Source organism: Bombina bombina, chromosome 5, assembly GCF_027579735.1.
Source record: "Bombina bombina isolate aBomBom1 chromosome 5, aBomBom1.pri, whole genome shotgun sequence".
In the NCBI taxonomy this organism is placed as follows: Eukaryota; Metazoa; Chordata; class Amphibia; order Anura; family Bombinatoridae; genus Bombina; species Bombina bombina.
In genome coordinates, this window is record NC_069503.1 from 30,031,681 (window position 1) to 30,103,769 (window position 72,089).

At 39.5% G+C, this 72,089-nt stretch overlaps 1 protein-coding gene across 1 annotated transcript; it reads left to right on the plus strand.

The window, feature by feature from the left end:
- Positions 1-14,347: 14,347 nt before the first annotated feature.
- Positions 14,348-57,375, plus strand: LOC128659747 (gastrula zinc finger protein XlCGF57.1-like). The gene is made up of 3 exons (XM_053713327.1): positions 14,348-14,485; positions 45,864-46,027; positions 54,262-57,375. The coding sequence occupies exons 2-3, from the start codon at positions 46,009-46,011 to the stop codon at positions 56,193-56,195; spliced, it is 1,953 nt and encodes a 650-aa protein (XP_053569302.1). The 5' UTR covers positions 14,348-14,485; positions 45,864-46,008; the 3' UTR covers positions 56,196-57,375.
- The last annotated feature ends 14,714 nt before the right edge of the window (positions 57,376-72,089 follow it).

Consider the following 72,089-nt stretch of genomic DNA (forward strand, 5'->3'; position numbering starts at 1 on the left):
ACGACATCACCCTCTTCCTTACTTCCCCAGCAACCTCACTTAAAGAAATCTTTAACATTATTAAGGTATTTGGGGAAATCAGCTTTTACAAACTTAATGTGACAAAGACAGAGGCCCTCCCTCTTAATATCCCTACCCGGGAGCTCAGAATCCTGCAGAGCTCTTATCGCTTTGAATGGAACACTACCTCCATAAAAGTCTTGGGGGTACACCTAGCCCCAGACATACCAACCACCATAGCTAAAAATTATACAGAAAGACTTCTGGCCCTACGTAGACTCCTGAATTCTTGCGAATTCAGGGAGATTTCCTGGTCAGGAAGAATTGTGGCCATAAAGATGTCTTTCTTGCCAAAAATCACCTATCTTTTCAGATGCATCCCCTATAATATCCCTAGACCAATTCTAAACAAACTACAAAGCCTTCTTACAACACATGTTTGGAAAGACAGGAGATCGAGAACAGCTAGGCACACCCTAGAAAGACCAACTGATCAGGGAGGACTCGCCCTACCTAACATTATCACATACTATAATGCAGCTAGACTCACACACCTACTTGCATGGAACGATAAATCCCAAGTCCCAGGTTGGCATCATATAGAGATTTCCCTCCTGCCTCGTTATCTTAGGCTTTCAGATTTACTCTGGATCCCTTCTTACCATGGGCAAACCCTGAGAGATATACATCCTGTTCTTCATGACGCCCTCCTCTTTTGGGAACAGATCCGACACACTACATCCATAGCACCCCACCCCTCCCCCAACCTTACCCTTCCCGCAGCCATATTCTCTCTACCAGATGCACACCCAGAGCTCTGGCAGCACTTGCAGATCACACATGTGACAGACTTTTATGACTCCAGTACATGGATTCCACATCATCAGCTCTGCACTAAATTCCTGATACCCCCGAGACTGCAATTTGAGGCCTTCCAGCTTAGCTCTTTGTTGTGCTCTTGGGGTTACCCTAAGCAGCATCTCAGACCCCCTCACTCTGGGAACATGCTTGGAATAAAGCCCACCTCATTAAACACCCCTTATCCTTCCATTATAACTTACTGTCCAACACTAAAGCGCAACAAAAAATTCCTCAGATTCTGGCTTGGGAGAGAGAGATAGGCTTCATAGTGGACACTCCCAATTGGCACAAAAGAATTCAGATAACTAGAAAACTCTTACACTGTGCCACCTTATGGGAGCTGTACTATAAGCTACTAGTGAGATGGCACCTGGTCCCATCCACATTACATAAAATCTACAGCTCGCACTCCCCCATGTGCTGGAGGATGTGCAGACAGATGGGTACGCCCTTACACATATGGTGGTCCTGTCCCAAAATACAGCCACTATGGAGAGAACTCTTTTGCACTCTTCACTCCCTAAATATCAATCCTCCTTTTCTTCCAAAAATCGCCTTTCTACATATACAATCCCCTAATCTAAATAAAGCCTCTGAGGCATTAACAGTCTATGTCTTCATGGCATTAAAGTTAGCGATTGCTAGAGAATGGAAAAAAAGAAACCTCCATCCCTCATACAAGTACTGACTATCATCAGATACATTAGGATGATGGAACAATACTCTCACAGAGTTCTAGATAAAACGGACTACTATAATGACATTTGGTCTCCTTGGCTAACAATCCATCCAGACTGAGATAATCCTCGCTTACCCCCTCCCACCAAAATCACCTTCTCCACCCTAACTCCAATTCCATCCCCCTATTCTGACCCTCCACCCTTGGGCTGGCATTGCAGACATGGTCGGGAATCACCTCCGTAGATCTAAGATGTTTCAGATACCTCTTTCTAAATATCACCCTTAGACCCTCTGGTCTTGATGGTGTAAATATCATTAAAACTACATCCTATCTATCTCTCCTCATAGAAAAATAGGACATCATTTTCAACACCAATACATGCGTGGTAGATCCACATGAATGAGAATGTAGATACAGATATTATAATATAATTGTCTTAACTAACCTGAACTGTACTGAATTTTCTCCAAACTCTTCAAATATTTGTAAGTGCAGATCATAATTTCATGTACAATATTATGTATGTTCATATTTAGGTTTTGCTTTATTATTGTCTTAATAAAAAACTTTAAAATTAAAAAAATGACCTGCAGAAATTTTTCACTAAAAAAAATCTCATTGCAGAAAGTGAAAAAAAAGTTCTGCCTCTGGGTGCTTAGCTACAAGGTAATCACAGAGGTAAAAAGTATATTAATATAACTGAGATAAGTAGCAGTGTGCAGAGGCTTAGATACACAGTAATCACAGAGGTAAAAAGTATATTTATATAACTGAGATAGGGTAGCAGTCTGCAGAGACTTAGATACAAGGTAATCACAGATGTTAAAAGTATATTAATATAACTGAGATAAGGGGCAGTCTGCAAAGGCTTAGATACAAGGTAATCACAGAGGTAAAAAGTATATTAATATAACTGAGATAAGGGGCAGTCTGCAGAGGCTTAGATACAAGGTAATCACAGAGGTAAAAAGTATATTAATATAACTGAGATAAGGTAGCAGTCTGCAGAGGCTTAGATACACGGTAATCACAGAGGTAAAAAGTATATTAATATAACTGAGATAAGGGGCAGTCTGCAGAGGCTTAGATACAAGGTAATCACAGAGGTAAAAAGTATATTAATATAACTGAGATAAGAAGCAGTCTGCAGAGGGTAAGATATAAGGTAATCACAGAGGTAAAACGTATATTAATATAACTGAGATAAGGGGCAGTCTGCAGAGGCTTAGATACACGGTAATCACAGAGGTAAAAAGTATATTAATATAACTGAGATAAGGGGAAGTCTGCAGAGGCTTAGATACAAGGTAATCACAGAGGTAAAAAGTATATTAATATAACTGAGATAAGGGGCAGTCTGCAGAGACTTAGATACAAGGTAATCACAGAGGTAAAAAGTATATTAATATAACCGTGTTGGTTATGCAAAACTGGGGAATGTGTAATAAAGGGATCTATTATCTTTTAAACAATAAAAATTATGTAGTAGACTGTCCCTTTAAGCATAGACAAATGTGTTACTATATTGTGTTTACAGCAGCATTCAGCCTGTTGTCTAGTGCCCTGTATATTGTGCAGATTTACACCTTCCCTTTTTTAGTTTAAATGACAGAAGATTTACCTATCAAAACTATATATTTATTTTTAGTAGACAATCCAAAGTATTGATCTAGGCCCATTTTGGTATATTTCATGCCACCATTTCACCACCAAATGTGATTCAATAAAAAAAAATCATTAACTTTTTCACAAACTTTGGGATTCTCACTGAAATTATTATTACATACAGCTTGGGCAATCATGGTCCAAATGTTGTAAAAGCTTCTCTGGGATCCCCTTTGTTCAGACATAGTGGCTTTGATATTGCCTTCTCCAACATTGGTGTGTCCGGTCCACGGCGTCATCCATAACTTGTGGGAATATTCTCTTCCCCAACAGGAAATGGCAAAGAGCACAGCAAAAGCTGTCCATATAGTCCCTCCTAGGCTCCGCCCACCCCAGTCATTCTCTTTGCCGTTGCACAGGCAACATCTCCACGGAGATGGTGAAGAGTATGTGGTGTTTAGTTGTAGTTTTTTATTCTACTATCAAGAGTTTGTTATTTTAAAATAGTGCTGGTATGTACTATTTACTCTGAAACAGAAAAGGATGAAGAGTTCTGTTTGTGAGAGGAGTATGATTTTAGCAGCAGTAACTAAAATCGTTTGCTGTTTCCACATAGGACTGTTGAGATGAAATAACTTCAGTTGGGGGAAACAGTTAGCAGACTTTTCTGCTTAAGGTATGACTAGACATTTTTCTAACAAGACTGTGTAATGCTGGAAGGCTGTCATTTCCCCTCATGGGGACCGGTAAGCCATTTTCTTAGTCTCAAACAGAATAAAGGGCTTAATATGGGCTATAAAACTGGTAGACACTTTTATGGGCAAGATCGATTGCTTTATTTGGGCATGTTATACAGCTTGATGTTGATATTCACACTTATAAACTTTGGGGAACGTTTTTTAACGTCAGGCACTGGTTTAGACACCTTTCCAGTCAGGAAGGGCCTTCCCTGTAGTAGGCTGAGCCTCATTTTCGCGCCATTACTGCGCAGTTACTTTTGAGAGCAGGACATGCAGCTGCATGTGTGTGGGTCTGAAAGTAGTTGGAAAGGTTCCTAGAAGGCTTCATTTGGTATCGTATACCCCCCTGGGTTTGGTAAAGTCGCAGCAAAGGCTGTAGTTGGGACTGTAGAGGGGTTAAAACTGTAACCGGCTCCGGTTTCTTCATTTTAAGGGTTAAAGGTCTCAAATTTGGGGTGCAATGCTTTGAATGCTTTAAGACACTGTGGTGGTTAAATTTGAACAATTCCTTCATAGTTTTTCACATATTCAGTAATAAAGTGTGCCCTGTTTAAAATTTAAAGAGACAGTAACGGTTTTGTTTTAAAATGGTTTTTGTACTTTATTGACAAGTTCAAGCCTGTTTAACATGTCTGTACCTTCAGATAAGCTATGTTCTGTATGTATGGAAGCCAATGTGTCTCCCCCTTCAAAATTGTGTGATAATTGTGCCATAGCGTCCAAACAAAGTAAGGACAGTACTGCCACAGATAGTAAAGTTGCCCAAGATGATTCATCAGATGAAGGGAGTAGACATAGTTCTACATCATCTCCTTCTGTGTCTACACCAGTTTTGCCCACGCAGGAGACCCCTAGTACTTCTAGCGTGCCAATGCTTGTTACTATGCAACAATTGACGGCAGTAATGGATAACTCCATAGCAAATATTTTATCCAAAATGCCTGCATTTCAGAGAAAGCGCGATTGCTCTGTTTTAAACACTGTAGAGCAGGAGGGCGCTGATGATAATTGCTCTGTCATACCCTCACACCAATCTGAAGGGGCCATGAGGGAGGTTTTGTCAGATGGGGAAATTTCAGATTCAGGTAGAATTTTTCAACAGGCAGAACCTGATGTTGTGACATTTAAATTTAAATTAGAGCATCTCCGCGCACTGCTTAAGGAGGTGTTATCTACTCTGGATGATTGTGACTACCTGGTCATTCCAGAAAAATAAGATGGACAAGTTCCTAGAGGTTCCGGTGCACCCCGACGCTTTTCCTATACCCAAGCGGGTGGCGGACATAGTGAATAAGGAGTGGGAGAAGCCCGGCATACCTTTTGTTCCCCCTCCTATATTTAAGAAATTATTTCCTATGGTCGACCCCAGAAAGACAGTCCCTAAGGTCGAGGGGGCAGTTTCTACACTAGCCAAGCGCACTACTATTCCTATCGAGGATAATTGTGCTTTCAAAAATTGGAGGGTTTGCTTAAAAAGATTTTTGTACAGCAAGGTTACCTCCTGCAACCTATTTCGTGCATTATTTCTGTCACTACAGCAGCGTGGTTCTGGTTCGAGGAACTAGAAAAGTCGCTCAGTAGAGAGACTCCGTATGAGGAGGTTATGGACAGAGTTCACGCACTTAAGTTAGCTAATTCCTTTATTTTAGATGCCGCTTTGCAGTTAGCTAGATTAGCGGCGAAAAATTCTGGGTTTGCAATTGTGGCGCGCAGAGCGCTCTGGCTAAAGTCTTGGTCAGCGGATGTATCTTCCAAGACTAAATTGCTTAATATCCCCTTCAAGGGTAAAACTCTTTTTGGGACAGAATTGAAAGAGATTATCTCAGACATCACTGGGGGTAAGGGCCATGCCCTCCCACAAGATAGGCCTTTCAAAGCCAAGAATAAATCTAATTTTCGTTCCTTTCGCAATTTCAGGAACGGACCGGCCTCCAACTCTGCAGCCTCTAGACAAGAGGGTAATGCTTTGCAAACCAAACCAGCTTGGAAACCGATGCAAGGCTGGAACAAGGGTAAGCAGGCCAAGAAGCCTGCTGCTGCTAACAAAACAGCATGAAGGAGTAGCCCCCGATCCGGGACCGGATCTAGTAGGGGGCAGACTCTCTCTCTTCGCTCAGGCTTGGGCAAGAGATGTTCAGGATCCCTGGGCACTAGAAATAGTTTCTCAGGGTTATCTTCTGGAATTCAAGGAACTACCCCCAAGGGGAAGGTTCCACATGTCTCACTTATCTTCAAACCAAATAAAGAGACAGGCATTCTTACATTGTGTAGAAGACCTGTTAAAAATGGGAGTGATACACCCAGTTCCAACCGTGGAACAAGGAATGGGGTTTTGCTCAAATCTGTTTGTAGTTCCCAAAAAAGAGGGAACTTTCAGACCAATTCTGGATTTAAAGATCCTAAACAAATTTCTCAGAGTGCCATCGTTCAAAATGGAAACCATTCGAACGATTTTACCTACAATCCAGGAGGATCAATTTATGACTACCGTGGATCTAAAGGATGCGTATCTACATATTCCCATCCACAAAGATCATCATTAGTTCCTAAGGTTCGCCTTTCTGGACAAACATTACCAGTTTGTGGCTCTCCCATTTGGGCTAGCCACTGCTCCAAGGATTTTCACAAAGGTACTCGGGTCCCTTCTAGCGGTTCTAAGACCAAGGGGCATTGCAGTGGCACCTTACTTGGACGACATTCTGATACAAGCGTCGTCTATTTCAAAGGCAAAGGCTCACACAGACATTGTTCTGGCCTTTCTCAGATCTCACGGATGGAAAGTGAACATAGAAAAAAGTTCCCTGTCTCCGTCGACAAGAGTTCCTTTCTTGGGGACAATAATAGATTCTTTAGAAATGAAGATTTTCCTGACAGATGTCAGAAAGTCAAAACTTCTAAACGCTTGTCAAGTTCTTCATTCTGTTCCACGTCCTTCCATAGCTCAGTGCATGGAAGTAGTCGGATTGATGGTTGCAGCAATGGACATAGTTCCTTTTGCGCGAATTCATCTAAGACCATTACAACTGTGCATGCTGAAACAGTGGAATGGGGACTATACAGACTTGTCTCCAGTGATTCAAGTAGATCAGAAGACCAGAGACTCACTCCGTTGGTGGCTAACCCAGGACCACCTGTCCAAGGGAATGAGTTTCCGCAGACCAGAGTGGGTCATCGTCACGACCGACGCCAGTCTAGTGGGCTGGGGCGAGGTCTGGGACTCCCTGAAAGCTCAGGGGCTATGGTCTCGGGAAGAGTCTCTTCTCCCGATAAACATTCTGGAACTGAGAGCGATATTCAATGCTCTCAGGGCTTGGCCTCGACTAGCAAAGGCCAGATTCATAAGATTCCAATCAGACAACATGACGACTGTTGCTTACATCAATCATCAGGGGGGAACAAGGAGTTCCCTGGCGATGAGAGAAGTGACCAAAATCATAAAATGGGCGGAGGATCACTCCTGCCACCTATCTGCAATCCACATCCCAGGAGTGGAAAACTGGGAGGCGGATTATCTGAGTCGTCAGACATTCCATCCGGGGAGTGGGAACTCCACCCGGAGATCTTTGCCCAGTTGACTCAATTATGGGGCATTCCAGACATGGATCTGATGGCGTCTCGTCAGAACTTCAAGGTTCCTTGCTACGGGTCCAGATCCAGGGATCCCAAGGCGACTCTAGTGGATGCATTAGTAGCGCCTTGGACCTTCAACCTAGCTTATGTGTTTCCACCGTTTCCTCTCATTCCCAGGCTGGTAGCCAGGATCAAGCAGGAGAGGGCCTCGGTGATCTTGATAGCTCCTGCGTGGCCACGCAGGACTTGGTATGCAGACCTGGTGAATATGTCATCGGCTCCACCATGGAAGCTACCTTTGAGACAGGATCTTCTAGTACAAGGTCCATTCGAACATCCAAATCTAGTTTCCCTTCAGCTAACGGCTTGGAAATTGAACGCTTGATTTTATCTAAGCGTGGGTTTTCGGATTCTGTAATAGATACTCTGATACAAGCCAGAAAACCTGTAACTAGGAAGATTTACCATAAAATATGGAAAATATATATCTGTTGGTGTGAATCCAAGGGATTCTCATGGAGTAAGATCAAAATTCCTAGGATCCTTTCCTTTCTCCAAGAAGGTTTGGATAAGGGATTATCAGCGAGTTCTCTAAAGGGACAGATTTCTGCTTTATCTGTCTTATTACACAAACAACTGGCAGCTGTGCCTGATGTTCAAGCTTTTGTTCAGGCTTTGGTCAGGATCAAGCCTGTTTACAGACCTTTGACTCCTCCCTGGAGTCTGAATTTAGTTCTTTCAGTTCTTCAAGGGGTTCCGTTTGAACCTCTACATTCCATAGATATCAAAATGTTATCTTGGAAAGTTCTGTTTTTGGTTGCTATTTCTTCTGCTAGAAGAGTTTCTGAGTTATCTGCTTTGCAGTGTAATCCGCCCTATCTGGTGTTCCATTCAGATAAGGTTGTTTTGCGTACTAAACCTGGTTTCCTTTCAAAGGTTGTTTCCAACAAGAATATTAACCAGGAAATAGTTGTGCCTTCTTTGTGTCCGAATCCAGTTTCAAAGAAGGAACGTTTGTTACACAATCTAGATGTAGTTCGTGCTTTAAAGTTCTATTTAGAAGCAACAAAGGATTTCAGACAAACGTCTTCTCTGTTTGTTGTTTATTCTGGCAAGAGGAGAGGTCAAAAAGCTACTGCTACCTCTCTTTCCTTTTGGCTGAAAAGCATCATCCGATTGGCTTACGAGACTGCCGGACGGCAGCCTCCTGAACGCATCACAGCTCACTCTACTAGGGCTGTGGCTTCCACATGGGCCTTCAAGAACAAGGCTTCTGTTGATCAGATATGTAAGGCAGCGACTTGGTCTTCCCTGCACACTTTTGCCAAATTCTACAAATTTGATACTTTTGCTTCTTCAGAGGCTATTTTTGGGAGAAAGGTTTTGCAAGCCGTGGTGCCTTCCGTTTAGGCAACCTGATTGGCTCCCTCCCTTCATCCGTGTCCTAAAGCTTTGGTATTGATTCCCACAAGTTATGGATGACGCCGTGGACCGGACACACCAATGTTGGAGAAAACAGAATGTATGCTTACCTGATAAATGACTTTATCCAACGGTGTGTCCGGTCCACGGCCCGCCCTGGTTTTTTAATCAGGTTTGATGAATTTCTTTCTCTAACTACAGTCACCACGGCACCCTATAGTTTCTCCTGTTTTTTTCTCCTGTCAGTCGGTCGAATGACTGGGGTGGGCGGAGCCTAGGAGGGACTATATGGACAGCTTTTGCTGTGCTCTTTGCCATTTCCTGTTGGGGAAGAGAATATTCCCACAAGTTATGGATGACGCCGTGGACCGGACACACCGTTGGAGAATGTAATTTATCAGGTAAGCATAAATTCTGTTTTTTGGTATTTAGAAGGCCACCGATTGCAGCTGCGCATCACACTTTTATTATTCCCGGCAGTGAATGGGTTAATCAGGTAGCGTGTGAGGTTAATATATTGAATAGTGTACGTTTCCCCAGCGCCAAAGAGTGCTACTACTCCAGCTCCTGTGTGCAAGATCTCTTGACCAGACCTTTAGAGTAGCAAATTATAAAAGCTATAGGAGCGCTTAGAACCCCTATATCGGAGTCTTAGCTGAGTAGGGTCAGAGGGGATTTTGAATGGTTGGACAAACCAAATAGTTAAAAATGGTTTAAAAATACGTATTTATTATACAATGCTAAAAAAATTAAAATATGGATCCAATAAGAGGTGGTAGACGTGATTTAGTGTTAATTAACACTAAATCACGTCTACCACCTCTTATTGGATCCATATTTTAATTTTTTATCATATGTCATAACATGTTTTGAACTATATGTTTTGAATCAAATACAATTGCGATCATCTTATATCATATCGTCAGATAGAAATCATTGTTTAGTCATGGTATAATTGTATATATACCATTTGTATATTGTTTTTTATAATATTGTTTCTTAGCATTGTATAATAAATACGTATTTTTAAACCATTTTTAACTATTTGGTTTGTCCAACCATTCAAAATCCCCTCTGACCCTACTCAGCTAAGACTCCGATATAGGGGTTCTAAGCGCTCCTATAGCTTTTATAGCGTGTGAGGTTAACTTTAGCTTTAGTGTAGAGATTACCCTCCCACCTGACACTTCCCACCCCCTGATCCCTCCATGGACACTCTCAAACAGCTCTCTTCACTGCCCCATCCCATACTGGTCACTCCAATCTACAGTACTGGCAGACATTCTACTAGCATGCAGTTTTAGACCTTTTTTTATTATTATTATTTTTTATTATTATTTTCCATAATGTATGATTACCCATTTACCTTCCCGCCTCCCTGATCCCTCCCAAAAAGCTCTCTAACCCTACACCCTCTAACTAGTTTCCGCCATCTTAGGAACTGGCAGCTGTCTGCTAGTAGACAGTTTTCTATCATTTTTTTTAATTGATAAAAAAAAACAATAAACAGGAGTCGGGGCGTAGTCGTGCAGGAACATGGCTGCACAGTAAAACCAGCTCTGTAGCCTTTCTCCCCTTAATGGCCTCTAAGGTACTAGTACACTGACCTTAGATGGATACCAACACTATATTCCTGCACCCGAACGCCAGCAGCTCTTCCCTGAGCGTAAAGAACTCCGCTGGGACAACCAAACACTTTAAGACCAGGGGACTACAACCCCCATTCCTGTGCCATCTTGACAGCAGGACCCGATCCAGATATGCAGCATGATGTAAACTGCAGGTACAAACTACACGGAGACAGCCACCTAGAAGGCCATACAGAACCTGGTCAAGTCAGCTTGTGATATACTGCTCTAGAGCAAAATACCTCCTACACCTCCATTGACAGGGAACACAACTATGCACTTACAAAAAGGGTTATCAGCACTGTTAGAGGCCGCAATTCTCCCGGAGACTATTAAATTTTATGGCAATATAACTGCACTCAAAGATCTTTAAGCCCATAATCAGGCTGCCTTGTTATAACGAGACCTATGTACAATATATATCTAAAGGTCCTGTTAACAAACGCACTCACTACGAATGCCCCATTTGTTTTATTCAGCCAACTGCCAAATCATACTTGGGGACTTTACTAAACTTAAAGGAGTCAGATAAATGCTGATTATAAATACGCTTATTATAGCAAGGTTTTAACAGGGTGCAAACAGACATTCAACAATTTACACACAAAGGCGAATTCTTATTATACAGCACGCCCCCTTCACAGCTATATCCAGACACTGGAATTTCCCACAACCCTCACCACTAGCTCATGGCAACAAGAAGCTCATCCAGGTCTGGCAAAAATCTAACTAGCTCGAACCTTGCCTCGGTCAGCTCCTTCTTTGGACCAAAGGAGAAAGCAACAACCTACAAACCAAGTCCACATAAACAAGCAGAAACGATGGAGTCAAAAATGCCAGCAAATGCTCCCAGAAGACCAGCTGTCACAGATTCAGCAAACTATAGCATCTCTTCCATCAAAAAGTGATATAGCTGATCTGAAATAATTTATTAAAAATTAAATCTCTTCCCTGAGAAAAGATATATAAGCGATATGAATTCAAGAATTGAATACCTCTAAGAGGGACAGGAAAGCTTGGAAACCATGTTTAGTGATAATATGCAACACCTGAATTGTCAAGACTCCATTATTCAATCCTTACAGATGAATGTTGAAGATCTAGACAACCGCAGCCGTCACAGTAACTTGCGGATACACAGCATTCGAGAAGAAATTACCCAGGATACCCAATTGGGATACTTGCTGCAACTTTTGAAGCAGCTGGATCCCTCATTAGAACTGTCTGAGACCTCAATAGAATGGGCTCATCAAGCCCTTAGGCCGAAACCCACAAACCTGCCCAGGGACGTCATTATGAAATTTGTTAATTTCCAACAGAAAGAAGCCATCTGGAGACAGGCAAGAAGTCATTTAACAATTTCACACCAGGGACATAGCCTGCAGATATACCAGGACCTCTGCCCTGCAACTATTGAAAAAAGACGTTCCCTCCATTTTATCACATCCATCCTACAGGAATAAAATAAAATACCACTGGGACTTCCTCTTTAGCTTAATGGTGCACAAAGATGACAAAACTATCATTTACAAAGACCAGGAAGACCTGGACACCTTATCCAAAACCTCAACATTACGTTTGCAGCTCCTTCAACACAAGAAACAAACAAAAACAACAACCTACAAGACCGCTTGCCCAAATCCCAAAGACGAATGTGGTCTAAAGTACCCAGGAGACGTGCTAAGGACTCTGCACCCACATGAATGCCCACTACCTATGCTGGAGATGGTCTCCTTGCCATGAAGATAATCCCTTGGGACCCACAGGTCGTATAAGAACTTTTTAAGTTACCCTGTTGCATTATATGTTATGTGTTAGATTTTACTTGGGTTAATTGACAACGCCTTTCGCAGCTCTGAGGCCTTCAACAGAAAGAGACTATTGGTGAGATAAAATTGACTCTCGTGACTAGAAAGTGGGGCCGAAAACTACTTGCGTAATCCTACGTGATACCCTAATGTTCTCAATAGAAATGTTCATATGTTAGTTGTTCAAGATCGTAGTTTAAGATGTTTAGTGTATGATCTTACTGTCATTGGATATCAGTTACTAAGCTCCTGGAGGGGCTTTGGGAAAATCCAATACACTGGAAGATATGTGTTACTTGCTAAAAGTTAGGTCACTATACTCTGTAGCAAAAGACCAAGCAGGACTACAAGGCACTTGTATTAAATCAAAGATTAGAGCTTTATTTCTCAAACATTAAAATCCACAAAAACGAGCACTATACTCTGTATTGGGTGATTACGCTACCCATGACTTTAGTTAGTTATGTTATTATAGTACAATGTTAATCAATTGTATGCAATACAATTAGGTCATTGAGGGGGAAATGCTTCCTCATTAGAGTTTATATTTATTTCTTTTTTTTAAATATGGTATTGTTTAAAATGTTTGTTTTATATTTCTCTTCTCTCTTACTGTACTTTCCTGTTGCCAAAACTGATAACTGACAACACTCCATGGTGCAAACACCACTACATAGTTAACACTATAACCTACTCTTTTAACAAATGCCCTACTAGTAATATGTCAAGCCTACATGGCTGAACACCCTCACAGAAAATGACCCCCAAACTCATTAAAGATTCAATCCATTAATGCAAAGGGACTAAACATTCCTGCAAAACGAACACAGGCACTTAGAGACTTTAATAGAAACAAATCATTTTTATTCAATAATCGTACTTCCGCAAGGGAAGAGAACCACTCACATTTAATCATAAGTTTGGTACTTGTTATTACGCCTCTCACTCAAAATCCAAGAAACACGGGGTGGGAATTTTGCTAAAGAAAAACATCCCATTTAAATAGATTCAAATTTTAAGGGATAAAGCAGACAGATATATAATATTGGAGGGACTGCTCTATGGCCGTCCGGTAACACTAGTTTCTATCTACACTCCTAACACCTTTATAAAAACGGTAACCAACCTCATATTAGAACACCAAAATGGTATCTTAATAATCTGTGGGGACCTAATACGCTGTTAAACCCACTACTAGACTGTTCCTCCACACACTCTTCAGTACCCCAATCACAACTAACCCGCATACTCAACTCACTGAAAAAACTTACAGTACAAGACCTTTGGAGGTCACACCACCCAGAAAAAGAAGACTACACATTTTTCTCATACCCACACAAACAATATTCCAGAATCGATTATATTTTTACTGATGTCACTGGCCTTTCACTTTATACCGCTGCCCATATTACCCCCATAACGTGGTCAGACCATGCATCTGTCATCGGTACTCTTTTATGGCCCTCTAAACCCATACATGACTACATATGGAAAATGGATGAACATATCCTGGCAGACCCCATTATAACCCAACAACTTTCCAAATCCCTAATGGAATACTTTAATCACAATGATATAGATGGGATGTCCCCTATAACTCTGTGGGAAGTTCACAAATGCGTGATAAGAGGCAAACTTATGGCTATCAAAGCATCTATCACTAAACAAAGACGCGCATCCCTTGCAACATTACTCGCTAACATAGAAAAACTAGAAATTCACTATAAAAGAAATCCTTCTGAACATACCCTCTTACTCACTATTCAGGAGGAAAGAGAAAAACTAACAACCCACCTCAACAAAGAACATAAATGCAAGGCGCTACACCTTCAACAAATGAACGTCAAAACAAAGCAGGTAGAGACTTGGCAAGATACTTAAAACTAAAATAACAGAAAAATTACATCTTACGCATTAAAGACGACAATGATAAAATTCACCGATCCACACAATCCATTACTAACACATTTAGGAAATATTTTCAAGATCTATATAACTTACATTCTAAATTGTATCACAGATCATACCCACAAGAAACTAAAGTGAATAACATAAATGTATACCTAGCATCCCTCAACCTACCACATCTCACCACTAACCAACAATCTCAACTAGAAGACCCTATAACATCAGAAGAAATCCAATTAGTGATTAAGGATCTCCCAGCAGGTAAGTCACCTGGCCCTGATGGCTTCAGTAACCGATATTATAAGATATTTCAGGAAGATCTAATTCCCCATATCATCAAATACTTTAACCATATTGACGAAGCAAAACTGTTTTCTCATAGATCCCTTGAAGCCCACATCATTCTTCTCCCTAAACCCAAAAAATCTTTAGACTACCCATCACACTACCATCCTATTTCATTAATAGGATGGTAGTGTGACCGGGACCAGGTGGGATTTGTCCCCATGAGGGAGGCAAAGGACAACGCGGTCAGGGCCCTTCATTTAATCCAATACATCCAAGATAAAGAGATCCCTGGAATTAAACTATCAATAGACACAGAAAAGGCCTTTGACCATGTTGGCTGGGACTTTCTAAAAGCCACTTTACATTCCATGGGTCTTGAACCCAAGATACTTACTAGAATATTTTCTCTGTACTCCCACCCTAATGCAAAATTGTTTATCAATGGTACACTGTCAAGCCCGTTCACCATAAATAATGTTACACGACAAGTGTGCCCTCTTTCCCCCCTTTTATTTGCCTGCTTTATAGAAACATTAGCCACTATAATTAGACAAAACTCCATTATTAGCGGAATACAGCTAGGTACCCAAACATACACAATATCGTTATTCACAGATGACAATTTATTCTCCATTACAAAACCCGAAACCTCCATACCTTCTTTACTACAAGAATTTAACGAGTTTAAACAGTTGTCAAATTTTTTCAATCAATCTTTCTAAAACTGAGGTATTAAATAGTAATCTAGATGCACAAACCCTGGCTAGAACTAAAAAACTAATGCCATTTACCTTGCGTTCCCATTTCCTACATTACCTAGGAATAGAACTAACCACTTCTATAGAAAATACTTTTGAAACATAACTACCTCCCCATCCAAAAAACTATCATAAGAGACCTATCCTTGTGGCTATCCAATAGGATCTCATGGCTTGGTAAAATAAATCTTTTGAAGATGAACATTTTCCCTAGGCTCTTGTACATATTGCAAGTACTACCAATCCCAATCCTTAAGAACTATATCCCTGCCCTTCCGAAAGCTTTTAGTGACTATGTATGGTGAAGGCGTCCACCAAGGATAAACCAAAGAATTATGTAAACCTCTAAACTCCAAGGTGGTGTCGGTATACCTAATATAGCAAAGTTACCGCCAAGCTATATTTTTGCAGAGGATTGTTGGTGTATACACTTCAATCATAAAAGATGGGTTCAACTGGAACACATTATAATCAGACACACCACACTTGGGAAGGCTTTGCTGGAATCTTGAACAATCAATGTCTAAACCCAGTCTAGGCTCTCCACTAATAGCAGAAACATACAAAGTTTGGGAAAATATAACCTGCAACACACTCATACATCTCCTCTAGACCCTCTCCTTTAACTTCCATCATTGACAATGGTCAATTCACCTTGGGGACACAACCACTAGACGGAGTACCAGATTCCTTTTATAGAGATATTCCAATACGTCATTATATCAAACAAAAAAAATGTATAACAGACATGATTGACAAAGGTTACATCCTTTTTTGTAACTGGTTTCAATACATTCGTGTTCATCATTTTGTAACACAACATAAACAATCTAGGAATATGGTGCGACCCCTGACTAACTTCGAACACTTATGCCCCACCATTATCTCACACCCTTTTAACAATATATAAAATACTGACACAAACTCCCCGGGCTACATACCTACATTCCTTGAAAGATGGGAAGAAGAACTAGGCGTGGTGATATTACCTCAAACTAGTACATCCATTTTCCAAAACATCACGAAAACGTCAATCTCCCTTTCTATGCAGGAAATTAATCTGAAGCTCTTACATGGCACCTCTCTCTAGTTAAACTGCACCGCCTATACCATAATAAATCCATTAGAAACAAATTTGAGCAATGGCACTACACTTGGACACTCTCCCCAATGCATCTATAGTGGTTAGTCACAATTGGTTGTTGTGAAATCTTTCTGTGATATTAGAGGGGTGCTACCACACAAAAGTAGCATTCACACAAGGAGTGGAGGTGATAAAGTCACTTCCACGAAAGAATGCGGTTATAGCACTCACTGTCTTGACCCTTCTGCGGCGTCAAATTCCAGAGTATAAAACTTAACTTTTATTTAATTTAACTAAAATTAAGGGAGAAGGGGGAAAAAAGACATAAACAATTAAAAACCTAGGATAGAGTAGTCGTGTATAGATTCCTTTATATACAGAAATTGTGTAAATAGGCCTTTGGGGTATGATAGCCCAAATAGTAATATTACAGTATAGTCTATACACAAGTCGCTGTGGCACAAAGGCTCAGTTGAATAAAGCTGGGTAAATGCTGTGTAGATTGGTATGAAACCACCAAGTGGAGGATTACTTCTAATATAATTGATTAGAGGTTGTAAGTTTACAGCAATGATTGGGATATCGAGTGGAATAAATAGTCAGTTTAATACTGACATAATGTATTTATATAAATATTGCTGTGATCTTTACTATAAGATTGTTATTAGTTTGAAGTAACGTTCACACGTGGAATAATCTACACAGGAGATACTGGATTTATATGGGTTGTCCAGTAGGGGAAACAATGTGTGTTCCAGTGTTGGGCTATTTATTGTTTTGTGAAATACCTTAGATATAATTACTAGCAGTATTATGGTTCAGTTACTGATTATTGTATCAATGTGAGTTACTTGAAACAAACAGTGTTATTCTTGATATTATCTATCCATTCACTCACTTCTACATTTCCTTGTATTTCTCTAACCAGTCAGTAGTGTAAAGGTTAATGTCGAGTGAGATAGATTTACATAAATCAGACTGTCCTAATGATACTCTTGTGATTATATGTGACCATATAGTCTGGGGTAGATTTACATTAAGAGTGACCTAGGTATTCAATACTGTCAAGCTATTATTATTTCAGGCTTGAATATAAGCTTCTATATGAATATTTTTATTGTATTTGACAATAGCAGAGTGTGCAATGAAAAGGCACTTGGTACTATGCACTAACACGTCAGAGCAGTGGTGTGATGTAATGGTAAATGCAATAGATAACTTTGTTTTTATGCAGCAGTGATTTTGCTGACATACTGTCACTGTGGATGCCACAGTATAGTGTTATGTACTATCGGTGGCTGTTAATATGGTTAATTCAACTTATTCTGTTGCGGTAATATCACTGCAAGTATCAAAGTGTATAGGTACACTTTTCTGCACCAGTTGTGGTTAGTAAAATCGGTTAGTTAAATTCTGTAGGTAGTAATGGTATAACTTTAGTAGTATCGGCACTGGTGCCAGAATACAGTATTATGCAACAAAGGTAGTGGCTATAATAGGTCACATAACTTCAATAGGTGTGGATAGAATTACGTTAGTAGTATCGTTATTGGTACCTAAGTATAGGATTTTGTACTAATAATTGCTTGAACGATGATCAACTTGGACTCTATAAGCGTATAAATTGTGTTGCAGTTGTATCGCTGTAAGTGCTAAAGTATATACTGATGTAACAATTATCATTAAAAACACCATTAACTTTGATGCTTATAAGCGATGGTAATATTACCACAAGTGCCCAAATTTCTTTTTCTATAGCAATAGCAGTTACTATAATAATTAACCTGTATTTTGTAGGAAAGAATAATATTGCTATAGCAGTGTCACTGCTGGTATTGAAGTATGGTGTTATGCAGCACCTGTAGTGAGTGTGATGGTAAACTTGAGCTCACCAAGTGTTAATAATACTGCTTCAGTAGTATCACTATCGGTACCTAAATCTGAAGTTTTGCAACAGTAGTAATACGCAATATATTTGACTTGGACTTTATAAGCGGTAGTAGTATTACTGCAGTGAAATCTCTACGAGTGCCTCTGTACACTATTGGTATAGATACTTAAACACACTTATGCAATGTAGTTACATGCTGTTTAAATTATATTTTCTATTCACAAGATAACATGAAGCTGCCGACGGGTAATGAATTGTGTTTGTCTGCTGTTATAAGTCTGTCTATATGTCAGTTGCTTGATTTAGCAGTAGATTGTTATGTTGTAGTTTAGCTTGTAGTATTAGTTAGCCCAGTTACCCACGTAAAAACCACATTTTAGTTATAGCCGTGCTGTCTACAATCAACAGTTAACATATAATTCACTAAGATATGAAGAGGTCATTAGTTTGAATTCTATTATAAGCAGTATTACTCTGGTTATAAGTTGGGGGTGACCCTTTCAATATTCGTTCCTACTGATTTAGCAACACAGACACCTTGTTGATGCCAATGAGCCACGATAAAACATAAAGGACTACTTTTTCCTAATATTAAAAAAAGAGCTTAACAGTGCTCTGTCTCTACACCTAACGCGTTTCGCCCGTACAGGGCTTTATCAAAGGCGGCGGGCCGCCCATCTCTGTGGAATTTAAACCCGGTACAAACCGGAAGTGCCGCCTTAGTGATTTTCTGATTGGGCAATTCTTGTGTCATTCCATGTTCTCATTGATTCGTGTTATGGGTCCCGGATGTTTTTAAGGAGGATTTCTATAGATAGATTTAAGGTGGAATATGTTCACTTGATTCATAAAGATCGATCTAATGTGTATTTATTATTATGTGTATATATAAATCTATCCCTTAATTCAAGTATCGTGTCATCCATGACAAGTTTGTTCAGTTATGTAAGAAATAGTTTCAGTTCCTGAAATTGTTTTAATGCAATGATAAATATGTATCTTAAGTCAGATGTATGTAATGAATCTAAAATGTGATTTTTAACTAATTAATTTTTTGCAATTTTTATAGTAATTTGATGTAGGTGCCAATTGAAAGGTTAAGTAATTTAATAGTACAACTTCCCGGCCATATCTGTATTAGATTACTGGTTTGTATTGGGGCTTGATGTTTTGATTCAGAGATCTTGAATGGCTAGTCAACTGGTGATTTTATGTTTAAGATCAACTGTTTAGGCCTGTGGAGTTCTTATTGCTCCTTCAGCTCTCATTGGAAATTTATCTCCTAAGGGGAGTAATGGATGAGATAAGATAAGAGTAGGTAAGATAAAGAGCCATAATAGAATAGGAAAGTAAATGATTTCTTACATATTTTTTATATTTCAAGATTTTATTTATTCTATAAATACGTATGACTTGTGGATTATAAAAAAATATATATATATAATAACCGTAAGTGCTGCTAGTGACGTGATAGCATTTAATTAAGTGTAGATAGTGAACAATGTGATATGAAGCTTCAAACAATTAAAAAAAATTATTAAAAAAACCCAAAACAAAAAAACAACAAAAAAAACCCAAAAGAACAAATTATAAGTGAATGGGGAGAGTGTAAGTATAAGTATTTTTTTGAAAAAATTCTAGTAGTGAGGTACTTTGTGTCTTGACAAATTATAGTGAATGTATATACACTGGAGTGAGTGAATGATAAAGTAATTTGAAGTGGTGAGAGTGATATCATTCTCCTGCTTTTATTATAAAAAAAGGGGAGGAAATGTAATTAATTTACTTGTGTAGTGTGAGAAGGAGTGATGTTGATTAAATATACAGAATATTCCCTTTGTGGGGGTTACTTCTGCAAAAGTTAAAGATTGAATATTAGTGATGGTTTGGTGCTCAAATGTGTCAATACTCAAATTTTGTCATCGTATTGAGAAGTTCTTAATATCGTAGAATATATTATATAAGTTATTGTTGGGTCCATCTAACCTAGTAATTCTTGTCTTAGTATCTTTCCAAATGTTGTATTTACTATATTAATACATTTTTAGATCTAAACATGGTTGTAATTTTTATTAAGTAAAAAATTACTATCACAGTTTATTCTAGAATAGACTGTTATTATTAATTATGATTGTACAGTTATTTCTCCATTGATGATGGTATTGGGGTGTTCAGAAGATATTTACATGAAGAATTTTTTTGAATCAAGTGCATGATTGATTCTTCTTGTCTACATATTTTATAAGAATGTGAAATAGTTGTTTTGTTCATTTAGACCTGTTGGATATACTGAATTGAGTAAGTATATCCATCTGCTTTCCGCTCGTAATAGGGCAGTTTCGAGATCTCCTCCTCTTATGCCTAGAGTCACTTTTTCTATGCCCCAGCAGAGGATGTCTTCTTGTTTTGAGTTGTGGTATTCCAAGAAGTGTGTTGCTACACTAGTGATGGATTTACCGTCCGATTTGTCCTTTGCTGCATTTTTGATGTTCCTTAGGTGTTCCATCAGCCTGGTTCTTAATTTTCTAGTCGTCATGCCGACATAGTATTTGTCACATGTACATTGGAGTACATAAATTACCCCTTCAGTTTGACAGGTGATATATCTCCTAATTTTGTGTATTTTACCGAATCGGTCCATGATGCTGGTGGTTTTCTTAATGTGTTTACAGGTACTGCAATTTCCACATTTATGGCACCCTGGATTAAATGCAGTTTTTGTCTTCATGTGTTGGAAATGACTGCTAGTTAACAGATCTTTTAGATTCTTAGTTCGTCTGTAACTTATAGCAGGTCTATTTCCTAGACATCTCTTTAAGGTAGGGTCAGTCATTTAAGATATCCCAGTGCTTGGATATAATTTGTACTACTTCAGAGGTTTGTGAATTATATGTAAGGACCAACCTGAGTTTATTATAACTAGTTTTGGTCTTTTTGTATAAAAGTTCTTGTCTTTTGGTTCTCTGAGCTCTAAATTTGGCTTGTTTGATTTTCCTTTTACTATAGCCTCTTTCTATTAACCGTGAGGTTACTTGTTTAGCTCGTATTTGAAATGTGGTGTCTTCCGAGCAGTTCCTCCTGGCTCTGAGAAATTCACCCGTTGGTAAACCTCGAATGGTACCTGGTGCATGCGCACTGGTACTGTATAGAAGACTGTTGGTTGCTGTATGTTTTCTATACAGATCCATTTGAATGTTGCCTTCAGGATCTTTTTTGATAGTGAGGTCTAGGAAGTTTATTTCACTTTGACTAGCTTCATATGTTAGTTTAATATTTAAGTTGTTCCTGTTCAATATGTTTAAGAATGTCAGAAGTTCCTCTTGGGTTCCTTCCCAGATGAAAAAAATGTCATCTATGTACCTTATCCACATCGGTATAAGGTCTGTATATATGTTGTTGATATCAGAAAACACTTCTTCTGCCTCCCACCATCCTAAAAAGAGATTTGCATAGGTCGGGGCACAAGCTGTGCCCATGGCAGTGCCTCGAACCTGTAGATAGTGTTGGTTGTCGAAAATGAATGTGTTATTGGTTAGTACAAATTCCAGTAAGTTAAGTATGAAATCATCATGTGGTTTGCTCTCTTCAGATTTTTGTTCTAGATAGTAGCGAACTGCTTGTAGACCATCTTTATGTTGGATTGATGTATACAATGACTCAACGTCCGTAGTTACCAGCCATGTTGATTTATTCAAAGAGATATTGTTTAATCTTTGAAGGACCTGCATGGTATCTTGGACGTATGAAGGGAGCTCAGCAACATAATCTCTTAATCGAAAATCTATATATTCACTTGCTCTTTCAGTGAGGCATCCAATACCGGAGACAATAGGTCTTCCTGGTGGAGTTTCTTGATTCTTGTGAATCTTTGGTATTAGATAGAATGTTGCAGTCTTTGGTTTGGTCACATTAAGGTATTTTTTCTCCTTTTCATTAATGATACCTTCATACGCTGCTTCGGTGATCAGTTTGTTGTATTTCTTATGAATATTAGTTATTGGGTTATTGAAGAGTTTCACATAGCAGCTTGTATCCTTGAGTTGTTTGTATACTTCTTTTAGGTATAATGAGAGGGGCCAGATTACAATGTTACCACCCTTATCTGAATTTCTAATGACAACTTCATCCCATTGTTGCATCTCTTGTAGTGCCTGTCTCTCTTTATAGGTCAGATTATTAATTTTGGGAGGTATATTCAAGCTAGTAATCTCCTTACAGACCATCTCGTTGAATATGTCTAATTGTGGGGCATTTACATTTTGCGGTACAAAGGTATATTTATTATGGATCTTGTTTCTCCATTTTCTGTTCATACTTGGATCATTTTCATCTAGCAAACTCTGTAGGTCTTGAATTGTTTGGATTTCCTCTGAGTTCCAACCCCATTCAGGTTCTTTATCTGTAAAGAATTTTTTTAGGAGCAATTTCCGTATATACAGTTGAATGTCTTTTATGACTTCAAACTTATCTACTGTTTGTGATGGACAGAATGAGAGTCCTTTTGATAATACAGAGATATGGCTTTCTGAGAGTTGGGTGTCAGACAGGTTGATAATTCTTAATGATTCAGACGTATTTGGGAGAATGGGCTGGGGGTCCTCTTGTGTTGGTTCCCATTCTTCTGATGATTCGACTGTTGAAATGTCCTCCCTCTGGCAGGCTTTTTGTTTTTTCCTCCCCCCTCTTCTGGTTTTTCTTCTTCCCCGCCTGATTCTAAAAAATCCTTCCTCTTGTTACGACTGGAGGACCTTGGGGCTAGTGATGTTGTTCTATTGGGGATGGGAGTTGCAGTGCCAGAGCTGCCTTCCTCTCCGTCCATGTCTGATACGTCACTCTCTACGATGGTTACCTTTGGATTATTATTTGGTTGTCTATAGAATGATCTATTCCGCCATTTGTATACTGTTATTACTAAAGTCGTTGATGTCTCTGTTCAATTTGCCTTGTTTCGTGTTTTTCAGTTCTAATTCGTATTTATCCAATTCCTTCTGATAGGTTTTATATGATTTTTCAAATTCTGGATTGTCTTGGAATTGTTTTAATATTTAGTTTTGTTCTTTTATTTTAGTTTCCAATAGATCATATTCTGATTGGTCATTTTTCATAAGTATTTTCATTAGTTTTGTGGAGCATTCTGAGAGTGCTTCTTCCCATTCTGTACTTAGTTGTTGATTTTTAAATTCATATGCCTGGAACAACTGAATTCTTAGACCTCTTGGTATAAGTTTCTTTTGGATGTATTTTTCGAAAAAATTACGATTCCACCATACTTTATCTTGTTTAAACATTGTCTTATGTAATTCTCTAAGGGCCCCATCTAGCGAAGTTATTGTATTATGAGGTTTGGAGATATTACCTTCTTCAAAGATTTCTTCTAGATCAGCTGCTCTTTTTTGCTGTCTAGTTTGTCTGTCTAGATCCCACGGAAATGACATGTTCGTGGTTATCTTGTAGGGGTCTGTGTGCTCTATTGCTCGAGAATTCTGGGTAACCCAGATAGCTGAGATTATTAGAAACAAATTTGAGCAATGGCACTACACTTGGACATGCTCCCCAATGTATCTATAGTGGTTAGTCACAATTGGTTGTTGTGAAATCTTTCTGTGATATTAGAGGGAGGGGTGCTACCGCACAAAAGTAGCATTCACACAAGGAGTGGAGGTGATAAAGTCACTTCCACGAAAGAATGCGGTTATAGCACTCGCTGTCTTGACCCTTCTGCGGCGTCAAATTCCAGAGTATAAAACTTAACTTTTATTTAATTTAACTAAAATTAAGGGAGAAGGGGGAAAAAAGACATAAACAATTAAAAACCTAGGATAGAGTAGTCGTGTATAGATTCCTTTATATACAGAAATTGTGTAAATAGGCCTTTGGGGTATGATAGCCCAAATAGTAATATTACAGTATAGTCTATACACAAGTCGCTGTGGCACAAAGGCTCAGTTGAATAAAGCTGGGTAAATGCTGTGTAGATTGGTATGAAACCACCAAGTGGAGGATTACTTCTAATATAATTGATTAGAGGTTGTAAGTTTACAGCAATGATTGGGATATTGAGTGGAATAAATAGTCAGTTTAATACTGACATAATGTATTTATATAAATATTGCTGTGATCTTTACTATAAGATTGTTATTAGTTTGAAGTAACGTTCACACGTGGAATAATCTACACAGGAGATACTGGATTTATATGGGTTGTCCAGTAGGGGAAACAATGTGTGTTCCAGTGTTGGGCTATTTATTGTTTTGTGAAATACCTTAGATATAATTACTAGCAGTATTATGGTTCAGTTACTGATTATTGTATCAATGTGAGTTACTTGAAACAAACAGTGTTATTCTTGATATTATCTATCCATTCACTCACTTCTACATTTCCTTGTATTTCTTTAACCAGTCAGTAGTGTAAAGGTTAATGTCGAGTGAGATAGATTTACATAAATCAGACTGTCCTAATGATACTCTTGTGATTATATGTGACCATATAGTCTGGGGTAGATTTACATTAAGAGTGACCTAGGTATTCAATACTGTCAAGCTATTATTATTTCAGGCTTGAATATAAACTTCTATATGAATATTTTTATTGTATTTGACAATAGCAGAGTGTGCAATGAAAAGGCACTTGGTACTATGCACTAACACGTCAGAGCAGTGGTGTGATGTAATGGTAAATGCAATAGATAACTTTGTTTTTATGCAGCAGTGATTTTGCTGACATACTGTCACTGTGGATGCCACTATAATTTGTCAAGACACAAAGTACCTCACTACTAGAATTTCTTTCATGTAATTAGCAAGAGTCCATGAGCTAGTGACGTATGGGATATACATTCCTACCAGGAGGGGCAAAGTTTCCCAAACCTCGAAATGCCTATAAATACACCCCTCACCACACCCACAATTCAGTTTTACAAACTTTGCCTCCGATGGAGGTGGTGAAGTAAGTTTGTGCTAGATTCTACGTTGATATGCGCTCCGCAGCAAGTTGGAGCCCGGTTTTCCTCTCAGCGTGCAGTGAATGTCAGAGGGATGTGAGGAGAGTATTGCCTATTTGAATGCAGTGATCTCCTTCTACGGGGTCTATTTCATAGGTTCTCTGTTATCGGTCGTAGAGATTCATCTCTTACCTCCCTTTTCAGATCGACGATATACTCTTATATATACCATTACCTCTGCTGATTCTCGTTTCAGTACTGGTTTGGCTTTCTACAAACATGTAGATGAGTGTCCTGGGGTAAGTAAATCTTATTTTCTGTGACACTCTAAGCTATGGTTGGGCACTTTGTTTATAAAGTTCTAAATATATGTATTCAAACATTTATTTGCCTTGACTCAGAATGTTCAACATTCCTTATTTTTCAGACAGTCAGTTTCATATTTGGGATAATGCATTTGAATTAAACATTTTTTCTTACCTTCAAAAATTTGACTCTTTTTCCCTGTGGGCTGTTAGGCTCGCGGGGGCTGAAAATGCTTCATTTTATTGCGTCATTTTTGGCGCGGACTTTTTTGGCGCAAAAAATCTTTTCCGTTTCCGGCGTCATACGTGTCGCCGGAAGTTGCGTCATTTTTTTACGTTATTTTGCGCCAAAAGTGTCAGCGTTCCGGATGTGGCGTCATTTTTGGCGCCAAAAGCATTTAGGCGCCAAATAATGTGGGCGTCTTATTTGGCGCTAAAAAATATGGGCGTCGCTTTTGTCTCCACATTATTTAAGTCTCATTTTTCATTGCTTCTGGTTGCTAGAAGCTTGTTCTTTGGCATTTTTTCCCATTCCTGAAACTGTCATTTAAGGAATTTGATCAATTTTGCTTTATATGTTGTTTTTTCTCTTTCATATTGCAAGATGTCTCACGTTGCATCTGAGTCAGAAGATACTACAGGAAAATCGCTGTCTAGTGCTGGATCTACCAAAGCTAAGTGTATCTGCTGTAAACTTTTGGTAGCTATTCCTCCGGCTGTTGTTTGTATTAATTGTCATGACAAACTTATTAATGCAGATAATATTTCCTTTAGTAAAGTACCATTGTCTGTTGCAGTTCCTTCAACATCTAAGGTGCAGAATGTTCCTGATAACATAAGAGATTTTGTTTCTGAATCCATAAAGAAGGCTATGTCTGTTATTTCTCCTTCTAGTAAACGTAAAAAATCTTTTAAAACTTCTCTCCCTACAGATGAATTTTTAAATGAACATCATCATTCTGATTCTGATGACTCTTCTGGTTCAGAGGATTCTGTCTCAGAGATTGATGCTGATAAATCTTCATATTTATTTAAAATGGAATTTATTCGTTCTTTACTTAAAGAAGTACTAATTGCTTCAGAAATAGAGGATTCTGGTCCTCTTGATACTAATTCTAAACGTTTGGATAAGGTATTTAAATCTCCTGTGGTTATTCCAGAAGTTTTTCCTGTTCCTAATGCTATTTCTGCAGTAATTTCCAAAGAATGGGATAAATTGGGTAATTCATTTACTCCTTCTAAACGTTTTAAGCAATTATATCCTGTGCCGTCTGACAGATTAGAATTTTGGGACAAAATCCCTAAAGTTGATGGGGCTATTTCTACCCTTGCTAAACGTACTACTATTCCTACGTCAGATGGTACTTCGTTTAAGGATCCTTTAGATAGGAAAATTGAATCCTTTCTAAGAAAAGCTTATCTGTGTTCAGGTAATCTTCTTAGACCTGCTATATCTTTGGCTGATGTTGCTGCAGCTTCAACTTTTTGATTGGAAACTTTAGCGCAACAAGTAACAGATCATGATTCTCATGATATTATTATTCTTCTTCAGCATGCTAATAATTTTATCTGTGATGCCATTTTTGATATTATCAGAGTTGATGTCAGGTTTATGTCTCTAGCTATTTTAGCTAGAAGAGCTTTATGGCTTAAGACTTGGAATGCTGATATGGCTTCTAAATCAACTCTACTTTCCATTTCTTTCCAGGGTAACAAATTATTTGGTTCTCAGTTGGATTCTATTATCTCAACTGTTACTGGTGGGAAAGGAACTTTTTTACCACAGGATAAAAAATCTAAAGGTAAAAACAGGGCTAATAATCGTTTTCGTTCCTTTCGTTTCAACAAAGAACAAAAGCCTAATCCTTCATCCTCAGGAGCAGTTTCAGTTTGGAAACCATCTCCAGTCTGGAATAAATCCAAGCCTGCTAGAAAGGCAAAGCCTGCTTCTAAGTCCTCATGAAGGTGCGGCCCTCATTCCAGCTCAGCTGGTAGGGGGCAGGTTACGTTTTTTCAAAGAAATTTGGATCAATTCTGTTCACAATCTTTGGATTCAGAACATTGTTTCAGAAGGGTACAGAATTGGTTTCAAGATGAGACCTCCTGCAAAGAGATTTTTTCTTTCCCGTGTCCCAGTAAATCCAGTGAAAGCTCAAGCATTTCTGAATTGTGTTTCAGATCTAGAGTTGGCTGGAGTAATTATGCCAGTTTCAGTTCCGGAACAGGGGATGGGGTTTTATTCAAATCTTTTCATTGTACCAAAGAAGGAGAATTCCTTCAGACCAGTTCTGGATCTAAAAATATTGAATCGTTATGTAAGGATACCAACGTTCAAGATGGTAACTGTAAGGACTATCTTGCCTTTTGTTCAGCAAGGGCATTATATGTCCACAATAGATTTACAGGATGCATATCTGCATATTCCGATTCATCCAGATCATTATCAGTTCCTGAGATTCTCTTTTCTGGACAAGCATTACCAGTTTGTGGCTCTGCCGTTTGGCCTAGCTACAGCTCCAAGAATTTTTACAAAGGTTCTCGGTGCCCTTCTGTCTGTAATCAGAGAACAGGGTATTGTGGTATTTCCTTATTTGGACGATATCTTGGTACTTGCTCAGTCTTTACATTTAGCAGAATCTCATACGAATCGACTTGTGTTGTTTCTTCAAGATCATGGTTGGAGGATCAATTTACCAAAAAGTTAATTGATTCCTCAGACAAGGGTAACCTTTCTGGGTTTCCAGATAGATTCAGTGTCCATGACTCTGTCTTTAACAGACAAGAGACGTCTAAAATTGATTTCAGCTTGTCGAAACCTTCAGTCACAATCATTCCCTTCGGTAGCCTTATGCATGGAAATTCTAGGTCTTATGACTGCTGCATCGGACGCGATCCCCTTTGCTCGTTTTCACATGCGACCTCTTCAGCTCTGTATGCTGAATCAATGGTGCAAGGATTACACAAAGATATCTCAATTAATATCTTTAAAACCGATTGTTCGACACTCTCTAACGTGGTGGACAGATCACCATCGTTTAATTCAGGGGGCTTCTTTTGTGCTTCCGACCTGGACTGTAATTTCAACAGATGCAAGTCTCACAGGTTGGGGAGCTGTGTGGGGATCTCTGACGGCACAAGGAGTTTGGGAATCTCAGGAGGTGAGATTACCGATCAATATTTTGGAACTCAGTGCAATTTTCAGAGCTCTTCAGTTTTGGCCTCTTCTGAAGAGAGAATTGTTCATTTGTTTTCAGACAGACAATGTCACAACTGTGGCATACATCAATCATCAAGTAGGGACTCACAGTCCTCTGGCTATGAAAGAAGTATCTCGAATTTTGGTTTGGGCGGAATCCAGCTCCTGTCTAATCTCTGCGGTTCATATCCCAGGTGTAGACAATTGGGAAGCGGATTATCTCAGTCGCCAAACGTTGCATCCGGGCGAATGGTCTCTTCACCCAGAGGTATTTCTTCAGATTGTTCAAATGTGGGAACTTCCAGAAATAGATCTGATGGCGTCTCATCTAAACAAGAAACTTCCCAGATATCTGTCCAGATCCCGGGATCCTCAGGCGGAGGCAGTGGATGCATTATCACTTCCTTGGAAGTATCATCCTGCCTATATCTTTCCGCCTCTAGTTCTTCTTCCAAGAGTAATCTCCAAGATTCTGAAGGAATGCTCGTTTGTTCTGCTGGTAGCTCCGGCATGGCCTCACAGGTTTTGGTATGCAGATCTTGTCCGGATGGCCTCTTGCCAACCGTGGACTCTTCCGTTAAGACCAGACCTTCTGTCACAAGGTCCTTTTTTCCATCAGGATCTGAAATCCTTAAATTTAAAGGTATGGAGATTGAACGCTTGATTCTTGGTCAAAGAGGTTTCTCTGACTCTGTGATTAATACTATGTTACAGGCTCGTAAATCTGTATCTAGAGAGATATATTATAGAGTCTGGAAGACTTATATTTCTTGGTGTCTTTCTCATCATTTTTCTTGGCATTCTTTTAGAATACCGAGAATTTTACAGTTTCTTCAGGATGGTTTAGATAAGGGTTTGTCTGCAAGTTCCTTGAAAGGACAAATCTCTGCTCTTTCTGTTCTTTTTCACAGAAAGATTGCTATTCTTCCTGATATTCATTGTTTTGTACAAGCTTTGGTTCGTATAAAACCTGTCATTAAGTCAATTTCTCCTCCTTGTGGTTTTAATTTGGTTCTGGGAGCTCTTCAAGCTCCTCCCTTTGAACTTATGCATTCATTGGACATTAAATTACTTTCTTGGAAAGTTTTGTTCCTTTTGGCCATCTCTTCTGCCAGAAGAGTTTCTGAATTATCTGCTCTTTCTTGTGAGTCTCCTTTTCTGATTTTTCATCAGGATAAGGCGGTGTTGCGAACTTCTTTTGAATTTTTACCTAAAGTTGTGAATTCCAACAACATTAGTAGAGAAATTGTGGTTCCTTCATTATGTCCTAATCCTAAGAATTCTAAGGAGAAATCATTGCATTCTTTGGATGTTGTTAGAGCTTTGAAATATTATGTTGAAGCTACTAAGTCTTTCCGAAAGACTTCTAGTCTATTTGTTATCTTTTCCGGTTCTAGAAAAGGCCAGAAAGCTTCTGCCATTTCTTTGGCATCTTGGTTGAAATCTTTAATTCATCTTGCCTATGTTGAGTCGGGTAAAGCTCCGCCTCAGAGGATTACAGCTCATTCTACCAGGTCAGTTTCTACTTCCTGGGCGTTTAGGAATGAAGCTTCGGTTGATCAGATTTGCAAAGCAGCAACTTGGTCCTCTTTGCACACTTTTACTAAATTCTACCATTTTGATGTATTTTCTTCTTCTGAAGCAGTTTTTGGTAGAAAAGTACTTCAGGCAGCGGTTTCAGTCTGAATCTTCTGCTTATGTTTTTCATTAAACTTTATTTTGGGTGTGGATTATTTTCAGCAGGAATTGGCTGTCTTTATTTTATCCCTCCCTCTCTAGTGACTCTTGTGTGGAAAGATCCACATCTTGGGTAATCATTATCCCATACGTCACTAGCTCATGGACTCTTGCTAATTACATGAAAGAAAACATAATTTATGTAAGAACTTACCTGATAAATTCATTTCTTTCATATTAGCAAGAGTCCATGAGGCCCGCCCTTTTTTTGTGGTGGTTATGATTTTGTATAAAGCACAATTGTTCCAATTCCTTATTTTATATGCTTTCGCACTTTTTTATCACCCCACTTCTTGGCTATTCGTTAAACTGAATTGTGGGTGTGGTGAGGGGTGTATTTATAGGCATTTTGAGGTTTGGGAAACTTTGCCCCTCCTGGTAGGAATGTATATCCCATACGTCACTAGCTCATGGACTCTTGCTAATATGAAAGAAATGAATTTATCAGGTAAGTTCTTACATAAATTATGTTTTTTTCAAAAAAATACTTATACTTACACTCTCCCCATTCACTTATAATTTGTTCTTTTGGGTTTTTTTTTTTTGTTTTTTTGTTTTGGGTTTTTTTTTAATAATTTTTTTAATTGTTTGAAGCTTCATATCACATTGTTCACTATCTACACTTAATTAAATGCTATCACGTCACTAGCAGCACTTACGGTTATTATATATATATATTTTTTTATAATCCACAAGTCATACGTATTTATAGAATAAATAAAATCTTGAAATATAAAAAATATGTAAGAAATCATTTACTTTCCTATTCTATTATGGCTCTTTATCTTGCCTACTCTTATCTTATCTCATCCATTACTCCCCTTAGGAGATAAATTTCCAATGAGAGCTGAAGGAGCAATAAGAACTCCACAGGCCTAAACAGTTGATCTTAAACATAAAATCACCAGTTGACTAGCCATTCAAGATCTCTGAATCAAAACATCAAGCCCCAATACAAACCAGTAATCTAATACAGATATGGCCATTTTGGCAAAAGATTCGGGAAGTTGTACTATTAAATTACTTAACCTTTCAATTGGCACCTACATCAAATTACTATAAAAATTGCAAAAAATAAATTAGTTAAAAATCACATTTTAGATTCATTACATACATCTGACTTAAGATACATATTTATCATTGCATTAAAACAATTTCAGGAACTGAAACTTTTTCTTACATAACTGAACAAACTTGTCATGGATGACACGATACTTGAATTAAGGGATAGATTTATATATACACATAATAATAAATACACATTAGATTGATCTTTATGAATCAAGTGAACATATTCCACCTTAAATCTATCTATAGAAATCCTCCTTAAAAACATCCGGGACCCATAACACGAATCAATGAGAACATGGAATGACACAAGAATTGCCCAATCAGAAAATCACTAAGGCGGCACTTCCGGTTTGTACCGGGTTTAAATTCCACAGAGACGGGCGGCCCGCCGCCTTTGATAAAGCCCTGTACGGGCGAAACGCGTTAGGTGTAGAGACAGAGCACTGTTAAGCTCTTTTTTTAATATTAGGAAAAAGTAGTCCTTTATGTTTTATCGTGGCTCATTGGCATCAACAAGGTGTCTGTGTTGCTAAATCAGTAGGAACGAATATTGAAAGGGTCACCCCCAACTTATAACCAGAGTAATACTGCTTATAATAGAATTCAAACTAATGACCTCTTCATATCTTAGTGAATTATATGTTAACTGTTGATTGTAGACAACACGGCTATAACTAAAATGTGGTTTTTACGTGGGTAACTGGGCTAACTAATACTACAAGCTAAACTACAACATAACAATCTACTGCTAAATCAAGCAACTGACATATAGACAGACTTATAACAGCAGACAAACACAATTCATTACCCGTCGGCAGCTTCATGTTATCTTGTGAATAGAAAATATAATTTAAACAGCATGTAACTACATTGCATAAGTGTGTTTAAGTATCTATACCAATAGTGTACAGAGGCACTCGTAGAGATTTCACTGCAGTAATACTACTACCGCTTATAAAGTCCAAGTCAAATATATTGCGTATTACTACTGTTGCAAAACTTCAGATTTAGGTACCGATAGTGATACTACTGAAGCAGTATTATTAACACTTGGTGAGCTCAAGTTTACCATCACACTCACTACAGGTGCTGCATAACACCATACTTCAATACCAGCAGTGACACTGCTATAGCAATATTATTCTTTCCTACAAAATACAGGTTAATTATTATAGTAACTGCTATTGCTATAGAAAAAGAAATTTGGGCACTTGTGGTAATATTACCATCGCTTATAAGCATCAAAGTTAATGGTGTTTTTAATGATAATTGTTACATCAGTATATACTTTAGCACTTACAGCGATACAACTGCAACACAATTTATACGCTTATAGAGTCCAAGTTGATCATCGTTCAAGCAATTATTAGTACAAAATCCTATACTTAGGTACCAATAACGATACTACTAACGTAATTCTATCCACACCTATTGAAGTTATGTGACCTATTATAGCCACTACCTTTGTTGCATAATACTGTATTCTGGCACCAGTGCCGATACTACTAAAAAGTTATACCATTACTACCTACAGAATTTAACTAAACGATTTTACTAACCACAACTGGTGCAGAAAAGTGTACCTATACACTTTGATACTTGCAGTGATATTACCGCAACAGAATAAGTTGAATTAACCATATTAACAGCCACCGATAGTACATAACACTATACTGTGGCATCCACAGTGACAGTATGTCAGCAAAATCACTGCTGCATAAAAACAAAGTTATCTATTGCATTTACCATTACATCACACCACTGCTCTGACGTGTTAGTGCATAGTACCAAGTGCCTTTTCATTGCACACTCTGCTATTGTCAAATACAATAAATATATTCATATAGAAGTTTATATTCAAGCCTGAAATAATAATAGCTTGACAGTATTGAATACCTAGGTCACTCTTAATGTAAATCTACCCCAGACTATATGGTCACATATAATCACAAGAGTATCATTAGGACAGTCTGATTTATGTAAATCTATGTCACTCGACATTAACCTTTACACTACTGACTGGTTAGAGAAATACAAGGAAATGTAGAAGTGAGTGAATGGATAGATAATATCAAGAATAACACTGTTTGTTTCAAGTAACTCACATTGATACAATAATCAGTAACTGAACCATAATACTGCTAGTAATTATATCTAAGGTATTTCACAAAACAATAAATAGCCCAACACTGGAACACACATTGTTTCCCCTACTGGACAACCCATATAAATCCAGTATCTCCTGTGTAGATTATTCCACGTGTGAACGTTACTTCAAACTAATAACAATCTTATAGTAAAGATCACAGCAATATTTATATAAATACATTATGTCAGTATTAAACTGACTATTTATTCCACTCGATATCCCAATCATTGCTGTAAACTTACAACCTCTAATCAATTATATTAGAAGTAATCCTCCACTTGGTGGTTTCATACCAATCTACACAGCATTTACCCAGCTTTATTCAACTGAGCCTTTGTGCCACAGCGACTTGTGTATAGACTATACTGTAATATTACTATTTGGGCTATCATACCCCAAAGGCCTATTTACACAATTTCTGTATATAAAGGAATCTATACACGACTACTCTATCCTAGGTTTTTAATTGTTTATGTCTTTTTTCCCCCTTCTCCCTTAATTTTAGTTAAATTAAATAAAAGTTAAGTTTTATACTCTGGAATTTGACGCCGCAGAAGGGTCAAGACAGTGAGTGCTATAACCGCATTCTTTCGTGGAACTGACTTTATCACCTCCACTCCTTGTGTGAAAACCATAATAAATCCAATCGTTACTGGAGATGTGGTCATGGGCATATAATCTAGCCCACATGTGATGGTGGTGCAATACGATCCAGAATTTCTGGAGAACCATAATAGGGAAAATGGAAATCATTTTAGACATACAATTCCCCCTAGACCCAACGATCTGGCTGTTGAGCAGACCTCCCAAAATTAAACTTAAACAGTATCTCAAACTATTTTATATTATGTCCAACAGTGCCAGACATCTCTTAGCCAGAAACTGGAAAACCAAAGAAGCCCCCTCTTTAATTATGTGGAAACAAAGAGTATTAGAATTACTTGATATAGAGGAATATTGTTACATTAAATATGCTAAAATGGATATATATGCCGAAATGACTACTCTATGGGGTCAATATCTCAAGAAACAATAGTTCAGATGTAACAAGGCCAAAGGGGTAAAAAAGGGACAACAACATAAAATGTATTGATTTATGAAGGTAAAACCAGTTATATGTTTTAAATTAAAGGGATAGTAAACATCAAAAATATTATTGTTTAAAAAGATAGATAATCCCTTTTATTTACTATTCCCCATTTTTGCATAATTAACACTGTTACAGAAATATACTTTTTACCTCTGTAATTACCCTGTATCTAAGCTTCTGTAGGCTGCCTCCTTATCTGTTATAGAAATATACTTTTTACCTCTGTAATTACCCTGTATCTAAGCTTCTGTACGCTGCCTCCGTATCTGTTATAGAAATATACTTTTTACCTCTGTAATTACCCTGTATCTAATCTTCTGCAGACTGCCTCCTTATCTGTTATAGAAATATACTTTTTACTTCTGTAATTACCCTGTATCTAATCTTCTGCAGACTGCCTCCTTATCTGTTATAGAAATATACTTTTTACCTCTGTAATTACCCTGTATCTAAGCTTCTGTAGGCTGCCTCCTTATTTGTTATAGAAATATACTTTTTACCTCTGTAATTACCCTGTATCTAAGCTTCTGAAAGCTGCCTCCTTATCTGTTATAGAAATATACTTTTTACCTCTGTAATTACCCTGTATCTAAGCTTCTGTAGACTGCCTCCTTATCTGTTATAGAAATATACTTTTTACCTCTGTAATTACCCTGTATCTAAGCTTCTGCAGACTGCCTCCTTATCTGTTATAGAAATATACTTTTTACCTCTGTAATTACCCTGTATCTAAGCTTCTGCAGACTGCCTCCTTATCTGTTATAGAAATATACTTTTTACCTCTGTAATTACCCTGTATCTAAGCTTCTGAAAGCTGCCTCCTTATCTGTTATAGAAATATACTTTTTACCTCTGTAATTACCCTGTATCTAATCTTCTGCAGGCTGCCTCCTTATCTGTTATAGAAATATACTTTTTACCTCTGTAATTACCCTGTATCTAAGCTTCTGCAGGCTGCCTCCTTATCTGTTATAGAAATATACTTTTTACCTCTGTAATTACCTTGTATCTAATCTTCTGTAGACTGCCTCCTTATCTGTTATAGAAATATACTTTTTACCTCTGTAATTACCCTGTATCTAAGCTTCTGCAGACTGCCTCCTTATCTGTTATAGAAATATACTTTTTACCTCTGTAATTACCCTGTATCTAAGCTTCTGCAGACTGCTCCTTATCTGTTATAGAATTATACTTTTTACCTCTGTAATTACCCTGTATCTAAGCTTCTGCAGGCTGCCTCCTTATCTGTTATAGAAATATACTTTTTACCTCTGTAATTACCCTGTATCTAAGCTTCTGCAGGTCGCCTCCTTATCTGTTATAGAAATATACTTTTTACCTCTGTAATTACCCTGTATCTAAGCTTCTGCAGGCTGCCTCCTTATCTGTTATAGAAATATACTTTTTACCTCTGTAATTACCCTGTATCTAAGCTTCTGCAGGCTGCCTCCTTATCTGTTATAGAAATATACATTTTACCTCTGTAATTACCCAGTATCTAAGCTTCTGCAGGCTGCCTCCTTATCTGTTATAGAAATATACTTTTTACCTCTGTAATTACCCTGTATCTAAGCTTCTGCAGGCTGCCTCCTTATCTGTTATAGAAATATACTTTTTACCTCTGTAATTACCCTGTATCTAAGCTTCTGCAGGCTGCCTCCTTATCTGTTATAGAAATATACTTTTTACCTCTGTAATTACCCTGTATCTAAGCTTCTGCAGGCTGCCTCCTTATCTGTTATAGAAATATACTTTTTACCTCTGTAATTACCCTGTATCTAATCTTCTGCAGACTGCCCCCTTATCTGTTATAGAAATATACTTTTTACCTCTGTAATTACCCTGTATCTAAGCTTCTGCAGGCTGCCTCCTTATCTGTTATATAAATATACTTTTTACCTATGTAATTACCCTGTATCTAATCTTCTGTAGACTGCCTCCTTATCTGTTATAGAAATATACTTTTTACCTCTGTAATTACCCTGTATCTAAGCTTCTGCAGGCTGCCTCCTTATATGTTATAGAAATATACTTTTTACCTCTGTAATTACCCTGTATCTAATCTTCTGCAGACTGCCCCCTTATCTGTTATAGAAATATACTTTTTACCTCTGTAATTACCCTGTATCTAAGCTTCTGCAGGCTGCCTCCTTATCTGTTATAGAAATATACTTTTTATCTCTGTAATTACCCTGTATCTAATCTTCTGCAGGCTGCCTCCTTATCTGTTATAGAAATATACTTTTTACCTCTGTAATTACCCTGTATCTAAGCTTCTGCAGGCTGCCTCCTTATCTGTTATAGAAATATACTTTTTACCTCTGAAATTACCCTGTATCTAATCTTCTGCAGGCTGCCTCCTTATCTGTTATAGAAATATACTTTTTACCTCTGTAATTACCCTGTATCTAATCTTCTGCACACTGCCTCCTTATCTGTTATATAAATATACTTTTTACCTCTGTAATTACCTTGTATCTAAGCTTCGGCAGACTGCCTCCTTATCTGTTATAGAAATATACTTTTTACCTCTGTAATTACCCTGTATCTAAGCTTCTGCAGGCTACCTCCTTATCTGTTATAGAAATATACTTTTTACCTCCTGTAATTACCCTGTATCTAAGCTTCTGCAGGCTGTCTCCTTATCTGTTATAGAAATATACTTTTTACTTCTGTAATTACCCTGTATCTAAGCTTCTGCAGGCTGCCTCCTTATCTGTTATAGAATTATACTTTGTACCTCTGTAATTACCCTGTATCTAAGCTTCTGCAGGCTGTCTCCTTATCTGTTATAGAAATATACTTTTTACCTCTGTAATTACCCTGTATCTAAGCTTCTGCAGACTGCCTCCTTATCTGTTATAGAAATATACTTTTTACCTCTGTAATTACCCTGTATCTAAGCTTCTGCAGACTGCCTCCTTATCTGTTATAGAAATATACTTTTTACCTCTGTAATTACCCTGTATCTAAGCTTCTGTAGGCTGCCTCCTTATCTGTTATAGAAATATACTTTATACCTCTGTAATTACCTTGTATCTAAGCTTCTGCAGACTGCCTCCTTATCTGTTATAGAAATATACTTTTTACCTCTGTAATTACCCTGTATCTAATCTTCTGCAGGCTGCCTCCTTATCTGTTATAGAAATATACTTTTTACCTCTGTAATTACCCTGTATCTAATCTTCTGCAGGCTGCCTCCTTATCTGTTATAGAAATATACTTTTTACCTCTGTAATTACCCTGTATCTAAGCTTCTGCAGACTGCCTCCTTATCTGTTATAGAAATATACTTTTTACCTCTGTAATTACCCTGTATCTAAGCTTCTGCAGGCTGTCTCCTTATCTGTTATAGAAATATACTTTTTACCTCTGTAATTACCCTGTATCTAAGCTTCTGCAGGCTGCCTCCTTATCTGTAATAGAAATATACTTTTTACCTCTGTGATTACCCTGTATCTAAGCTTCTGTAGACTGCTTCCTTATCTGTTATAGAAATATACTTTTTACCTCTGTAATTACCCTGTATCTAAGCTTCTGTAGACTGCCTCCTTATCTGTTATAGAAATATACTTTTTACCTCTGTAATTACCTTGTATCTAAGCTTCTGCAGGCTGTCTCCTTATCTGTTATAGAAATATACTTTTTACCTCTGTAATTACCCGGTATCTAAGCTTCTGCAGGCTGCCTCCTTATCTGTTATAGAAATATACTTTTTACCTCTGTAATTACCCTGTATCTAAGCTTCTGTAGGCTGCCTCCTTATCTGTTATAGAAATATACTTTTTACCTCTGTAATTACCTTGTATCTAAGCTTCTGTAGGCTGCCTCCTTATCTGTTATAGAAATATACTTTTTACCTCTGTAATTACCCTGTATCTAAGCTTCTGCAGGCTGCCTCCTTATCTGTTATAGAAATATACTTTTTACCTCTGTAATTACCCTGTATCTAAGCTTCTGCAGACTACCTCCTTATCTGTTATAGAAATATACATTTTACCTCTGTAATTACCCTGTATCTAAGCTTCTGCAGGCTGCCTCCTTATCTGTTATAGAAATATACTTTTTACCTCTGTAATTACCCTGTATCTAAGCTTCTGCAGGCTGCCTCCGTATCTGTTATAGAAATATACTTTTTACCTCTGTAATTACCTTGCATCTAATCTTCTGCAGGCTGCCTCCTTATCTGTTACAGAAATATACTTTTTACCTCTGTAATTACCCTGTATCTAAGCTTCTGCAGGCTGCCTCCTTATCTGTTATAGAAATATACTTTTTACCTCTGTAATTACCCTGTATCTAATCTTCTGTACGCTGCCTCCTTATCTGTTATAGAAATATACTTTTTACCTCTGTAATTACCCTGTATCTAAGCTTCTGTAGACGGCCTCCTTATCTGTTATAGAAATATACTTTTTACCTCTGTAATTACCCTGTATCTAATCTTCTGCAGGCTGCCTCCTTATCTGTTATAGAATTATACTTTTTACCTCTGTAATTACCCTGTATCTAAGCTTCTGCAGGCTGCCTCCTTATCTGTTATAGAAATATATTTTTTACCTCTGTAATTACCCTGCATCTAAGCTTAAGCAGGCTGCCTCCTTATCTGTTATAGAAATATATACTTTTTACCTCTGTAATTACCTTGTATCTAAGCTTCTACTAACTGCCTCCTTATCTGAGATCTTTTGACTGACATGTATTTTAGGCAATTAGTACTGACTCTTAAATAACTTCACGTGCGTGAGCACAATATTATCTATATGAAACACATGAACTAACACCCTCTAGTTGTGAAAAACTGTCAAATGCATTTAGATGAGAGGTGGCCTTCAAGGGCCTAGAAATTAGCATATGAGACTACCTAGGTTTAGCTTTCAACTAAGAATAACAAGAGAACAACCCAAATTTGATGATAAAAGTAAATTAGAAAGTTGTTTAAAATTACATGCCCTATCATGAAAGATGAATTTGGACTTTAATATCCCTTTAAGGGGCAATTATAACCCACACACTGTTAACTGTACTAAATGCTTGTGCTGAATCAATAGCACATATGTAATAAACTAAACAGCTGATGTGTATTACATCAATTGTTATGTGTGCCTTTAATTATACCATGCATACAGTTAATCAGAACCATTATTTCTCCAACATTGGTGTGTCCGGTCCACGGCGTCATCCATTACTTGTGGGAATATTCTCTTCCCCAACAGGAAATGGCAAAGAGCACAGCAAAAGCTGTCCATATAGCCCCTCCTCAGGCTCCGCCCCCCAGTCATTCTCTTTGCCGCTCTGAACAAGTAGCATCTCCACGGAGATGGTGAAGAGTATGTGGTGTTTAGTTGTAGTTTTTTATTCTGCTATCAAGAGTTTGTTATTTTAAAATAGTGCCGGTTTGTACTATTTACTCTAAAACAGAAAGGGGTGAAGCGTTCTGTTAAAAAGAGGAGTATGATTTTAGCAGCAGTAACTAAAATCAATTGCTGTTCCCATGCAGGACTGTTGAGCCCAGAGAACTTCAGTTGGGGGGAACAGTTAGCAGACTTTTCTGCTCAAAGTATGACTAGTCCATTTTCTAACAAGACTGTGTAATGCTAGAAGACTGTCATTTTCCCTCTTGGGGATCGGTAAGCCATTCTCTTAGACTCTTAACAGAATGAAGGCTTATTATGGGCTATACACTGGTTGACACTCTTGTGGGCTAAATCGATTGCTTTATTTAAGTTTTTTATGAAATTTGAAGTGATTTATAAAACTTTATTGTGAGGGAACGTTTTTAGACGCCAGGCAGTCGTTTAGACACCTTTCCAGTTAGGAAGGGCCTTTCACTATAGTAGGCAGAGCCTCATTTTCGCGCCATAATTGCGCAGTTTCTTTTGGATGCAGTGCATGCAGCTGCATGTGAGAGGGTCTGGTGATAATTGAAAACGTTCCTGGAAGGCTTAAATTGGTATCGTATAACTCCTAAGGACAGGTGAAGTCGCAGCTAACGCTGTGGCTGGGACTGTAGTGGGGTTAAAAATTGTTACTTGATTAAACGGCTCCGGTTTCCTCATTTAAGGGGTTAAAAGCTTGAAAATTGGGGTGCAATACGTTTAAAGCATTAAGACACTGTGGTGAAAATTTGGTAAAGTTTGGATATTTCCTTCATAGTTTTTCACACATTCAGAAATAAAGTGTGCTCTGTTTAACATTTAAAGAGACAGTAACAGTTTTGTTTTAAAACATTTTTTTTGCATTATTAGCCTGTTTAAGCCTGTCTAACATGTCTGTACCTTCAGATAGAACATGTTCTGTATGTATGGAGGCCAAGGTGGTCCCCCCTTCAAATGTATGTGATAATTGTGCCATGGCGTCCAGACAAAGTAAGGACAGTACTGTCACATTTAATAAGGTTGCCCAAGATGATTCCTCAAATGAGGGTAGTGGGGATAGTTCATCATCCTCTCCTTCTGTGTCAACACCAGTTATGCCCGCGCAGGCTACACCTAGTACATCTAGCGCGCCAATGCTTGTTGCTATGCAACAATTAACGGCAGTAATGGATAATTCCATAGCTAATATTTTATCCAAAATGCCAGCATTTCAAAAAAAAGCGTGATTGCTCAGTTTTAAATACAGTGGAGCAAGAAGGCGCTGACGATAGTTTATCTGTCATACCCTCACACCAGTCAGAAGTGGCAGTGAGGGAGGGTTTGTCGGAGGGAGAACTTTCAGATTCAGGAAGAATTTCTCAACAGGCAGAACCTGATGTTGTGACGTTTAAATTTAAGTTAGAGCATCTCCGCGCATTACTTAAGGAGGTGCTAACTACACTGGATGATTGTGACTCTTTGGTCATTCCAGAAAAATTGTGCAAGATGGACAAATTCTTAGAGGTCCCGGTGCACCCTGATGCCTTTCTGATCCCTAAAAGGGTGGCGGACATAGTGAATAAGGAGTGGGAGAAACCAGGCATACCCTTTGTCCCACCTCCTATATTTAAGAAATTGTTCCCCATGGTCGACCCAAGGAAGGACACATGGCAAACAGTCCCTAAGGTTGAGGGGGCAGTTTCTACCCTAGCCAAACGCACGACTATTCCCATTGAGGACAATTGTGCTTTCAAAGATCCTATGGATAAAAAATTGGAGGGTTTGCTTAAAAAGATTTTTGTTCAGCAAGGTTACCTCCTCCAACCAATTTCGTGCATTTTTCCTGTCACTACGGCGGCGTGTTTCTGGTTCGATGAACTAGAAAAGTCGCTTAATATGGAGACTCCATATGAGGAAGTCATGGACAGAATTCACGCACTTAAGTTAGCTAATTCCTTTATTTTAGATGCCGCTTTGCAATTAGCGAGATTAGCGGCGAAAAATTCAGGGTTTGCAATTGTGTCGCGCAGAGCACTCTGGCTAAAGTCTTGGTCGGCGGATGTATCTTCCAAGACAAAATTGCTTAATATCCCTTTCAAAGGTAAGACCCTTTTTGGGCCAGAATTGAAAGAAATTATTTCAGACATCACTGGGGGGAAGGGCCATGCCCTCCCACAGGATAGGCCTTTCAAGGCTAAGAATAAGTCCAATTTTCGTTCCTTTCGCAATTTCAGGAACGGACCGGCTTCTAACTCTGCAGCCTCTAGACAAGAGGGTAACGCTTCCCAGGCTAAACCAGCTTGGAAACCAATGCAAGGCTGGAACAAGGGTAAACAGGCCAAGAAGCCTGCTGCTGCTACCAAGACAGCATGAAGGTGTAGCCCCCGATCCGGGACCGGATCTAGTAGGGGGCAGACTCTCTCTCTTTGCTCAGGCTTGGGCAAGAGATGTTCCGGATCCCTAGGCACTAGAAATAGTCTCTCAGGGTTATCTTCTAGAATTCAAGGAACTTCCTCCGAGGGGAAGGTTCCACATGTCTCGCTTATCTTCAGACCAAATAAAGAGACAGGCATTCTTACATTGTGTAGAAGACCTGTTAAAGATGGGAGTGATACACCCAGTTCCAACTGTGGAACAAGGTCAGGGGTTTTACTCAAACCTGTTTGTAGTTCCCAAAAAAGAGGGAACTTTCAGACCTATTCTGGATTTAAAGATCTAAACAAATTTCTCAGAGTTCCATAGTTCAAAATGGAAACCATTCGAACAATTTTACCTACAATCCAGGAGGGTCAATATATGACTACCGTGGATTTAAAGGATGCGTACCTACATATTCCTATCCACAAAGATCATCATCAGTTCCTAAGGTTCGCCTTTCTGGACAAACATTATCAGTTTGTGGCTCTTCCATTCGGTTTAGCCACTGCTCCCAGAATTTTCACAAAGGTGCTAGGGTCCCTTTTGGCGGTTCTAAGACCGAGGGGCATTGCAGTGGCACCTTATCTAGACGACATTCTAATTCAAGCGTCGTCTCTTTCCAAGGCAAAGGCTCATACAGACATTGTTCTAGCCTTTCTCAGATCTCACGGGTGGAAGGTGAACGTAGAAAAGAGTTCCCTGTCTCCGTCAACAAGAGTTCCCTTTTTGGGAACAATAATAGATTCTTTAGAAATGAAGATCTTCCTGACAGAAGTCAGAAAGTCAAAGCTTCTAAACGCTTGTCAAGTTCTTCACTCTATTCTGCAGCCTTCCATAGCTCAGTGCATGGAAGTAGTAGGATTGATGGTTGCAGCAATGGACATAGTTCCTTTTGCTCGAATTCATCTAAGACCATTACAACTGTGCATGCTCAATCAGTGGAATGGGGACTATGCAGACTTGTCTCCACAGATTCAAGTAGACCAGGTAACCAGAGACTCACTCCTTTGGTGGTTGACTCAGGATCACCTGTCTCAGGGAATGAGTTTTCGCAGACCAGAGTGGGTCAATGTCCCGACTGACGCCAGTCTATTAGGCTGGGGCGCGGTCTGAGATTCCCTGAAAGCTCAGGGTCTATGGTCTCGGGAAGAGTCTCTTCTTCCGATAAACATCCTGGAACTGAGAGCGATATTCAATGCTCTCCGGGCTTGGCCTCAACTAGCGAAGGCCGGATTCATAAGATTCCAGTCAGACAACATGATGACTGTAGCTTACATCAACCATCAGGGAGGAACAAAGAGTTCCTTGGCGATGAGAGAGGTATCCAAGATCATCAAATGGGCGGAGGATCACTCCTGCCATCTATCTGCAATTCACATCCCAGGAGTAGACAACTGGGAGGCAGATTATCTGAGTCGTCAGACTTTCCATCCGGGGGAGTGGGAACCCCACCCGGAGGTTTTTGCCCAGTTGACTCAATTATGGGGCATTCCAGACATGGATCTGATGGCATCTCGTCAGAACTTCAAGGTTCCTTGCTACGGGTCCAGATCCAGGGATCCCAAGGCGACTCTAGTGGATGCATTAGTGGCGCCTTGGTCGTTCAACCTAGCTTATGCGTTTCCACCGTTCCCTCTCCTTCCCAGGCTTGTAGCCAGGATCAAACAGGAGAAGGCCTCGGTGATTCTGATAGCTCCTGCGTGGCCGCGCAGGACTTGGTATGCAGATCTGGTGAATATGTCATCGGCTCCACCATGGAAGCTACCTTTGAAACAGGATCTTCTAATACAAGGTCCATTCGAACATCCAAATCTAGTCTCTCTGCAGCTGACTGTTTGGAAATTGAACGCTTGATTTTATCCAAGCGTGGGTTTTCAAATTCAGTGATAGATACTCTGGTTCAAGCCAGAAAACCTGTGACTAGAAAGATTTACCATAAAATATGGAAAAAATATATATGTTGGTGTGAATCCAAAGGATTCTCCTGGAGTAAGTTTAAAATTCCTAAGATTCTCTCCTTTCTCCAAGAAGGTTTGGATAAAGGGTTGTCAGCGAGTTCTCTAAAACGACAGATTTCTGCTTTATCTGTCTTGTTACACAAACGACTGGTAGCTGTGCCAGATGTACAAGCTTTTGTACAGGCTTTGGTGAGAATCAAGCCTGTTTACAGACCCATGACTCCTCCTTGAAGTCTAAATTTAGTTCTTTCAGTTCTTCAAGGGGTTCCGTTTGAACCTTTACATTCCATAGATATCAAGTTACTATCTTGGAAAGTTCTGTTTTTGGTTGCTATTTCTTCTGCTAGAAGAGTTTCTGAGTTATCTGCTTTGCAGTGTGATCCACCTTATCTAGTGTTCCATTCAGATAAGGTTGTTTTGCGTACTAAACCTGGTTTTCTTCCAAAAGTAGTTTCCAACAAGAATATTAACCAGGAAATAGTTGTTCCTTCTCTGTGTCCGAATCCAGTTTCAAAGAAGGAACGTTTGTTACACAATTTAGATGTGGTCCGTGCTTTAAAGTTCTATTTAGATGCAACAAAGGATTTCAGACAAACTTCATCTTTGTTTGTTGTTTATTCTGGTAAGAGGAGAGGACAAAAAGCTACTGCTACCTCTCTTTCTTTCTGGCTGAAAAGCATCATCCGATTGGCTTATGAGACTGCCGGACGGCAGCCTCCTGAATGAATCACAGCTCACTCTACTAGGGCTGTGGCTTCCACATGGGCCTTCAAGAACGAGGCTTCTGTTGATCAGATATGTAAGGCAGCGACTTGGTCTTCTCTGAACACTTTTGCCAAATTCTACAAATTTGATACTTATGCTTCTTCGGAGGCTATTTATGGGAGAAAAGTTTTGCAAGCCGTGGTGCCTTCTGTTTAGGTAACCTGATTTGCTCCCTCCCTTCATCCGTGTCCTAAAGCTTTGGTATTGGTTCCCACAAGTAATGGATGACGCCGTGGACCGGACACACCAATGTTGGAGAAAACAGAATTTATGCTTACCTGATAAATTACTTTCTCCAACGGTGTGTCCGGTCCACGGCCCGCCCTGGTTTTTTAATCAGGTTTGAAAAATGTCTTTCTCTACACACTACAGTCACCACGGGACCCTATAGTTTCTCCTTTTTTTTTTTCTCCTAACCGTCGGTCGAATGACTGGGGGGCGGAGCCTGAGGAGGGGCTATATGGACAGCTTTTGCTGTGCTCTTTGCCATTTCCTGTTGGGGAAGAGAATATTCCCACAAGTAATGGATGACGCCGTGGACCGGACACACCGTTGGAGAAAGTAATTTATCAGGTAAGCATAAATTCTGTTTTATTATCCCTCTAAACCATTTAATATACTTTTTACAGACACGACCAGAGCACTGAGAGATATTAGCTCTGCACAAAATGTTGCTGCACTACACTTAACCGATAATAATATCAGGTATTGATGTAACTGGAGTGAATAAAGGAACCTTCTTCCTGAGCACAGGCATTGGAGCCTGTTATCAGCATGAACTCATTTGTGCTAGGTGAGTAAAATAGATTTTATACTGACTATACTGACTTTAATTACTAGGGAAATAGAATAGATCCCTCATTAAACAAATATAAACTATTATATGGATATCTGCATCTTTTGAGAACATTTGTGTCAGTGACCGTTATGAAGAAGGAGCAACGCCCATTGGGATAAAAGGGTAAAAAATACAACTCCCCCTCTGTCTTTTTAGACAGATTATGTCTAACTGCCTAACCTTACCCCCAGACTTCTGTACACCTGCAAATCCAACTTCCCCTGCCCTGACCTCGCTCACGGAACACTACACTTAAATGACTACTGTTACAGAAGCATTAGTTATTTTGTTGTGAAGAGCTTATTTCCCAGCAGCAATGCCTGAACCAGCAAGCCAGCGCCTAAGAAGGGCTCCAAGAAAACCGTAACAAGTTTCATTTCATAAAGAGTTAACTCTTTTTTTTCAGCTTTTAGAAACTATTGTCTAATCACCTCTGGAGCCAGACTGCTAATTGATAAGATGAACTTGTAAACTTGTTATCTTAAGTACTGTAATCCTATTGTGGCCTGTCAAAGGACAGTGCTCTCTATCTAAATGTGTGATGGGGGATTTTGTGCTTCCCCCCCTCTCCCCCTGGGAGTGCCCTGTGTGCATGTAACTTTAATAAAAAGCAGGCTGGGCATCCCAGTCCTGAGTTCTTGTTTTGACCCTCAATCGCAGCGTTGACTCGTTTTTGTGGGCAGAAGGGTATCCTAGCTGTACTGCAGCTAAGGGAGATTATTCTATATTTGCGAGACTCATATAGAATACTATGGAAAGCAGCTTCTCCCCTCTTTAGCAATAGGGATCCAGGCTACTAAGCGGTCCATCTCTCAGCGAGACTAAGGGTAACCGTAACATTTGGCGGCAGCGGCGGGATTTTCCTGGATTTCCTAGGAGAGGTACAGAACGGATGGAGAGCGCTTACGAAAAATTGAAGCGTACAACCCTAAAGGATTTACTTGAAAGCAGAGGGGGGTACGCCAGCAACCGGCCGAGGAGAGAGCTGATCGCAGAATTGACCGAACTGGATCAGAGCTTCACAATGGCGGAAACACCGACCACGATTAGTGACGAAAAAACCAGGATTGTTCGGGAAAGGCTCTCATTATACGGGCCGAACCCCTCCATGGAATTGGTACAGCAGTTGATGGCGGAGGCGGACGAGGATATACGAGAGACTCGAGCCCACGAACTCAACCTAGCGAACGCACACCGCAATGCTGAAGCCCCGCAGGTAATCATCCCTGTCGAAAATGCTGGGAGGCCCAAGATACCCTATGCGGCATTTCGACCCTTCCTAGAGAGCGAGACAGGGATTGATGAATATTTGGCGGACTTCGAAAGGCAATGTGCCCTGCACCAGATTCCCAACAGAGAGTGGCCCACGATATTGTCTGGGAAACTATCCGGGCGAGCCCTGGAAGCCTTTCGTACTCTGGGTGCTGAGGAAGTGACACAGTATGAGCTAGTTAAGGAGACACTGTTGCAACGGTACGCTGTAACTCCGGACACGTATCGCCGACAGTTTCGGGGCACGGAAAAGAAGCCTAACGATACCCATATGGAATGGGCGCACCGAATGCGGAGAGCGGCAAATCACTGGCTGAGCGGAAGTAAAGCGGTGACTGGGGAGGAAATTTTACAATTGTTTCTCTTAGAACATTTTTATAATGGCATGGAACAGCAAGGGAAGGAATGGCTGCGAGACAGGCGGCCTTCTACCTTAGAAGAAGCAGCCAAATTGGCCGATGAACATTATGACTCCCGTCTTCACGAACCCATGAACTACCGAGCTCCAGCACGGGTCGAACCCAGAGAGGTTTACCGTGCACCCCCTCGTGCTGAATTCCGAGCCCCGGTGCCCACAGGGCCCGTCCGACACTCAGGACCACCCAATAACAGCTCTGAGTGTCCCAGACCGACTTGCCACCGATGCAAGCAACCAGGGCATTTCATGGCTAGCTGCCCCCTTAATACGCACCAGACACCCAGGAATTACAATGACCCCTCTGGGTCCTATCGTCCGGCCCGGGCCCTCTGTGTTAACCAAGAGGCCCCTATGGAGGGATATGTGGGGCCGCTTCACGAGGCAGACCCTGTATATGCTGCCTCAGATAACCGCCAGCACCATCGGCAGAGGGTATGGCTCGAGGGGCGATCTACCGAGGGATTGCGAGACACAGGGGCTACTATCACGCTGGTACAGAGTCATTTGGTGCCAGAGCACAAGCGATCCGGACAGACTGTGGCCGTTAGAGTGGCGGGGGGGGATGTGTACAAAATTCCAACAGCTAAAGTGCATCTTGATTGGGGAGCGGGAAAGGGGGCTGTGAACGTGGGCCTAATGGATAATTTGAAAAAATGGGGTTTATTTAGCAGCGCTAAAAAAAGCTAGGAAATGATGATACCAATCTAATTTATGTTTAATACAATCTATTTTATTTAAAAATTCTTATAACACATAAAAACAACAGCAAATGCTTTTCCTAATTAATAAAGGGACGTCTCCCTTATACAACACTTATAAAAACAGACTAGAACCATATAATCCTAGAATTTCAGGTATAAAGGAATTAATTCTATAGATAACATATGGCAAGCAACAAATTTCTAAGATAAATGGTGAATTAAATATTTAAAAGGCACAAATGTATCAATCCTAATAGCTTTATAGTTCTTCAGTAACAAATTCAGTTATAAAGTTACACAGTTACTTTCCTTGGACATATAATTGGCTCAGGTGTGCTGGATAGTTAAAAAGGCAAAAAACAGCCAATATTCTGATTTAGGTGCCAAAGCAATCGTGGTTAATGGAAATGGTTAATTTAACAGATGAATACCTTGATGTCTTTAAAGTTCAGTTTGCGTGTTTTAAAAAACGTAGTGCAAATTAGTGTAGAGGTACCTTAATCTGTCCTGGTTGCAACCGCTGATTATCTTCACTGTGAGGGATTCACAGACTGTTTGTTCCTGGTGCTTCTGATAAGTCACCTGACCTTCTCTTTGATTCAGAGGTCAGGGGTGATGATCCGTTCTGGTGATGTAGTTATCCTTTTTTTTGTTTTCCTTTCTTCTTATAGCCCAAATATTGTTTTCATCTGGGTTCCCTCAGACTTCTTAAGGTTTGAAGAAATCTTTGGTCAGTGTTTAGCAGTAACACCGTATTCCCTGAAGTTACCAAACTTTTGGTAACTTCAGGGAATACGGTGTTACTGCTAAACACTGACCAAAGATTTCTTCAAACCTTAAGAAGTCTGAGGGAACCCAGATGAAAACAATATTTGGGCTATAAGAAGAAAGGAAAACAAAAAAAAGGATAACTACATCACCAGAACGGATCATCACCCCTGACCTCTGAATCAAAGAGAAGGTCAGGTGACTTATCAGAAGCACCAGGAACAAACAGTCTGTGAATCCCTCACAGTGAAGATAATCAGCGGTTGCAACCAGGACAGATTAAGGTACCTCTACACTAATTTGCACTACGTTTTTTAAAACACGCAAACTGAACTTTAAAGACATCAAGGTATTCATCTGTTAAATTAACCATTTCCATTAACCACGATTGCTTTGGCACCTAAATCAGAATATTGGCTGTTTTTTGCCTTTTTAACTATCCAGCACACCTGAGCCAATTATATGTCCAAGGAAAGTAACTGTGTAACTTTATAACTGAATTTGTTACTGAAGAACTATAAAGCTATTAGGATTGATACATTTGTGCCTTTTAAATATTTAATTCACCATTTATCTTAGAAATTTGTTGCTTGCCATATGTTATCTATAGAATTAATTCCTTTATACCTGAAATTCTAGGATTATATGGTTCTAGTCTGTTTTTATAAGTGTTGTATAAGGGAGACGTCCCTTTATTAATTAGGAAAAGCATTTGCTGTTGTTTTTATGTGTTATAAGAATTTTTAAATAAAATAGATTGTATTAAACATAAATTAAATTGGTATCATCATTTCCTAGCTTTTTTTAGCGCTGCTAAATAAACCCCATTTTTTCTTCTTATCCACCATTTAGTTCTCTTTGAGGGAAGAACTTTTTTAGCAGCAGGAATCCACCTTTAGGCGCTCCTATCACACTACACATAAATACCTAATGGATAATTTACCTGCCGAAGTACTACTGGGCAACGATTTGGGCCCCATGACTTCTGCCTATGCTCCAGTATGCAACAACGAGGCGGACCCAGTGACTACACGGGCCCAAGCCCGGACGGAGCGAGAGCTTTCACCAGTGCGGGAGACACAGGTAAGACCTACCCCGACCTTGCCTGACAGGTTAGGCCCCATACCCTGGGACACCCCAGATGCTTTCGAGGCAGAGTCTAAGACTGACCCGACCTTACAAAAGTACCGGGAACGAGCAGAGACCGGAGGGGGCGGGGCAGATAACGAAACATTCTTATGGGAAAAAGGGAAACTATACCGCTGGACAGAGAAAAGGGGACAGCGTAGGCGACAGCTGGTAGTGCCCCACAAATACCGTCAAGAAATCCTCAAAATAGGCCACGACATCCCCTTAGCAGGCCACCTAGCCGTTACCCGTACCCTACACCGCATTACTCACACGTTCTTTTGGCCAGGGGTGCACGCTGACGTTAGAACTTACTGTAACACCTGCGATGTGTGTCAACGAGTAGGAAGGCGAGGCGATCACCCTAAAGCCCAGCTAGTAAATATGCCCATTGTAGAGGAACCCTTCAGCCGGGTTGCTATTGACCTAGTGGGACCACTGGCTACCCCTAGTCCCTCCGGTAAGCGATACATTCTTACCGTAGTGGACTACGCTACCAGGTACCCAGAGGCTGTCGCCCTATCCAACATACAAGCGGATACGGTAGCGAATGCACTAGTACAGGTGTTCTCCCGGGTAGGATTTCCAAAAGAAATCCTATCCGACCGAGGCACCCAATTTACGGCTGAATTGACCCAACAACTCTGGCAGGTTTGCAAAATTAAGTCCCTCCTAAGCTCCCCATACCACCCCCAGACGAACGGGCTGTGTGAGAGGTTCAATGGGACCCTCAAGCAAATGCTCAAGACGTTCACTCAGGAATACCGAGACTGGGAACGCTTCCTGCCGCACCTCCTATTTGCTTATCGGGAGGTGCCCCAGGAAACGACAGGGTTCTCTCCCTTCGAGTTGCTCTACGGAAGAAAGGTACGGGGACCCCTAAACCTGATCCGGGAGCACTGGGAGGGAGAGATGGAGGCTGACGGTGTCCCAATTGTGCCATACGTGCTGGAACTCAGGGACCGAATGGAGCAATTAGCCAAATCCGTGCGGGCTAATCTCCAGTTGGCCCAGAGAAGACAGAAAGTATGGTACGATCGGGGGGCCCGAAAGAGAATCTTCACCATAGGACAAAAGGTGTTAGTACTTAAGCCGGTGAAGACAGACAAATTGCAGGCGTCCTGGCAATAGCTAGCTGCCACGACAACAATCTTAGAAAGACATTCCATGTAAACATGCTCAAGGAATATTTTGAGCGACCAGAGAACGTGACGGCCGTATGTTGTTCCCCTCAGGAAGACCCCGACAGTTTACCCATTCCAGACCTATTAGAAAAGAGCCTCCCCACAGGTATAGTGGCGCAGGTTCAGATAGGGGACCGACTTAGCCCCACTGAAAGGGAGCAGCTCAACCAACTCCTCCAGTCCAAACACCTCACCTTCTCCCCGAAGCCAGGGTACACTACTTTAACCACCCACCAGGTAGATACTCCGGGACAAGCTCCCTTGCGCCAGGCTCCGTACCGAATCCCCGAAGCAGTTAGGACAGGAATGAAGAAGGAGATCGATGAGATGCTCCAGCTCAGGGTAATTGAGCCCTCCGATAGTCCCTGGGCCTCCCCAGTTGTCTTGGTGCCCAAGAAAGATGGGACCACCCGGTTCTGCGTAGACTATCGGAGGCTCAATGAAAATACCGTGACGGACGCTTACCCTATGCCCAGGGTAGACGAGCTACTCGATCGTATAGCCAGGGGAAATTACCTGACCACTATTGACCTCTGCAAAGGTTACTGGCAGATTCCCCTGGCCCCGGAGGCTATCCCCAAGTCGGCATTCGTCACCCCATTCGGCTTATATCAGTTTAGGGTAATGCCGTTTGGGATGAAGAATGCCCCAGCTACATTCCAGCGCTTGGTGGATAGGCTCCTGGATGGCTTCCAGAGTTTTGCTTGCGCCTACCTGGACGACATAGCGATCCACAGTGAGTCCTGGGAGGACCACTTAGCTCATGTGGGAATGGTTCTGGATCAGATCCGGGCTGCTGGCCTGACTCTGAAGCCAGAAAAATGCCACTTTGGGATGGCCGAGGTACAGTACCTGGGTCACCGGGTGGGGTGTGGAAAGCAGCGACCAGAGCCGGCCAAAATAGAAGCTGTCGCCAATTGGCCCACCCCCATCACTAAGACTCAGGTCCTAGCCTTCCTGGGCACGGCAGGGTACTATAGACGGTTCGTACCAGACTACAGCACACTTGCCAAACCCCTGACTGACTTGACCAAGAAGAACTTACCTCGACAGGTCCTGTGGTCTCCCCACTGTGAAACGGCTTTCCAGGCTCTCAAAAATGCTCTAATTAACGCTCCTGTCTTGGCGGCCCCAGCCCTTAACAAACGTTTTATCGTCCATACCGATGCTTCCATGTTCGGGCTGGGAGCCGTCCTCAGCCAAGTAGGCGAAGATGGAGGGGAGCATCCAGTTGCCTACATCAGCCGGAAGCTCCTGCCCCGCGAAGTCAGCTATGCAGCGGTCGAAAAGGAGTGTTTGGCTTTGGTGTGGGCATTAAAGAAATTGACTCCCTATTTATATGGTCAGGAGTTCACTCTGGTCACCGACCATAACCCGTTGGTGTGGCTGAACCGGGTCTCTGGAGATAACGGCAGGCTATTACGTTGGAGCTTATCGTTGCAAACCTTCAATTTCACCATTACTTACAGACCTGGGAAACAGAATGGCAACGCCGACGGGTTGTCCAGACAAACCGACCTCAGCCCCGCATAACCAGCGGTCTGGACAGCCTTAGTCTGCCCCGAAAAGGGGTCAGACCGTGTCTGCCAGAGTGTTCCACAGAAAGGGAGCAATGTTACAGAAGCATTAGTTATTTTGTTGTGAAGAGCTTATTTCCCAGCAGCAATGCCTGAACCAGCAAGCCAGCGCCTAAGAAGGGCTCCAAGAAAACCGTAACAAGTTTCATTTCATAAAGAGTTAACTCTTTTTTTTCAGCTTTTAGAAACTATTGTCTAATCACCTCTGGAGCCAGACTGCTAATTGATAAGATGAACTTGTAAACTTGTTATCTTAAGTACTGTAATCCTATTGTGGCCTGTCAAAGGACAGTGCTCTCTATCTAAATGTGTGATGGGGGATTTTGTGCTTCCCCCCCTCTCCCCCTGGGAGTGCCCTGTGTGCATGTAACTTTAATAAAAAGCAGGCTGGGCATCCCAGTCCTGAGTTCTTGTTTTGACCCTCAATCGCAGCGTTGACTCGTTTTTGTGGGCAGAAGGGTATCCTAGCTGTACTGCAGCTAAGGGAGATTATTCTATATTTGCGAGACTCATATAGAATACTATGGAAAGCAGCTTCTCCCCTCTTTAGCAATAGGGATCCAGGCTACTAAGCGGTCCATCTCTCAGCGAGACTAAGGGTAACCGTAACAACTACCTTGTTCCCAGTGAGTGTTCCCCATCCCAGAACCACCCCTGATTTGTGTGCTTAATTTTGCAGTAAATATTATTAAACTAATACAGTTTTTGGCTGTTTATATAAATTAAACAACCACAGCTGAAAGCTTAAAAGTATTGTAAAATCACTGCTTCTTACCCTCTCAAAACATCTCAAACTGATTATTAGTCTGTGATAATTAAGACATCATATTCTCACCCAACTTGTTGAGCATGAGCCGTGCAGGACTGTATGTGTAGTTTCTTGTGCAATGTTAAATGAGGATGGTGGATGCCACCTCTCTTGACCAAAATACAGATGTACTTGTTCCCTGGCTGAGAACATTATGCAACATTCTTTGTCGTCGTTCTTTAATTTGTGATTTACACGTAAGTAAATTTAAAAATAAACACAAAACTGAAGACATTTTGTTGCATATAAAAGAATAATATGATTTTTTATTAAGATGAATTATATTATAAAGAATACATATTATTTGTCTTTATTTCATTTCTTTTTATGTAGACAAACATGTGAAAAGTTCATCTGCATTCTTCACTACAGAAAGCATCAGAATGATACCACAGACTCCAACATTTTTAGACACTAATGACTATTCACAAACCTTGGGGAAATCACAGCAGATATTTAAAGATGATGATGAATTGTCAGGAACTGGGCAGCAATCATTATGTACAGAGAGTAATTTAGTCATCAAACAAGAGGACAAGATTTATGCCTTGTCTAGTGAAATGATTATCCCAGAGGATAAACCACAAACATTTACCAAGCTTTCAAAAAAATTTAAAGAAGAGAAAAGTCTACAGTCTAACCAAATGATTCATACAAAGGAGAAACCTTTCAAATGTACAGAATGTGAGAAAAGCTTTAGTTGGAAGTCTCGTCTCCTAGAACACCACAAAATTCACACATGTGAGAAGCCAAACACATATCCTGAGTGTGGAAAAAGTTTTACACAAATGACAAAACTCATAGCTCATAAAGGGACCCACACAGGGGAGAAAACATTTAGCTGTGAAAAAAGTTTTACAGAAAAGAGTAGTCTGAAAAAACATGAAAAGAATCACACAGAAGAAAAGCCTTTCACATGTACAGAGTGTAGAAAAAGTTTTGCACAAAAGAGTGATCTGAAAAAGCATGAAAGGATTCACACAGGAGAAAGGCCTTTCACATGTACAGAGTGTGGAAAAAGTTTTACTGAAAAGAGTGATCTGAAAAAGCATGAAAAGATTCACACAGGAGAAAAGCCTTTTACATGTACAGAGTGTGGAAAAAGTTTTACTGAAAAGAGTGATCTGAAAAAGCATGAAAAGATTCACACAGGAGAAAAGCCTTTCACATGTACAGAGTGTGGAAAAAGTTTTACTGATAAGAGTAGTCTGAAAAAACATGAAAGGATTCACACAGGAGAAAAGCCTTTCACATGTACAGAGTGTGGAAAAGGTTTTGCACAAATAAGTAGTCTGAAATCTCATGAAAGGAGTCACACAGGAGAAAAGCCTTTTACATGTACAGAGTGTGGAAAAAGTTTTACATATATGAGTAATTTGAAAACTCATGAAAGGAGTCACACAGGAGAAAAGCCTTTCACATGTACAGAGTGTGGAAAAAGTTTTACACAAAAGAGTGATCTGAAATCTCATGAAAGGATTCACACAGGAGAAAAGCCTTTCACATGTACAGAGTGTGGAAACATTTTTAGACATATAAATAGTCTGAAAACTCATAAAATGATTCACACAGGAGAAAAGCCTTTCACATGTATAGAGTGTGGAAAAGGTTTTATATATATGAGTAATCTGAAAACTCATGAAAGGAGTCACACAGGAGAAAAGTCTTTCACATGTACAGAGTGTGGAAAAAGTTTTACACATATAAATAGTCTGAAAACTCATAAAATGATTCACACAGGAGAAAAGCCTTTCACATGTATAGAGTGTGGAAAAGGTTTTATATATATGAGTAATCTGAAAACTCATGAAAGGATTCACACAGGAGAAAAGCCTTTCACATGTACAGAGTGTGGAAACATTTTTAGACATATAAATAGTCTGAACACTCATAAAATGATTCACACAGGAGAAAAGCCTTTCACATGTATAGAGTGTGGAAAAGGTTTTATATATATGAGTAATCTGAAAACTCATGAAAGGAGTCACACAGGAGAAAAGCCTTTCAAATGTACAGAGTGTGGGAAAAGTTTTACACGAATGGATCATCTGAAATCTCATGAAAGGAGTCACACAGGAGAAAAGCCGTTCACATGTACAGAGTGTGGAAAATGTTTTAAACAAATAAGTAGTCTGAAATATCATGAAATGAATCACACAGGAGAAAAGTCTTTCACATGTACAGAGTGTGGAAAATGTTTTATAGATAAGGGTAAACTGAGAAAACATGAAAGTATTCACAAGGGAAGAAACCTTTCACATGTTTAGAAAGTGGAAAAAAAGATTTTTTATTAAAAGTCAGGTATCACAAAACACCAAATATTTACACACAGATACATTTTATATACACAGTGTACAAACTTTTTTACAATTATCCTAAAGAGGACAAACTCTCTAAATAGAAGCATCAAAAAGGATCCTATTGTAAATAATACTTTCTAAATTCCATTTATAAAAGCCCCAGATTAGAAGAGCTCTTTTGCTGTCCTTTGTTCCTCTATATATGTGCACCTCAGTTTCTCTTATATATGTGATAGAATCGAAACACCACACAGGAATATACAGGTCCGTCCTCATACTGACCAGTTTACACAACCATTCACCACCAAAGCACCCCCTGTGTTTATTAATATTGTACAGGAAAAAATTGTATTTTCCTTGTTTATTAATGTCAGTATATGGCAGGGTTATAATATAATATATTTAATAATTATCCTTTAAAATAAACCTCCAATAAAAATGCATATACAAAACAATAAAATTAATGTAAATTCCTAAATTTTTTATATTAGTTAAAATTTATAGACATATCGAAATATATTTGTAGAAAGCCAGACCTGAATCAAACTATACACATTTAAACTATTATAATATGCTATGCAACAATCACAAAAGTTACCTTATTTATTAACCTTATTCACAGTTGAATTTCATTAAAATACCACAACGAGATACCAAGATATGAGCCACTAACTTAAACAGTGCTTAGTTAAACAATAGAACAATACACTTTGCCAGTCAATTTCTATGCTGTTATCTGAGATGAAATAAATTCTTTAGCAGCAATAAATTCTTATATAAAATGAGGGATTAGTAATAAGTGCTGTCCAAAGCCCTGGCTAGTGAGGTATGGGGTTCCTTGGAGCTGCTATATTCTAAAAGAATGTACTTAAAACCACTAACAAGTAGGAAAAAAGGAATGAATAGAAAGGTATAGAATTAGCACTAAAGGACCCTAAAAATAATGATCTCAGTTTAAATAACTGATAATGTGTTTACTTATAAAACCAAAAGAATATTCTTGTGTGAGGGTTTAAAATCTTATACAGTTTAGTGATGTTGGGCTCAGTTTCCACTGACTGCAGTCACTATTTTTGAAAGCAGCGTTAATGTGCTGAGTCCTGGTGCTTAAAAACAATGTTTTATTGGTATGTTTAAAAACACAAATCAAAAGAGCAAAAAGATATATATATATATATATATATATATATATATATATATATATATATATATATATATATATATATATATATATATATATATAGGAATACATACATAAAACAATGTTACTGAAGCAGATTTAATCTGGATCTGGCTTACTGACTGAAACTAACTCATTGAAAGTATGTATCAGTCAGATGCCGGATCGTATATTTAACCAGAGTAAAAAATATTTTATAATCTGTATAAAAAGGTGCGTAGGAATTGATAAAAAGTGTATGCAAATTTAATTAGATGTACCTATAAAAAAGCTTTAATTTAATTTATGTTTTAAAAAGAAAGCAAATAAGTAAATAATTGATTTAGGGGGATTTAGTAAAAACAAGTAACTACAGATTTAATTTTGCGGTAGTATTTGTAGTGCGCACTACGTTAAAAATAAAAACGATCGTAAAAAAATCTTTATCTAAAAAATTTCCGTGGAAAGTTTATGAAAATGTGCAATTGATGGTCATTGAATGCAATAATTACTTCTCTTATCTTGATGGAATAGTCCAATCGTTGGTGTATAGTAGAAGAAGACAAAAAACACACTGGAGTTAGCGGTTTCAGAGAAACTGGAAGTGGATCCGTAGCAAGAATCGGAAGTGACGTCACTGATTCCTCCCGGTCTTACGCGTTTTGTGGGACCTATGCCCACTTCGTCCGAGTAAGGATCCACTCCCATCCTTGCCCTCTATTTTTCTGAGAAAACCGGGAATGCCTCCATATTGTTTTTGAAAACATTATCTTATTTTATATTTAATTATTTTCAATGGTACCACTTTTTTGGGGGGTAATTTGCTAATGATATAGAATAGTTGTATGTGGTTTAAATAGAATGTAGGGTATTTTCAACCTTCCCTGTAAAAATAGATGAAATTTAATAAACTTCTTTTAAAAATGAATTATACTTATATGATTTATTTTATAATAGGTTTAGTAAAGTGTGGTTTTATATACACTCCATAGTCACACAAAAATCATTTAATATGTGTCTGTCAATTAATAATTCACAGATAATGCATGTATAATATAATTAATTAAACAATTAACGAATAATATTTGAAAAATATAATAGTTTGTAAAACTCGAATGTATCTAGATATATACACGTATGTTTTTACATGCGTACATTATCTCTCAAAGGGTATTGTGGAGATGCATTTTGTTCATTATAATTAATTATAAAAAGGCTGCTAGATCTATGTCTCTATTCAAGCCATATGGTTCCCTAGTGTTTAAAAAATGGATCCAGTATGTCTCCCTTTTCCTTAATTGTAAAAGTCTATCTTTACCCCAAGATTTAGGTATTTGCTCGATTGCCTTGATGGTGAATTTGTTCGGGTTTTTTTTGTGGAATTCTTCAAAATGTCTACTTAGACCATATTTGGATGTTTCTCCTTCTATGTTTTTTACATGTTCTAGGAGTCTGGTCTTGAGAATTCTCTTGGTTCTACCAATGTCGATTTTTTTTTGCACATGCATTCTATACTATAGACCACATTCTCCGACTTGCAATTCATATAAGATTTAATTGAAATTTCTTTGGTATCATTGTTGATGATCCATTTGTTTTCACTGGTTCGTTTGCAACATTCGCAATTTTTTCTTCCACACTTCTAAAAACCTTTAACCAGTTGTTGACTTCCTTCAGTTTTTTGGGGGGTTATTGGTTTTTAGTTTAGTTGGAGCTAAAAAAAAATTGAGATTTAGGTTCCTTATATACGTAACCAATGGTCTCTGTGATACATTTTTCCAGAGGACTGGGTCTTTTCTTAGAATATGCCAGTGTTCATTCAGAATTTTTTCAATCTGTTTTGATGCATTATTATAAGTTTTGATAAATCTTGGTGTATCATCTGTGTTTGTAGATTGTAATTTCTTCTTATTCTTAGGTATGAATAGGGAACTTCTTTCTATGGTTTTTACTTTGTTCTATGCTTCCAATACGTCTTCTTCTTTAAAGCCTTTTTCTTTGAATTTTTCTTTTAGAATTGTTGAGGCTGCTTCAAAATCATCAGTTTCAGTGCAGTTCCTTTTGATCCTTTGAAATTGGAAATATTTTTTTATCCATTTCGGATGATGGCCACTCTCTGCGTGTAGGTATCCATTTGTGTCTGTTTCTTTGGTGAACATTTTTGTGCTGATCTTCTCCCCTTTGTTGAAGAGAGTGATATCTAGGAAATGTATTTGGTTTTTATCCCATTCCTTAGTAAACTTCAGATTAAAGTTATAATGATTTATCATTTCCACAAAATCGTTAAATGTATCTGAATCTCCTTTCCATATTATTAAGACATTATCAATAAATCTGAACCAATGAATGATGTTTTCTGAGAAGCGGTTCTGTTGCCATATTGTCAGATCCCAAGTTTGGGGTGAACTTAGTTCCCATGGCTGTTCCTGTTTTTTGAATATAGATTTTACCCTTAAATGAAAAGTAATTTCTGGAAAGAATAAATTCTATTGAATCACAGAGAAACTGAATTTGATTTTTGTTTAAATCATTTTTTAATACATATTCAATAGCTTTTATCCCCTTACTATGCGGGATAGAGGTATATAGAACCGACACATCTAGCATAGCGAATGCATATTCTGCATCCCATTTTATTTCATCCAATTTAGTGAGTAGATGTGGAGTATCCCTGATGTGTGATCTGAGTGTCGGGACTAAAGACTGAAGAAAATGGTCAACATATTGTGATAAATTATTTGTAAGACTTCCAATGACAGATATAATTGGCCTGCCTGGTGGATTGGTTGTGTCCTTGTGTATTTTGGGTAGTACGTCTGAAAGGAGACGTACTGATTCTCCTATGTATGTCTGTCTGTCTGTCTGTCTGTCTGTCTGTCTTGAATGACTATTGATCCCCCTTTGTCTGCCTCTCTGAAGACAATTGTATTGTCCTCACTGACTAGATTTAGAGTTTTGCGGCAAAAGGGGTGCGTTAGCTACGCGTGTTTCCCCCCCCCCCCTGCACCTTTTAAATAACGCAGGTATTGAGAGTTCTCTGAAGGGCTGCGTTAGGCTCCAAAAAGGGAGCGTACAGGCATATTTACCGCCACTTCAACCCTCAATACCAGCCTTGCTTACGGTAGCGGCTAGCTGGAAAAACGTGCTCGTGCACGATATCCCCATAGGAAACAATGGGGAAGTTTGGGCTGAAAAAAACCTAACACCTGCAAAAAAGCAGCGTTCAGCTCCTAACACAGCCCCATTGTTTCCTATGGGGAAACAGTTTCTAAGTGTGCACCTAACACCCTAACATGTACCCCGAGTCTAAACACCCCTAACCTTACACTTATTAACCCCTAATCTGCCGCCCCCGCTATCGCTGACACCTGCATTTTATTATTAACCCCTAATGTGCCGCTCCGGACACCGCCGCAACCTACATTATACCTATGTACCCCTAATCTGCTGCCCCTAACATTGCCGACCCCTATATTATATTTATTAACCCCTAATGGGCCCCCCCAACATCGCCGCTACTTTACCTACACTTATTAACCCCTAATCTGCCGACCGGACCTCACCGCCACTATAATAAATGTATTAACCCCTAAACCGCCGCACTCCCGCCTCGCAAACCCTATAATAAATAGTATTAACCCCTAATCTGCCCTCCCTAACGTCGGCGACATCTAACTTCAATTATTAACCCCTAATCTGCCTACCGGACCTCGCCGCTACTCTAATAAATGTATTAACCCCTAAAGCTAAGTCTAACCCTAACACCCTCCTAAGTTAAATATAATTTTTATCTAACGAAATAAATTAAATATTATTAACTAAAGTCTTCCTATTTAAAACTAAATGCTTACCTGTAAAAATTTTATTGGTATGTTTAAAAACACAAATCAAAAGAGCAAAAAGATATATATATATATATATATATATATATATATATATATATATATATATATATAAATACATACATAAAACAATGTTACTGAAGCAGATTTAATCTGGGTCTGGCTTAGGGAGGGCAGATTAGGGGTTAATACTATTTATTATAGGGTTTTTGAGGTGGGAGTGTGGCGGTTTAGGGGGTTAATACATTTATTATAGTGGCGGCGAGGTCCGGTCGGAAGATTAGGGGTTAATAAGTGTAGGTAAAGTGGCGGCGACGTTGGGGGGGGCAGATTAGGGGTTAATAAATATTATGTAGGTGTCGGCGATGTTAGGGGCAGAAGATTAGGGGTACATAGGGATAATGTAGGTGGCGGCGGTGTGCGGTCGGCAGATTAGGGGTTAAAAAAATTTATTAGAGTGGCGGCGATGTGGGGGGGTCGGTTTAGGGGTACATAGGTAGTTTATGGGTGTTAGTGTACTTTAGAGCACAGTAGTTAAGAGCTTTATGAACCGGCGTTAGCCCAGAAAGCTCTTAACTCCTGACTTTTTTCTGCGGCTGGAGTCTTGTCGGTAGAGGCTCTACCGCTCACTTCAGCCAAGACTCTAAATACCGGCGTTAGGAAGATCCCATTGAAAAGATAGGATACGCAATTGGCGTAAGGGGATCTGCGGTATGGAAAAGTCGTGGCTGGAACGTGAGCGTTGAAACCTTTCCTGACTGACTAAATACCAGCGGGCGGTAAAAAGCAGCGTTAGGACCCCTTAACGCTGCTTTTGATGGCTAACACAGAACTCTAAATCTAGGCGTGAGTGTTTTTAAAGCTTCCTTTTCTTTAATTTGAAGATTGTTTTTCTTAATGTGATAGGATTCACAGAGTTTATCCAGATCATTGAGCACTAAATCTTCGAATATGTTTATAAATTTCCCTTTTGAATGAATAGGGTAAAATATAGATTTTGGTTTGAATAGACTGTTTTCTATCTCCAAATCAACTGTTTGATCTGTTATATTCTCCAGATCCATTAAATTCGTTAGTGCTTCTCTATCACTTTGAGTTAGTGTTATTTCATTTCCAGTTGAGTCATTGTTGGTTTCATTTATTTCTCCCGACTTTTTCTTTGTTTTTTGCTGTTCTTTGATATAATGTCTTTTTAAGGTCATTTTTCTGATGAATTTATTTGTGTCTATAAATAAGGTGAACGGGTTCGGTCCTTTTGTTGGAGCATAGGAAAGACCTTTTTTTAGGACTTTCTCTTCTATTTTTTTGAGTGGTCTTTTTGAAAGATTAAAAAGTTCTGTCTTTTGTTGTTGTTGGGGTGTTTTCTTCTAATTCGATATTGTTTTTTACTGCCAATGTGTTCTTTTTCTTCTGTTGTAGTCTTCCTCCTCTGTGTGTGTGTGTATATATGTGTATATATATGTGTGTGTATATGTATGTGTGTGTGTGTGTATATATATATATATATATATATATATATATATATATGTGTATGTGTGTGTGTATATGTATGTGTGTATATATATATATATATATATATGTGGATGTGTGTGTGTATGTATATATATATATATGTGTTTGTGTGTGTGTGTGTGTATATATATATATATATATATATATATATATATATACACAGTATGAAGCAGGTGCACTCTCACAAAGAGTTCTCCAGGTGCCAGGGTGCTAGAGTAGGATAAGGTATAGAGAACAGAAAACAGCACTCTCTGGGCTTAATTGTAAATAATCAATTTATTTGGTAACGTTTCGGGAATGCTCCCCTTCATCATCAGACCAACAATACACAAGTGAACCAAACATTTATACACAAATAAGCCCCTCCCCCAGTGTAAAAAACTGCCAAACATTGTTGCCAAGGCAACCAACTTGCAACACATATCTCCATAAACAATTAATTTCAATATCGTTTTAGCATCAATGAATAATTCCTCAGGTACAAATGGAAACATACAACACCTTAATGCCATAATAGAATGCTCAGAACTAACCCCTGGAATTCTAAGATGTACGCCTCCCAAATATATATAACAAATTACACAATACACCAGTTATAATGTAACAGAGGGTAAAATCCGGATCTAAAGCCTGTATGTGCAAATACCAAAGTGTAGCAGATCATTGTTAGAAGTTTATGCTACTATGTAGTTATATTCACTCAGTACAATTAAGCAGTCACATATATTTATTAAAACAACCATGACATCCGTACTGCTGCAGGTCATACATAGATAACAGGCACTCTGCTGAATCAAGATGATTGTCAAAAACGGAATACCATCAAACATCAAGCTCTAACATTAATCACTACATGCAACCTATAATAAGACATAAGTGATGCGCAACCAGATTATGCATAGTGACAGTGTGATAGCTAGCATTTACCTACCCAATGTACAAGAAGAGGAGTATCACACACATGTTGTTAGCAAGGCTCCCGTTTGTGGCAAGTGTCGGCACTGTTATGTTAGTTATGCGCATGCGTATCTACCCATGCTGTCCCTCCTCCGGTCACTCCAGTGGGCTAACATGATACGTTGAGAAAGACAAGCCCCTATACAAATCGGAAAATCTGATGCGTATGAGCGTGTACTGTCCTAGTGCATGAGGGGACATAATAATGCTACCTAGACCTATAAGGCTTGTACATGACCAAAACCTACTCAAATAGGGATGCCAGAGATATAAGTTATATGGTAGACGGAGGTCCCGACACACAGTATAAAGCTGGACCGTGGGGTAGCATATACGATATACACAAGGGCCAAATACAGACGAAATATTAATTCAAATACAGTATATAAAATGGCAAGGCCACTCAGGGATGCATATATAGATCCTCCGGTCAAAAAAGTACTTATAAGGCAATAAACCCTGAATAATCTGTTTTATGTTGGGACAAAGTGTCAGTGTGGGGTACACTGAAACTGCATCAGTAATCTATTAAGGGCCCCCGTAGTGACATGTAGGCGGTCAGTAAAGGCTGTGTATTATGCACAACAGCGGGTGTAAAATGGGTAAAAACCAAATCTTGTTCATAGAGGCTCATATGATTGGTGGACAAGGGCCCGCCCCTATAAATATCAATTAATTCCCAGAAAAAGAAAGAAGTACTGGAACTATATATGTATGTGTTTAGAGCCTACTCATTGTTTCTAGCCCAATGGCTGTGATATAGGATGATACAGGGATCACGTGACCTACGTACAGTAAAGCTGCACAATAAATGTGCAAATAGTATGCAGGAGAGTGTAAAATAGTAAGATATGGAACAAACCCCTTAATCCACAGTTGGAGTCCGATGTTCACCAATGCATGCCATCATGACATAAACATGCTATAGATCATATAATTCCCATAACAGAACAATATGTAATGTGGAAAGATCAACAAGAGTATGTGGGTCATAATTAGTACAGTAATACAAACATAGTATAGTGTGGTTCCAATACAGACAGTCTTAAAGGCATCACCTCTCACTGGATCAACCAATCATAATCCAAGGGGCCCCAAACATAATATGGTAGATAGAGTACAGTAGTCTGTAAGACTAGGGGGTACCCCAATATCCTCAGAAGAAGCAATACCAATCAATCCCCATATTCAAACCTCTGGGGTGAACAGTGTCCAATTTGTATATACATTCTGCCTCTTTCTGAAGTAGTAGTGTGCCGCAATCTCCCCCCCGGGGTAGTGAGGGGACTTGGTCAATCAATATAAATCTGAGGTCTGCCACGGAGTGGCCTTTCTCCATGAAGTGTCTGGCCACTGGTTGGTCAATAGAAATGCGAATGGCACTTCTGTGGTTCGCCATCCTCTTCTTTATATCGTCAGAGGTTTTGCCTATATAAAATGGGCCACAACTGCAGTTCAACATGTAGATCACAAATTTGGTTGTACAGTTGAGGTAGTACTTGATCTTATAACTCACATTCGTGTGTGGGTGCCTGAACTGCCTGCATTAAAGCATGGCATTGCACGTAACGCAGCTAGGGCATTTGAATGATCCCTTCTTGGCAATGGGCATCACTTTACTGTAGCTGTTGATAGGGTCAGTCCTCATTAAGATGTCCTTCAAGTTCCTTCCCCTCTTATATCCAATCCTGGGGGGTCCATACCCCTGATAGGGCAATGATGGATCTGATTCTACGATATCCCATTTCTCCTTCAGGGTTGCCCCCAATGTCCTGGTACTGGAAGTGTATGCCGTAATGAAGTTAATTCTTTTCTGGTGGTCTCTACAAGAGAGTTTTGTATTCAGCTGAGTTCTGGCCTCCTTGATTATCTGGCCACTGTACCCTTGGTTGTTGAATCTGTCCTCCATTTCTTTCAGTTGGATGTCACGTTTGGTTTCTGATGTATTATTTCAGATCACCCTTAGCATTTGTGCCTTAGGAATGGCTTTAATAAGCGATCTTGGATGATAGCTGAAAGCGTGCAGAAGTGTATTACGATCCGTTTCTTTCTTAAATAGCGTTGTGCCTAGGCCGGTACCCTCCTTGTAGATTCTCAAGTCTAGGAAGTCCACTTCTGTGTAGCTTTAGACCTCCTTTAATTGGACCTGGCCTCCTGCTTTATTCAAGGTGGCCACCCATTCACTGAATGTCTCTAATGTGCCTCGCCAGACTACGATGTCGTCAATATAGCGTTTGTAGAAACGTATCTGATTGTGTTCGTATACTTTAAAGATGTTTTCTTCCACATGCTCCATGAAGAGATTGGCAAACACAGGTGCCATATTCGTGCCCATTGCCGTGCCCATGAGCTGAAGGTAGAACCTCTTTTCAAACTTAAAATAATTAAATTTTAAGAACAGGGATAGGAGTTCAATAATGAAGCCAGTAGGGGGACCCACAAAGGGGCATCTCTCCAGGCAATTGGTGATTATTTTCATGCCCATTTCATGGGGGATGATGGTATAGAGACTTGCAACATCAAGGCTGGCCAGTACATCACCAGGCCGTATATCTGTCAATTTGGTTAGGTAAGTAATTAGTGCTGATGAGTCACGTAGGTATGAACGTATGTTCAGTACCAAAGGTTGTAGTATGGAATCAACAAAGGTTGCCAGGTGTTGAAGCAAAGACCCCCGGGCTGAGACGATTGGGCGTCCTGGTGGGTTTAACAGCTGTTTGTGAATTTTAGGTAGTGTGTATAATATTGGTCTGACAGGATAATCAGTAGTCAGCCAGTCTTTAATAGTAGGGTCGATCCAATTCATCTGTGCTGCATGATCAATCACAGAGTTTATTTGGGATTTGTAAGTAACAGTGGGGTCACAGGGCAGTGCTTTATAGGTAGAAGTGTCCGCCAGTTGTCTGTCAATCTCCCTCTTATAATCCGGATAATCCTGCAGTACCACAGCTCCACCGTTGTCCGCTGCACGTACGACAATAGAGGTATCATTCCTCAGAGAGCGCACAGCTTCCCAATCACTAGATGTCATGTTGTTTCTAGTTCGAGTCTGGGTCTCTACCACCCAGTCTTTGTTGGACGATTCGGGTGTAAGTTCTAATGCTAGGATTGGTGGTAGATGGATCAAAAGAGCTGGGCTTCTTGAATGGGTGTCTATTTTCATCCATAGTTCTTCCTTGAAAGAAATCGCCTAATTTTAGTTGTCTCTGTAAGCGCATCGATGCTCAAATGTGCTAGGAGCACTCGTAGCAGTGATCAGATCCAAAGGAGTGGTGGTGGCTCCCTATTTGGACAATATTCTGGTGCAGGCCCCCTCCTTTTCTCAGGCAACCTCTCACATAGAGAGGTTACTGTCCTTCCTCCGGTCTCACGGGTGAAAAGTGAATCTGGAAAAGAGCTCTCTACTTCCAGCAACAAGAGTAGCGTTTCTAGGCACTGTAATAGATTCAGTCATGATGAAGATCTTCCTGATGGAGACCAGAACAAACAAGCTCATGTTGTCTTGCCGATCCTTACAGGAGTCCCCTTGTCCTTCTGTTGCCCAACGTATAGAGGTGATTAGTCTAATTGTGGCAGCCATGGACATCATTCCATATGCTCGGTTTTATTTGAGAGATTTGCAATTGTGCATGCTCAGCCAGTGGAACAGAGATTATACAGATCTATCCCCAAGGTTATCTCTAGACAAGAAGACAAGAGATTCTCTTTGATGGTGGTTGAGGTAGACAACCTGAACCAAGGCTCCTCCTTTCAGAGACCTTCTTGGGTGATAGTGACTTCGGACGCCAGTATAGGGGGCTGGGGTGCAGTTTGGAACTCTCTAAAGGCTCAGGGTTTTGAGAAAGTTCCAACTTCCAATCAACATCTTTGAATTGAGAGCAATTTTCAACGTGCTATTTGCTTGGCCTCTGTTGGCTTTAAGCCGGACAACATAAGTGACATACATCAACCATCAGGAGTGAAATCTGAGTTCTCTAGCTATGAGGGAAGTATATTGGATCATCCAGTGGGCAGAGGACCACTTTTGCTGCTTGTGGCCATTCATATCCCGGGAGTGGACAACTGGGAGGTGGATTTTCTAAGACAAACCTTCCATCCAGGGGAATGGGAACTTCATCTAGAGGTGTTCTCCAGGTTGGTGTCCAAATGGGGGATTCCAGAGTTGGATCTCTTGGCGTCTCAACAGAATGCCAAGCTTCCTAGGTACGGGTCCATATCCAGGGACCCTCAAGCCTGTCTGATAGATGCATTGGTGGCTCATTGGAAATTCAGGATGGCCTATCTGTTTCCCCCCTTTGGCTCTTCTGTCTTGAGTAATTGCTTGTATAAGGCAGGAAAGGGCATCTGTGATTCTAATTGCTCCGACTTGGCCTCAAAGAATTTGGTATGCAGATCTAGTGGAGATGTTCTCTCTACCTCCGTGGAGGCTTCTGCTGAGGAAGGATCTTCATCAGGGACCTTTTCAACATCCTAAACTCATTTCTCTAAGACTGACTGCATGGAGATTGAACAGTTGATTCTATCTAAGCGTGGGTTTTCAGAGTCGGTAGTGGAGACTATGATCCAGGCTCATAAGTCAGTTACCAGGAAAATTGACCACAAGATATGGAGGAAGTATCTTTTTTTGGTGTAAAGACAAAGGATATTCTTGGAGTAAGGTTAGAATTCCAAGAATTTTATCTTTTCTCCAGGATTGTCTTGAGAAGGGGTTATCTGCTAGTACCTTGAAGGGTCAAATCTCATCCTTATCGGTGCTTTTACACAAACGTTTGGCAGACTTGCCGGAAGTTCAGTTCTTTTGTCAGGCTTTTGTTAGAATTAGGCCTGTGTTTAAGGCAGTTGCTCCTCCTTGGAGCCTTAATCTTGTTCTTAATGTTTTGAAGCACCGTCCGTTTGAGCCAATGCATTCTGTTGATATTAAGCTTCTATCTTGGAAGGTTTTGTTTCTATTAGCCATTTCCTCTGCTCGGAGGGTCTCTAAGCTTTCTGCATTGCAGTTTGATTTGCCTTATCTTATATTTTATGCAGATAAGGCTGTGCTTAGAACTAAGTTGGGGTTTCTTTCCAAGGTGGTCTCTAACAAGAATATCAATCAGGAAATCGTTGTTCCTTCTTTGTGCCTGAAGCCTTCTTCGGATAAAGAGTAGTTGCTTCATAATCTGGATGTAGTCCGTGCTCTTAAAATTTATTTGGAAGCGATTACGGATTTTCGTAAGTCTTCTGCTCTGTCATTTTTTCAGGAAAGAATAGAGGTCAGAAGGCTACTGCCTCTACACTTGCTTATTGGTTGTGAAGTGTGATTCAGTTGGCCTATGAATAGTCCATAGAGAATTTTGGTTCATTCCACCAGAGCTGTAGCCTCTTCTTGGGTTTTCATAAATTAAGCTTCTATGGAGCAGATTTGCAAGGCTGCAACTTGGTCTTCTTTGCATACCTTTTTTTACAGATTGGACACCTTTGCCTCGGCTGAGGCAGCTTTTGGGACAAAGGTTCTTCAAGCGGTGGCGCCTTCCGTGTAGACATACAGGTGGCCTTCGGTTTATGATGATTCAATTTGTGCCGTTTCAGAATAGCAATTGTTTTTTTGCAGTCATGCTATTGAAAAGCATTGAGAAGCAGTGCATCGATTAAAATAGCCAGTAGGTGGAGCTGTGCGCTTGTGTTGCAGCAAAGATATGCAACACAAGCAAGCTGAAATAAGTGTAACCAGACAAGAGCTATCGAGCAGCTTTCAAAGGAACAAGATCTTTCTGTCTATAAATCAGTACATACTGGAATGTATAGCATTGTTGCAGAGAACTGTTTGCAGAAAAATGCAAGTAAAGTCTGTGTTGTGTTATTATTTATTAATATTTATTAATAATTATTATTATTATTAGGTTTATAATGCTGTTTAGCAAATGTTTTTGTTCATTAAACTTAGTTTAATTATATATTCTGTGTTGTGTGATTATTTTATTAGGTTTATAATGCTGTTTAGCATTTAAAGTCTTCATTTCAAAGCTTTAAAAATAATGTACTTATGACATTTATGAGAGGGGCCTGGAACCTAACTCCCTCACTTCCCATTGACTTACATTATAAACTGGGTTTCAATTTACAACAGTTTCTATTTACAAACATTCCTTCTGGAACCTAACCCCGGCGTAAACCTGTACTGGTTTTTCTTTTCCTCCCAATCATCTGTGTCCTCTAGCTTGGGTATTGGTTCCCAACAGTAATTACAGATCAACCCGTGGACTCGCCACATCTTGAAGAAATAAATGTATCAGGTAAGCATACATTTTGTTTTTTAAACAGTAAACATTTTGGGTGTTTACTGTCCCTTTAAGGATCCTCACCAGTTCTACTATTTCCCTGGTGGAATTCTATAAAGCCACTTTTACCCTGAAAACAGAGTCTCGCTAAGGGGCGTATACTGCAATTGTATATGGGGAAGAGATAAATACATTATAAACTGCAAAACTAAATGAATCATTTATAAATCATACAAAATAAATTATTAAACCATTCACACACAAATACACAGGAAAAAATTTATTGTGCATCTAAAAATCATAACAAAATTGTTCAGCAAAAATCGTATTTTATCAAAAACGTACAACTTGTATGTAAATTACACGGGAATGAATCGTATTAATCATAATTTAAGTACATGGGATCTGCCAAAATAAACACATCACAATTTGTACTTATAAATACAAAATGCAAAGCGTAATTGCTGTGGTGTTTTGGAAAACGACCTGAGCATGGGCATTCCATGGGCGTGTAAGACATTTTATCTCAAATCCCAACGTATTTATCTAAACATTTCCGCCCTTCAGTTCTCACTGTTTTTCTTACAAATGAAAAGGTGGCTCGATTGTGACAAAATACTGAAAATACTTAATACACAAATAGATAGACACCTGAATATGAAACTATAGGTGACTGTAAGATGCGCATCTTAAACAAAAATAAAAGGGGCCCCAATGCTAATTAGTGACAAGAGACACATTACATAGGATTTTAATGGCTTTACAAAATAAAATCCATTGCAAATAAAATAACGTCACAATAAGCTGGTTATCTTGTGCCACTAAAAACCCAATAATACACATGGGGACACTGTATCTCTGCACATGGGGACACTGTATCTCTGCACATGGGGACACTGTATCTCTGCACATGGGGACACTGTATCTCTGCACATGGGGACACTGTATCTCTGCACATGGGGACACTGTATCTCTGCACATGGGGACACTGTATCTCTGCACATGGGGACACTTTATCTCTGCACATGGGGGCACTGTATCTCTGCACATGGGGACACTGTATCTCTGCACATAGGGACACCGTATCTCTGCACATGGGGACACTTTATCTCTGCACATGGGGACACTATCTCTGCACATGGGGACACTATATCTCTGCACATGGGGACACTATATCTCTGCACATGGGGACACTGTATCTCTGTACATGGGGACACTGTATCTCTGCACATGGGGAAACTGTATCTCTGCACATGGGGACACTTTATCTCTGCACATGGGGACACTGTATCTCTGCACATGGGGACACTTTATCTGTGCTATTCCAGTGCATAAAGAGATACTTTTCCTTTAGCTTTTATTAGCAGTTTTTACGTGTTTTTGTCTCTTCTGTGTCTGTGTTATTTTTTACTTTTCTATGATGTATTTTTTAATGTTACAATTCTTGTGCTCACAGTTTACTTTGTTAATAAACCACTGTTTTACAGTTTAAATTTCAAATCAGGGGGGGGGGGGGGGGAAGCAAGCTCTGGATCTGAACGGTCACATTTCAGCATAGCTCTGGCTATTTTATTTATATAAACATATTTTTGACCGTTCAACCCAGCTCAAAGGGTAAAATGTATACGACTGAGGACCAGTGAAACTTGCTAGCAAAGCACAGGGAATTTTTTGGCACAGACTTTTGACATACTTTATGGAGATCTATGCCGGGGCCTCTTAAGAGCAGCTTTTTCACAGCCCAGGTTATGGCCTAACCGCAGATATTTCAATCACTATTAACAACTGCCTCACATAAAGCCGGTAGAGAAAGTGGAGAAGTTAAACAACTCTAATATGGATCTTTCAAGCCACATCTTAATTAAATCACTGGATTGCTTACTATGCTGCCACTTTTCACGGCTTGGGGCGAGTGTGATGGCGGCCTGGAAAGGAACTTAGCAAGTTGGTATGCTATGCGATGCTTTACGTGTTCCAGAAAGCGCCTTAGCTTTACCATCTGCGGTTGGATCAGGAGGACGACAGCCATACACAGCTAGCCAAATACACCCAGAGTATAATCTTATGTCACCTCTGGGAGCTCCTAAAAAAAGCAGTTACAGAGGCGCTATCTTTGCCACTCCCACAAGACGAA